This window comes from Pleuronectes platessa, chromosome 21, assembly GCF_947347685.1.
Source record: "Pleuronectes platessa chromosome 21, fPlePla1.1, whole genome shotgun sequence".
NCBI lineage: Eukaryota > Metazoa > Chordata > Actinopteri > Pleuronectiformes > Pleuronectidae > Pleuronectes > Pleuronectes platessa.
The window spans coordinates 7,809,084-7,881,172 of NC_070646.1; the positions used below are offsets into that span (position 1 = coordinate 7,809,084).

Sequence of the window (72,089 nt, forward strand, 5' to 3'; positions counted from 1 at the left end):
TCCAGTAGCACATGATGCCAAAGTTTATTTTGCTCTTGTGGCGTTGACACGTGGGCCTACGTTTCCCATGAGGTGAAGGGGCGGGGCGGGGTAGGGGCGGGGCGGGGCGGGGTGGGGGCGGGGACGGGTGGGTCGTCGGGACCGAGTCTCATCGGGTCATCATCCCGAGGAGCTAAAAACACTGGACTCTGCGTGTCCACAATCATAGGCATGTCCCGAAGAAATACAACCCCCCCCCCCCCCCCCCCCCAAAAAAAAAGAAAAACAACATCATCATCAAAGAGTAAAGTCGGTACTGAAGCCAAAGAGACAGAGAGTACAAACTAAAACGTTAAAAGTACAAATTCCCCCGGAGCACGTGGAGTTCCCAGTTGCCGGCTGATGGAACAGGCAGCCGCTCGTGTGGTTTCACTGTCTCTTGGTCCCAGTTGCGTGTCGGTTGGTGCTGAGTGTCGCCGGCTGCTCGTGTCCCTTCTGCTGCTATTGCTCGGTGAGGTGCTCTCTGGTTTCGCCGTGTTTGGAGGGCTGGTTGGGCGACGGGGCCTGGGAGGGGTGTGTACCAGAGGGCATGGTGTGGGCGATGGGCACCCCACCCGGGACGAGGCCCTCTAACGCTCCGGGGATGCCGCCCGGAGCCACTCCGACCACACCTGGCGGGTATCTGGTGAGCGGGAGGGAGGGTCAAAGGTTAGTGCTGCGACTGGTCTGATCCCCAGAGTGAACAGTTCTGACATCTATCATACTATTGGCTCTTTTCACCACAGGAACTTTTTCAGAAATTATTATTATTATTTATTGCTCAGGAATCACTGGGGGGGGGGGGGGGAGTTGTTTCTTTGCTGTCTGGTGGTCAAACACTTGAGTGTTTTCACATAAGTCTCTAAACTAAACTTAAAGAAACTGAACAATTTAATAAATTATAAAATACATTAAAATATCAATTCCAGTTGCATAACAGTACATTTAAAAAAAGGCGCTTTGTTGTCTACATGAAAAATAATCTCTTGGCTGCTGCTACAGATTCTATTATTAAGTGTTTTGTCAGAATTGTCAGTTTACAGAGCTTTTACAGGTTGTGTAAAAATCTTCACATTAAAGAAGCTGAAACTGTTAAAAGCTTTTCATAGACACATAATTTCAGAAAAATTTTATCTCAAGCACAGATTTTATTCTTGAATTGTTTAATTTGTCTGAACTTTATGGTTCCTGAGACGAAGCATAAAAATAAATACACAAAAACAGACGATCAGTTCCTCAGACACATTTTTTGGGGTGAAAAGAGCCTTTACATTTGAATATTCTGGGGGAAGAAAAACACACCATTCAACCAGAGAAGAAGAAAAAGAACGATACAGTTCAGTTTTAACAGAAGGTGCCCAAGGAACCCCCGTAAAGGAGAGAGAGACCATAAAGCATGATTCCATCTGAACGGCTTCACCTCATGCTTACTGGGACATTCCCAAAAAATAACCCCACATTCACTTCCATCCATCTCTGCTCTGTGTTCAGTCAAACAGGGGGAGGGGGTGCTGGGGGGATTATAGAGGAGGGGAGGGACACACATCGGGTGACCAGCAGGGGGGAGAGTTCCTATCCGGGACCTCCAGGGAAGAGGCTGTCGGCCCGGATTCGGTCGTATTTACCTGCTCCTGATTCTAGGCATTAATTTTGTCTTGGGGGACGCCGCTTGCTACGGCCTGAAGAGTTTGGTTCATTTGGCTGTGTGAGAGAAGAACATGGAAGTGGACATGCTGAGATCAGGAAGGGCCCAGAGGAGGAGGACAGGGGGGGGACATGGTGGTCAGAGTTACAACGCTACAGCTACACAGGGCGGTCAGTCGGGGGGGGACACTAGGGTCTACAGCAGACTAGTCAGCGATTCATTTAGATTATAAAATTCAATACAGAGGAGAAGAGATGGGAATTCAATGGCATTTGAGGATTTATGTCTTAACGTAGCAAGAAGGGAATGAAAAATACAAAATATTATAAATAAATAAGCGGTCAAACTGTTTCTGACCTTCTAGCGTTTGAAATATTAAAAACAAAACAATTACAAGGTTATTATAAAACACATGGGTCAACGTTTCATTTGCAAGAGACATATTAAAGGAAACACTAAAACGACAACCCAGCCTTCATTTTCTTTTTCTACCTCTACTCGAGATCGTCTTTCAGTTCGAAAGCAGCACTTATTGATTTCACGGTCAGATTTTCTGAAGCTTTCACTCAAATGTCCTCTGCTTGTGCTCGAGTTCCTGAGCTCCAGCTTCAGCTCTTCACCTGGAAGCTCACGCTGCTCCTGTGCGCACAAATTTTTTGTGCAACAAGTCTGTTAGAACCTCCTTTACGTCTTCGAGAGTCTAACACGGGAACCTCACCCTCTACTACAGAAAAAACAACAACACTGTCCTGGAGCAGGAGTCAACATGGAGTCATCAAATCCAGGATAACAACTATAAAAACAAACTAGACGTCAGCCTGTTGATTTTTTACATATTTTAGCAAAACTAAGGAAACGAGGGCAATTTAATTTGTCATCTCTACGCCTGGTTTTCTATTGGTTGGGGGATATTGACAGACTTGTTGCACAAAAAAATTTAAGAGTATAATAAAAATCTAAGAGCACAGGAGGAATCTGAGGCTCCGAGGCAACATGGCGGCAAAGAGAAGAGCTGAAGCTGGAGTATATTCGAGCGCGAGCGCACGGTTTAGAGTCTTTGACTGAAAGCTCTTGAATAAAGGTAGGAAAAAAAGACCATAAATATTTGTGAAATACAATGAATGGCTTGTTGTACTTTCGCGTTTTGGTTCCTACCTGTAGGTGGCGCCGTTGAGCTCGTGGTGAACCCCTGGTTGATCCATAACCGCCCACGGTGCCGTGGTGACGAAGAACTCCTTGTTGACGCAGTTTCGTAGGCTGTCGGGGATTCGACCTGCGACACGAGCCAAACACACACGGTTAGGAGAAGAGATGGACCCGACTCATTACAGGGACCAGATGTGTTGATGAGCGCAGACACAGACACACACATCAGGCCCGGACACACACATGCAAATTAAGCTCATTCAACAATCTGGATGTTTTGTGAGGAGCCAGCGCTGCGGGCTCAGCTCTGCGTCGGGGAAGCTAATGATGACATCTATTAAGGCGTCCAGATTTAATAAAGGCTGCCCAGGGCCCAGTGAAGTGGAAATGTGGCAACTGGGAAAGAACTGCGTGCAACAGGTCACATGGTGGGGCCGAGGCTGAGGGATGTGAAGGAAGCAGTGGAGGAGGGATACAAAAGGATTTCACATTTTGTTTAGTCAGGTCGTAAATTGAATTTAAATGCGTTCATGTACCGGTGACGGCTCGTCGGATCTCGGTGGCGGCCGCCTCCCTCATCTCCAGGGAGGCCTGCTCGCTGTACCAGGCTGTGTGCGGCGTGCAGATCAGGTTGGGGGCGTCTTTCAGCGGGCCCTGAGCAAAACTGGAACACACACACACACACACACACAGGGAAATAAGTTAAGCTTCACAAAAACACTCATGAGATCACACCTGCTGTCACAAATTACTTTTTGTGTCATTCTAAAGGATTCCGAGGTTTCTTCTTTGTTGAATATCAGACAGATACTCTTACTCAGGAAGCCCAGGAGAAAATGTCAGACCCTGTTAATCACAAATGCCGCCATTTTCTCCCAAACTCTCATCTTTCCCTCTCATGGGGCTTTTCAGAAATAGATTATCCACCTCCTTCCTCCTCTCCCTCTATCCCCGTAACACCTCCTCCGGTCGTGTGTATGTGTGTGTGTCTGTGTGTGATGTGTATCGCCCTCAATCAGGGTTGTGTCGCGCCGGAAGGGCCGAAAGTTACAAAACACTCCCCCCTGGTGAAATACTGGGTCAGTGGAGCGTGAGTCTGAGTTTCCTGGAGCAGCCCGTCAGCTGAGCAGCCGGCCAGAAACCAGCAGCCCCTGAAGTAACCCCCCCCCCCCCCCCGACCGGCCCATGAAGCGTGAGCGACACATCACCACACGCTGCCCTCGGAGACGGGGAACATGGCTCTTAGAAAGGTGGAAAACTGAGACGCATGTCCAGATGTTAGCCCTCGAGTGACGGCAGGAGGGGAGTGGAGAGGAGGAGTTGGTGTCAGTCGTATTAGAGACTGAACAGACTAATGCCTGAGGTTTGCCATATTCAATAAATGGAGATAATTATCACTTTAGAAACATAATATTAAAAACATATATATATTTTTTTGAGGATTTCAGGATACTTTGATTGAAACACTACAAAATATTCACCATTATATCTAAATTTATACATTGATCAAATTCATCAAAAACCATCTATAACATACCCACTACATTAATGAAATGTATATCCAATAATAAATGAATACAAGTTATTGTTTTATAGTAGAATTTCTTCTTCTTTAGTTTGCTTTGGGCCAAAATTCAATACACAAATACAAAATTAACTAAAATGTGCTGGTGTGAAAATATAAAATAATTTATCAATGTTTAAAAATCTTTTGAACAAAACTAGAGATTTGCAAAGTTTTCGTTCTACAAAAGAAATGAAAACAAGAGAATGAAAATAGTAAACACTGGTTTGTAAGAGATGAGATCACAGTTCTGAAGTGTGTGATGTTGATTTGTACATTTCAAAATATCTGTTCCCTAGAAACATTTTCCCATCCTGAAAACTGCTCTGATCGAACACATGAAGAGGAAGGAGGAGAAGAAGAAGTAGAAGAAAATGCGTCTCAGCACATTCAACCTTCCGCCAGCAGCCGGGAATAAAGTGAACTCTCCATCTCCTGAATCCCATTAACTGCTGCACCCTGGAGGAGCCTCTTAGAGGAGTGAGAGCCATCTTTAACTCATCATGTCTGAAATTGTTTCTGCTCGCCCGTCCGAGTGTAACTTGTAAACCCCCCCCTGTTTTTTAAAATAAAAACCTGATCTGTCCTGGTTTGAGAGAATTCCTCGTGTGTGTACATGTGCTCACCTGAAGGGCTCCGTCTCGTGCACGTCCAGGGCGGCTCCACGTATCCTGCCCTCCTTCAGCGCCTGGGCCAAGGCCTTCTCATCCACCAGACCGCCCCGCGCAGTGTTGACCAGGAACGCACCCTGACGCATCTGTGGCGACACATTAACACAAACACATCAGCACAGGGGAGCAGAGATCGAGCCGTTTATCTACAGATGAAAGATCAGATGTGTGAGCGTGTGTGTTTGTGTGTGGTTTGTGTGTGTGTGTGTGTTTGTGTGTGGTTTTGAGCATCCGTCAGCCTGACAGTCGAATTAATCTAAAACGAAACATCAATCCGCATTGAATGTCGGTAAATTAGAGTCTTAAAACACGCGACACCCGACCGATTGAGGGGGGGGGAACTGGGATATCTTTGTTCTGTCTGACACCTGAAGAAGATCCAGGTGACAGGCGGCCCCTGGGAGACAGAGCGTCAGATGTAGATACAGAGAAGACTCTATCCACAAAGCCAGAGATGAAATGAGGGATGAGCTGGAAGATGAGGCAATGCCACCATCCCGTGCTGCTTTTTTTTTTGGGGGGGGGGGGGGAGGGGGGCACAACAAAAAAGTGTAAGAAGAAAAAAAAAAATCAAATGAATATGCTCTGAAGAAAGTAATCCCTTAATCTTGACAAAAGCTGAAATCCAGGGGCATGAAAAGCCTTTACGCTGGCAGGCAGTCTTTTACCAGGCCTTGGTGGTTTTGACACACACAGAAACACACACACACACACACACACACACACACACACACACACACACACACACACACACACACACACACACACACACACACACACACACACACACACACACACACACACACACACACACACACACACACACACACACACACACACACACACACACACGTTTCCACTTTAGGAGCTGAGAACGACTGCCAAGATTTTGGGTGAGGAAAGTGTTCTTTCCTTGCAGCCCTTAAGAGGCAGCTGAGGAGGAGAAAAAAAAGACAGTGAGTAACTAGGTGAGTCTTTTACCCTTCACCCACTTCTCCTCGCCCGCCGCAAAACTCAGGGAGAAGGGCGCACGAGAGACCAGGCCCAAACCGAGCGAGAGTTTAGGCAGATGCCTCTTTGGGGGCCCTTGCAGTTCTTCCGCTTCCCTGCAGATGTCACCCAAGGGCGGCGCCTCGGAGCGCGCTTATTGACTGGGAGAGAGCGGCACTTTTCCCCTCAGCGCTCTCGGCCCCCCCGCTGTGCAGCCGAGTCGATATATTTGCTGTAGCCACGGGCTGGCGCTAATTGCATTTGACAGAGCAAAGGAATGAATTTGTGTCCAGCTTTGGTGGAGCTTAAGATAAAGAGCAGGGAATGTGCAGGCAGGCTGCGGCTGCCGGTTCCCCTCTCTCTCTCTCTCTCTTCTCTGTATATATTCACACCGACTATAATGCTCGGTGGGACGGCCTCCAGGCTGTCAGGGTAATAATACACCAGCAGCTCTGCTTGTCTACCTGTAAGATAGCGCTGCTTTAAGCCCAGGTCAGGTCACAGCTGCTCAGTGGGATGTTGAGCTCTGTCTGGATGACACGTCTGCGTGCGCGTGCATGTGTGTGTGTCTGCGTGTGTGTGTGTGTTTTCTACCTGTTTGATGGTGAAGTCGTTGATGAGGTGGTGGTTGTGTTCGTTCAGGTTGCAGTGTAGGGAGACGCAGTCGCTCTGGTAGAGCAGGTCCTGCAGGGTGTAGACGCGCTGGACGCCCAGCGAGCGCTCCAGGCCGTCCTGCAGGTAGGGGTCGTAGAAGATGACGTTGAAGCCGAAGACCTTGGCTCGCACCGCCACCGCCTGGCCCGATCGCCCTGAGGGGACACGCACACACAAGCAGACGGTGATTAATCGTGGTCACAGAGGAGCAGAGATGTATTTCATTTATATTTACCTCCCCCTAGGAGGTTATGTTTTCATCTGCTTCCGTTTCTAAGCAGGTTTAAGAAAAGATTACTGGACGGATTTCCACTTCACTTGGTGGAGGTTGTGGTACAAGTCAGGGAAGAACCTATTTTCGCATTTTTCCGTTTTTCCCAAGGATTAATTCATTCATCATGATGGAAAAAAAATAGGGGACTGATATGTGTGTGTAATTTCGCCCCCTGATCAGGAACCGTGCAAAAGCTCCTCCACAAAATTGCATGGAAATCGGTTAGATACATTTTGCGTAATCCTGCTAATAAATAAACAAACGCAGATGAAAACATAAATGTCTTGATGGAGGCAAGGAGAGGAAGAGATGGATGGAGGGATGGAGGGATGGATGGATGGAGGGATGGATGGATGAGTACAGGGCTGTAAACACATCATAATGAATCCTTATAAAAGCCCCTAACATCTTCAGCGTTGAGTACGTGAAAGAACAAAACAAAAAACTTTCAGACAACATTTAACATCCTACGAAACTCTGAGGTAACATGAAGCCGAGAGACACCGAGTCTCTCGCAGCCATTTGTTGTGTAGGAGTGCAGCGAGTGTCCACTCTGCTCAGCAGCAGAGAGGGAGAGGGAGAGAGGGAGGGATGGTGGGAGAGTTAAGAGAGAGGGAGAGATGGAGGGAGAGTTTAGAGAGAGAGCGAGAGTCTGATGCTGGTGAAAAGGATCGATACCGTTCTTTACAAGGTCCCGTCTTGTGTTAATCTGAAGCTCTACAGCTGCAGCATAAAAACTCAGGACACTAATCCTGAAATCCAGTCTCCTTCATGCAGGTGATGGATAATAAACTGCTATTTAAGATGATTTTAATTAGGTTTTTATACAGTAAAATTAAATATGTATTTCCACTTCTGTCATATTATTTTTCACTCCATATTTCCCAGAATACCTTCTGCCACCACACAGGGCACGAGCTGGTTGGACTTGTTGTTTTCAAACTGTTGGTTTAAAGTGTGGGTTGAAAGAGACATTCTGACGACGACAGTGGCGGCAGCAGCAGCAGGAGGAGGAGGAGGAGGAATGAGTTGTTCCACTAAAACACTCCAGGTCGTTGCGGCTGCAGTACAACCTGATTTACAGTGTGTATGTGTGTGTATGTGTGTGTGTGTGTGTGTGTGTGTGTGTGTGTGTGTGTGTGTGTGTGTGTGTGGCACAAGGACTTTTTACATGTGTTTGTGGGATTTCTGGAAAATTGGTGCAAAGTGGTGGGTTAAGATAGAAACTGCATATTTTAGCGAAGTACAATAAATTCAGTTGAGGTTGATATTTTCTGTATTTAAAAATATCTCTCTAGCTGCACTGGAAATAGTCTAAATATTCAAAAAGATCCCAATTGTGTCTTTTTTTTATATATACCTGAGAACCTGAAAACTGAGTTTGTCAGCCTCCCTCGTTCTCTCGCTGCACTAATCAATGTGACGAGCAGTGAGTGTTCACTGTCACCAGGGGGCTCAGGTTAATCTGAATTTGACTGATCTTCAACAGCTCACATCTCCGTGTGGTCGACCTTGGCTTTGTGCTGCTCATTTATCCACAGTCAAGGGGACATCGAGCACATCAGATAAAATTCTGAGTCTGTGTCGAGCCGAACTAATGATCATCTCTTTAATAATTTAAATCATAATAAGCTGCGAAGCAATTGAACTCGAGTTCAGTTCAACTATTCAGAATATATATTATCACTTAAATAAGTAAAGCTGTAATTTAAATTTTCTTTTTATTTAAATGTTATCTCTAATTATTTTCGAGCAGGAACAACAAAAACTTCTGTTCAATTTTATTACCTTTTATTCACAAGCATTTACTTATTTGTTTGGGCCATTTAGATGTAATAGTATTAAATCTAAAACAAGTCACGCCAAATGAATTTGTCAGAGTGTTTGAGTGCACAGGCCTTAAAGGATGGAAGATAACTGTAAGTGCTCCTGTGGCTATTGTCCCCACCAGAGCCAGAGGTTTTGTCTGTCTGTGTCATTGCAGCCTGCAGAGTTGTGCGTCTGGCTGTGTGTGTGTGTGTGTGCAGAGTCCCACAAACAAACACCAGGAGGCCTCCGCTCTCTCCTCAACCTCCCGCTGGCAGTGACACTGTGCTAGAGACGACATGAGCCAGGGAGGTCGGGAGGGGGGGGGGGGTGTACGGAGGTGGGAGGATTGGGTGGGAACAAATAAATTGGTGGGGGCGCTTTTCTTTGCCAGGACCCACTGCACAGTAAATCTAGGCAGATGTCTGGGACTTGAAGGGGGGAGGAGAAGGTTGTGTGTTTATGTGTGTGTGTATATGTGTGTGTGTGTGTGTGTGTGTGTGTGTGTGTGTGTGAGGGGGGGGGGGGGGCAGTATGTGGACACAGAGATAAGGTGGCACTCTGGAAAGGTTTTCGAGCGGACAGAGTATCTGTCAGCCCAGTGATGTTGTCGAGACAGGGCAGAATGACACACAAACACACAATCAGCAGTAAAACACGTGCAGGAGGGGACACACACACACACACACACACACACACAGACATAGAATCCACACAGCCATGAGGGGTCTGAAATGGCAGGGGCGAGATGTCGAGGTATCACGGCGATACGTTAGAGAAGTTGAAGACAGGAGACGGGAGAATAGACGGAGGTATAATGGTGAGCGTTAGAGCAGTGGGATGAGAGGAGAGAACAGTGGCAGAGAAAAGGAAGTCAGCCTGGAGGGAGGTGAAACAGACAACCTTGAGATAATCTGCTGGACGGGCAGAGGGAGAAAAATAACCTTATCAGGGCAGGAAAGCAGACGGCAAACTGAGCAGGGAGAGGATATGAAAACAGAGGGGGAGGCATGGAAACAGAGCGAGAGAGGGAAAAATAAAATAAGAGTAAAAGGGAAGAAGGGAAGAGTTTTAAACCCGCTGAGGGAGGCGGAGGCGTAAATGCATATTTTGTATTTACCGAAGCCGATGAGGCCGAGGGTCTCGCCACGGATGCGGGCGGCGCCGGAGGCCACCTCGCGGATCTGCTCCACGCTCTGGACCCGCGTGCCCTCCCGGAGAGCCTGGTAGAGCCAGGTGTTCCGCCTGTAGAGGTTCAGGATGTGGCACAGGGTGGAGTCCGCCGTCTCCTCCACGGCTGCAGAGGGAATGTTACACACAGCGATTCCTGAAGAGAGAGAGAGAGAGAGAGAGAGATTAGGGATGAGATGAAAATATCAATATCATAATTTTTTAAACATGTAATTTATAATTCTAAAATAATCAGGATGATCAGCGGATTCTGGATTTATTTCTCAATAATAGAGATCTTTATGTGTAGAGTGCTATTATATATGAAGAAATTATAAGTTTGTGCAGATCTGAATAATTATATTTTTAAGTCGGTAACTGTACAGTAACAAATATTACTTTCAGCTATATAATAGAATGGATATTCTGCCCATGTTCAATGTTTACACTTTGCAGAAAGTCCCTGTGTATATGGAATATGTATTTGATCTCAATACATGTAAATTAACATCTTAAAACTGAGATAAGAGTAAATTAGGGTCAGTAAGAGATTGATTGCATGTTTGAAACTGGATGAATTTGATTTATTGTAAAACATTTCTCTCAATATTTATCACCGTTTGGCAAATGAATGTAAAAATACATTTACTGTATTATCATCTCATTGATTCACAGAAAAAATAATCTTTCAGAACACATCTGGATACTTGTTATGACAGTTTTCACATAATCTTGTAAAAAAATAACGAGACATGATTAAACCATTATAATATGATCCTATTAAAAGTCAATATAACGTTTATTTAATTATTCTTATTAAACTTATTCTATGTAAACTTATGAATGTGCATAACGTCGCAACTTTTAGACATTTTCAGCCACAACTTCTCCTCCAGTGCATTGGCTCATAATTGTGTTGCATTGAGGGAACTCAAACCTCCTGACCCTGTGGTATTACCTTGCTTATCTTCCACAACACAAAGGTTTTTTCAGTATATTTATTTATTTCCCTGCCGCACTTAAGCACGTCTGCCTGCCCTCGCTCTCCTCTAATGTCCTCGTCCTCGCCCTGTATCTCACAGTAACAGCACAGCCGCGCGTCTGGACAGCAAAATAATAATTAAAAAAACAGAGTCCGCTCAATCAGTGGCCTCTTTTCTTCTCCACCCCCCCCGCCCCAAGAATGGCAGCCATATCAGCGCCGCCTCCTCCAGCCGCGATAGCTTTTGACTCCTGCGTAGCGAGGCAAAGCGCCTTTGGTGAGTGGGTGGCGGTTAGACGCAGTATCTCGTGTTGGCAGGGAAATGGCAGCTTTGTCAAGTGTACGGGTTGTTTGAGCCACCAGCCAGCAGAGAGATGTTCAGAGGGAAAGACCGAACTCTCCTCTCCCTCTCTCTCTCTCTCTCTCTCTCTCGCTCTGTGTTTCTTCCTGGTTTTCTGTCTCTTTGAACATTCGGGCTCACAGCGGGGGGGTTCGCCATTCACTCTTTAATTCAGCCTTTGATACCGCTCTCAAAATCCATATTGTGTGGAAGAGGGAGAGGAAGCGGTAAACACGTTCGGAGCAGCCACTGTCTGCTGTGTGATCTCACTTCCAACTCGGAAGGCAGCGCCCACCTTCAGCCAATCACTGCCATTTTAATAATACAGGTTAGTGGCGTGATGAACCGTCCTGTTGAGAGTCACCTTAATCTGATAACAGGCACTCGAGGTATCATACGTGATCATCAAAACAACATGGGATAGGAGAAATTTAGCCATTAAACTAAGAATGTCTAAAATCAAAGGAACTATGGGTTCTCTGTGTCTTGGACTGGTCCCATTTATTTTGATATAGGTTCATTTTAGAGCTCTTTTCCAGCTCCTAATTTATCTCAACAGTATACTATCACCTATATAAAAATAAAAGCATGATGCAGGATTTCAACAGTTAAAGGTGAATTGGAAAAAATATATATTTTAAAATCAGCACGGTAGTTTATAATAATCATTAAATCGTCCAGAAGGTTTGGTCTTTGGTTTTTGAGCCATTGCTTATCTGAAGTGTGTTTGTGTGTGTGTGTGTGTGTGTGTGTGTGTGTGTGTGTGTGTGTGTGTGTGTGTGTGTGCGTGTGCGTATACATTAGTGGACTAGTAAATTAGTTCCTACCTAGCTCTCCAGCAGCCTTGATGTCGATGTTGTCGTATCCACTGCCGATACGAATGATGATGCGCAGAGCTTTGAACTTCTCCAGATCCTCTCTGGTCAGGGTGATGGTGTGGTACATCATGGCTCCCACCGCCTCATTGAGCACCTGCACACACGCACATTGAGAAAAGTTTGATCCAGCATTTCATACACAACACGGAACACGGCCACCAGACCGTCTGGGTTCATGATAACACATGACAATCACAAGAGCAGCCATGGAAATCACATGTCTGCCATGACTTTGGACACTTCAGCCAAATGTTTAAGATTTCACAGTGAAGAGGACAGGGTGGGGGGGGGAGCAGTCATCACATGGTCACCAGCAGCACTGACACACTGTCCTGTTACAGACCGGAGCTGGAAGTGGAAACAAGTCATTACATTGTCTGGAGGGGGCCGCGGCTCTGCACGGTCATCACAATTGCTCTCAGACCCCGAGGGTGGTTACGGACAAAGGATGAGGACAAGTGACTGCACAGAGAGGTCAGGGGGGTGGGGGGGGGGGGGGGGGGGGGGGGGCGGCGGCAGCTGATTGCTGGATAACCCCGCGGACCCGCAGAGACACATTTTGTTGAACCCTGATGACCTTTTGACCCATTTACATCCGACAGAGGAGTGACAGAGCAGAACTCAGGACACATGACGGACTCACTAAACTAAAATGACTAAGCAACACACGCACATTGCTACTCCGTGCCAACAGTTTAATCCCAGTACTGATATCACCAACATGAACATGTGCCTGAAACATGCATGTGATTTCTGCTTTACACTGAGGTGGTCTACGCTGCTCCATTCGTCTTAAATCAAGTACACGTCACAATTTGCAGGAACCATGTGGTGGCGCTGTTGTATCTGTAGCTGCACTGATCAGAGTAAAATCCCAATCATGAGACAAGCATCTAAAAATGTAAACGAGATATACATTTTTGAGAAACCAACAACCAGCAACCAACCAAATGTGATGTTGAAAATCTCAACGTGTACTTGAGTAAAACAAACGCCTAAAAAAATACCGGTCCCACTCCAATGACCTCGATGGGGCCGTCACTGTTAAAGAACTGCTCCTCTGCCACTTGACATGGACAAGGTGACCGGGTCTGATGTGGATCTGAACTATTCCCCCGTCGGTATCAGCCCCTGTCAGCGCCTGCATCACCGCTCTGCATTCACCTCCAGCCAAACTGCATTAGCCTTCCTGTGATTAGCAGATTAGCTCTAAATTTCCATACCCCTTCTATTGGAGCCGTGTCCCCGGCCAGGCCCTTTCAGATTCTAGTTCAAGGTTAAAACACTCCTCACCGACACACACACACACACACACACACACACACACACACACACACATACATACACACACAACCCCCCCCCCCCCCCCATACACACACACACACTGACAAACACATGCATCTCCCTCTGGGCTGAGCCTGGAGGTCTGGTGTTGTTTTTGAGCTGGAGGTCTTTAAGTGCGAGCAGGGAAATCGTCTGAATGTAGTTTACTTCAATGGAAACTCTGACCTAATCTATACCCCCCCCCACCCCCACACCCACCCCTACTCTCCACTGTAACTAAAGCCTTGCTGCTTTCATCATTTCTATCATTTCTGATGACGCCCGGGTTTGGCAGCGAGCCCTTCCCTTTTTGGCCCGGGTGAGCGTGAGAGAGACACAACTTTGTGGTCCTCGTCCTGTGCAGTTTGTGTGTGTGTGTGGTTTGCTGCAGAGAGATTTTATGGCTATGAAATCATCCCACCAGTGAGCGGAGTGGATGTACTGGACGTGAGAGCTGGTTGTAACACTGAGAACAGACTTTCTCCACCTGGCAGAGAGGATCTGCGGTTTTTACAAGGTCTTTTTTTTTAGCATGCAGCACTTTTTAAAAGGGAGATGTGGTCGTAGAATGTTACAAAGAGAAAGCTCAGATCCTTTATTGATCATAACTTTTAAATCCAGTTTGGCAGTGAAGCAAACATGTGAGTAAAATGGAGAAGACTGTTAAAATGAATGAATGAATGAGGCTCACATGACAAAGTGAAGCTTAAATAATAATAAAACATCTCTACACATAAGTGAAAAACTTGTTGAGAGTTTCATGAATAGATAAAACCAGAGTCAGTCCAGTAAGTTATTGAAAGAAAAAGAAGTGGATGAAGAAGAGCTAGAAGAGGTGGAGGATAAAGTAATAGAATAATTGGAAGAAGAAGAAGAATCGGAAAAGGAATAAGAGGAAAAAGAGGAAGTAAATAAATGTGGAAGAAAGAGGAGAAGCAGATTGAGTGGAAGCGGCAGAAGATAAAGAAGAAGATGTGAAAGAAGTGGAATAAGTAGGGAAAGAAGGAGAGGAGGGGGAAGAAGAAGAACAAGAAGAAAGAGTGCAAGAAGTAGAAAAAATAGAGAAAGAAGAAGAATAAGAGGAAACAGAAGAGGAAGAAGAAGAAGAAAAAGAATAGGAAGAAGGCATGAAAGAAGAAAAAAAAGCAGTAGAATCCTCTTTTAATTGTGAATTATGTTTGGACAAACAGGAATTCCCAATCTTTCTTCGAGAGATTCGAACCAGCAACCTTCCATATCTCACAGTAGCTCTAATTTACAACACAGACCTGACATTCATTCGAGTATATTTCCCAAATTATGAAAAATCCCTTTTAACGAGTGCTGAGACAAACAGCTATAAATAACTGATTAGTTGATCAAGAGAAAATGAATAGTGGAACATGGGGCTTAGAAACCAAACATTCACTAGTTCCAGCTTTTCAAAAGTGCGGATTTGCTTCTATTATCTCAGTTGTGCGACAGTAAAGTGACTATCTTTGTGTTTCGATTTGTCGCTCGGACAAAACAAAACATGTGATTTAGTTCAATGAATTCCCGGTGGATCATTTGCTTGCGTGATTATTTCAGCCCTCAGCTTAACACCACAATTGGATGAACGGCATCCAGCAGCAGTGAACAGAGTGTGAGGCCAACGTTGACAATGAGCCATATGGGCCACCGTCCAACTTCTACAAGCCACATGTGACTCTGAGGCTCTGAGACTGTGAGAAAGACGAGGGATCATCGACCTTGGACGAAGATGATGATGATGTTGGGGCCCAGGTGCTGCGTGTGGGATTCAAAATGATATTGTAACTCCATCTTGATCAGCACTGGCCGGTGCGTAGAATCGTCCCCCTCTCACCCGAAAAACAAGAGATAAGCAGGTGGAAGCTTTGACATAACCTCGCTCAACTCTCCTACTCCACCCTCGACCAGACTTTCCCATGAGTTTCAGCTGGCGTCTGCGCTCACAACATCACAAGCGAGACTCATCATCGGGTGCGACTACGCATCCAGGAAAGCAGAGATTGGACATTTTCAATCTACATCGGCCCTGTGGGTATCTAGGCAGCGAGTTATTACAGTGAACTGCTGAATACGCTGGCGAGGTGAACATTACAATCATGTTTTTCCTGATAAGGCAGCGTTAAAACAAACAAAAAGCTCCCCCCCCCCCCCCCGTCTCTCCGCGCCGCCCGAGGTCTTTCATCGAATTGATCTCTATGCAAATGCTTCATTTTTAATATGTCCCATTTTCATAAAAAACAGCGAGAAGAAAGATGTGGCGGCTTCTCGCCCCCGTGTGCAGATGGAGAGATAGCACTGGGGCGATACCCATCTCTGTGGCCATGTTTTGTTTTGCAGCCCTGGTGCAGCATGAAAAGCAATAAAGAGCCTCTACAAGCCAATGTGATTACACGGCATCCCCGCCGTACAAGAATCTCTATTAGAACAACGGCACCGATACAAGCGCCGCGCTCCGTGGCACAAAGTGACGTTAAATCATAATGAAGCCACTGTGTTTTAACTGGCAATTGCATATGGGGCCAATGTAACACACTACACATACCGGCAGTGTGATAGGAACAGAACGAGGCAGACAGGTTCCATCGCTCCATCAGCTTTCTGCAGTTGTAAAGTGTGTATGTGTGCATGCAAACGTGTGTGTTTTCTACCTTCTCGTGTATCTCCTGTGTGGACTGCGCGTCGCAAAAGGCCACAGTTGCCAAGTCTTTCAGGATGGGCATCTCCACGGTGCAGTCACGCCCGTCCAGCAGCGCCACCAGGGGGCGCGGGTGCATTGGCCCGTTCATGATTTGGGGCCGAATACCTGGAGACAGACGGAGGACAGAAAGAAAAAATTATTTTCATATACAGGGGGAATATTTTTTCCGTGGTTATCAGCGGAAAGCGAACACAGCTGGCCATACATTCCACATTCTGTGTTTGCTGAGAGTTGCATAGTCCTTCCGGTACAGTGGCGTCACACATGTCTGGCTGCACGTGGACGTCCACAGGGGTTCATGTGTACTCAGTCTGACATGGGAGGAGGACAACGTCTACGTCACAAGGACCATGATGGACCCCAGAGGACCGGCAGACGTGGAAACTAAGAATTTGGCTTGAATGGCAAACTGACTAGCAGTGTGAGTTTCATTCGTCCTACGTTGTGTAAAGCAGATATGATCCAATTATTGGGGCGAACAAAATGAAATCTCCTCTTACTTTGAATTAAAGTGGAGACTCCTCTGTGTTTGAATATTGGTGGAAACGTTTTAGATAATGTAAATACACAAGTCAACAAATAATACAACAATGGTCTAATAATCTTTAGACATTTTAATGGAGAATAGTTACATATAAATTCTTAAAGCATTTTTTTCCCCTTGTTCAATTGAAACAATCATGAAAGGACGTCGTCCAACTGGCTGGAGTCAATTCATCACTACTTTCTTACAAGGAAAAAATAAGGTAATTATCTGCTCTGTGTGTGTGTGTGTATGTGTGTTTGTGTGTCCATATAACATGCACTTGTGTGTGCACACTGATTACAATATAGTATGAAGCAGGGCTTCTTCCTGCTAACAAGTGTTGCTCAATAAATCAATGCACCTACTCAAGACTGGATTAGTCCACAGTCTCACGTACAGAATCCTCTCCTGGCTCCCAAACACACACAAGCTCTCACACACACACTGACATGTGAATATAAGAGTAGACTATATGCAGTTTGCAGGTGTTGCACATACATGCACTCAATCATAGCCAGAGGCGAATATTCCCCTGTGTGCACATACGACAACTGCACAGCGACAAGCACACACACTGTGCTTGTTCTCATTTCTCAGTTCAAAGGAGAGGATCCACTGAGTGCAAGCAGCAGCTGTGGAACAGAGAGAGAAAAAAGAGAGAGAAAGCTGCACCTTCAGAAACGAGTTTCACTGCTGCCCTGCCTCAAAAGAGCCATGTATCACTGAAATGGAGAGCGCTGGAGGAAACGCTACAAGCCTGAAACAAACCCACAGCCAAATCACATCTGCACTTCAGTGCACTTCACAAAAGTGCACGTTGTAATGCTGGTTTTTTGTCTCCGCTCAAACGCTCTCTCCTTCCCACTCACCACTTCTCTCACTTAGAGTGAGGAGAGCGCGAGGAGAGCCTCCCCCCCCCCCCCCCCCCCCCCCCGGCGGCCTGACCTTCTCACACATCCGACCGAAAACAGACGTGTCACCTTGAGCAGACAGACAATTACCAGTCCTGCTTCATACAATGTTAACAAGTGAGGAGCATCAATATTCATGCTGGATAGATGGAGCTGATAAGGAAAAGCAACATTTCCCCACTGAGTGCTGTGGGCCCTTCTCACCGCTCAGGTCGTGATCTTCACATGCACTCGCCAGCTCTGGATCTGTCCAGGCTGACAAAACAGGCCAAAGAGTCGACCAGAGAGTTCCCGAAGGATGTTTCCCTGTGATTTCATGACATCACTTTTCTTATCTGGTGTTTACGCTCTCTCTCTCTCTCTCCTCTGGTTTGCTTCGAAGAACCATGTCTGGACTCCTAAAGCGTGACCTCACTCTGTGCGTGCATGCATGTGCGAGTGGCGTGCAGGTGTGTGCGTCGGTGTGCTCTTAAAAAGTTATCCCAGGGATTAGGATGACGTCAGGGTTCGAGATAAGTAGGGGGGGGTGGAGGTGAGCGGAGGGCTCATTAGAGACACGCTCCATGGGATTACTCCAGCAGAGGAGGCTGATTAGAGCAGATAAAGGTGAGATTATGAGATGAGAAAGTTGTGTGTGTGTGTGTGTGTGTGTGTGGCCGTTGCACAAACAGCCTGAAACCTACAGCGGGGGAGACAAACAGGTGGAAGCGGGAGGGAGGGAGGGAGGGAGGGAGGGAGGGAGGGAGACAGTGTGGAGTGAAATGAAAATGTAAAACGAGCGTACATAAAAAGAGACTAAACACCGCCTGTTAGCCTGAAACGCTCCCAGGAGACACATCAGGGAAGAAGAGGAGGAGGATGAAAAGGAGGGGAAGCAGATAAACGACAGGAGACGCGCAGAGAGAAGCCCGGGCTGCCGGAAAGCGAGCAGTCCAGCCGAACACAGCCTCTCTGGGCAAGGGGGGGGGGGTCCATGCCCACTCATCACACTCCCCTTTCAAGATGGATGACGTGTCGAAGGCAAGGTTGACGCGTGGCAACTTGGCCGTTCTGTGCCACATCTGCAGCTGACAGCTCCTTGAATATTAATGGGGGCCGGCTGGTAAAGACGGGGCGGCGCTGGCCCCCGAGAACCGGAGCATCAAACCGGTGAGGTTGTCAAAGTGCGGGCTCGTGCACTTAATGCCCTGGACGCATCAGAGACGGTGCACGCATGCAAACAGGTGCTGAGAGGATGAGCTGAGTGATCGAATGAGAAGAGAATTAACCAACTTTCAGTGGAACCAGCTTCTCAAATATGAGGATGATCTGCTTTTCTGAGTGTAAATTCACTATTACATCCCACTGAGCTTTGATTTATGGCTATGGGCTTTACCCACTGCTTTATCATGTTATAGACTTAGCAAATAGTCCACTTAATACAATGAAACTCAGTGGAGCTTATTCCTTTATTCACCAACTCGAAAAACTCAGATATATCAGCATCCTAAATATGCCTCATCAATGAATTATTCCTGAAATCAACAAAATGTCGACCTTTTTAAGAAAGTGTAAAACTAATTCTTTGATAATCTCCCTTAATCGAATTGCTACCAAAATGGGTTCTTCCCTGACCCATACCACATCCTTCCACCAGGTTTTATGGTGATCTGTTGAGTTGTGATTTTGTAATCCTGTTCACAAACCCACAAATTAATGGGCGGGGCTATGAACACAGCCTTCTGGGCGAAGGACACTCATCTTCAGATCCCACATGAAGCTTAAAGAGGATAAACTGTTCCGGATCGTACCACTTTCACATCAAACAGTCATTTAACGGAACTTGAAGTAAAATCAAGAATATTGATTCAGGCTTCAAATCGGCATGGCTGTTTCCGACTCACAGAGAAGACCCAGGACACCTGTTAGTGTCTCACCTAACCAGTAGTTACTTGTGTGTAACAGATGAGACGCAGCAGCAGTGGGTGGTGCAGGTGAGAGGAGCCGAGGAGGAGGCAGCAGGGGAGCGGAGAGCGGCTGGCAGGCTGCATCCAACCCTCAGGCAGAACTTCCACAGGCTGAACTCCATGAATCATCCGCTGGCTTTCTCTCCGTCTCTCTGACCTTTCAGTCCCTCACTCCTTCAATCTCCCTCTCGCCGACTCTTCCCTCCGCCACATCTCACCCCAGCATCTGCAGGGTTGCATTTCCCTGTTCGCTCTGCTTCTGCTTTCCTTTAACTCACGTGAATCTCTTTCACACCTCCTCTATCATTCCTCCGCTGTCTTTCTGTAATCACCGACCCTCCTTCCTCTGCCAGCCGTTCACCTCGTCTGTCATTCATTCTCTCTCCTTCCCTATGGTTCTGTCGTTCCAGGAGCTGCACCGTGTGTTTGTGAGTCTCCTGTGTGACAGATTGATTCTCACTCTCGCTGATTTTGATGGAGGGGGAGGCACGGAGGTGACAGGCAACACTCCCGCCGTGGTAAACTGACAGCATGTACATCAAACCGGTCTCATCCAGAACCACCTGGTCGTCTGTCAACGCACAACGCCGCCATATGCACAACGCCGCTATACACGGTTCTGTTGAGGTGTATGTGAACTGCTTTACAGCACCTCCGCTCTTTGTGCATTAACTACATTCTGCAATAATGTGTGTAATTATCTTGAATTTCATTTACCGTGTTAAACTGTTAAAAACTAATTTTGGAGTCTAAAATATACCTTCTTATTGACATCGTACTTTTCGCTTTGTCTTTACTCCAGATGGTAACAGGTCAGAACCTTTCACTGATTTCATCAATACCTTACAGATCAACAAAGTCTATGGATCTAGCTTCACACAGAGTTCTACACTGAGATTTACATTAAAAGCAAGAATTGTTTCAACAGCATTTAAATTATGTTTTAGTCACAAGGATATTTTGTCAAGATCCATGAATTATTCCATTGAAAATGTTATAAAACTATCTATCTCGCAATATTAAAGAAAAAATCCTGGATCTGCCTCTTGATCTTCCCTTATCAATATCGCATCTTTCCACCAAAATGTGTGGAGCTCTGTCCAGTGGTTTCTTTTTAATCTTGCTTACAAACAAGCTAACCAGCCAACAAACGGACAGGGTTGAAATGAAAACCTCCTAATCTACAAGTCTGAAATACTTTTGTGTTTCCACCAAATCCAGCTCAGATTGAATGTAAAAGCTTTTGACCTGCAAACGTCCACATCCACTGGGACAGACCATCCCAGCTCCCTTGTTCCAACAGCGCAGCACCAGCTCAGAAAGGCAGAAATGAAGCATAGGCTGTTCAGCAGGTCCGTCGTGTTCTCCGCATGCAGCCTCCTGGTTTAAAGCAGCTGTTTGACGCCTGACTGCGAACAAGCCGCATATTCAAACAGAGTCACAAATCGAGCGGAGACAAGAAGAGGACACACACACACACACACACACAAACACACACGCACATACATATTGTCAATGTGCACTTTGAGGGAAGGGGTGGGGGTGTTGCGGGGTCATGTCAGAACCACAGGAGGCAGAGTGCTCTTAATTTCACTCCTCCATTAATTAATCCCCCCTCATTTCCTTTCCTCTGTGTTCTCGCTTCCTCTGCTTGTTGCTAAACTCGTGCCAGGCTCCGAGTGTGTGTGTTTGCGTGTGCGTGTGCGAATGTGTAAGTGTGCACATGTGTACGTGTGTGCGCCTGTATGAGATGATTTGGGATGGGTACATTTTCATTGGGGCAGGCAGCTGCTGTCATGGGTTTTCCCAGCCAAAAGAACAAATGCACGTAACACACATTCTCACACACACACACACACACACAAACACAATCACACACACAAACCCCCTGCTGGGTCTGTGTAATGATATCCTCCGTCAGATGTAGGGCTGCAACGAATGACTTTCTCCTCACTCAGCGATTAATCCAGAAATGATTTTCGCTCCTTATCAATTAATCGCACAGTTTTTATAAGATGTTTCAAACACGGCGACAAATGAACCGTTCGACAAAACTCCACCACACGCGGCAAGAGCTTAAAGTGACATTTTCTTATTTAATCTGACAATAATCCAAAGCACTATTCAATTTACAGTGGAGGGATACATTTTTTTTGTACTGATGCATGTTATTAATTATTTATCCTGACATGACAAGAAGCATCTGCCTCCACGGTAGAAAACATACATGACCCTGAATCATGCTTTCCCAGCAGCTATGTACTTGTAATGGAATAAAAGCCCCATGTAATGATTTCTAAAGGAGCCTCTCTACTTAACCTCAGACGGATTTTTCATGTGGGTTCCAAGATGATGAAAATGGGCCTTGAATTTTGTTATTTGAAAATTGGTAGATATTATGTTACGGTCCTTTCACGTCCCTGTAATAAGAAGGCGGTGAGCTCAGTGAGCACTTTCAAATATTTCTTTCTCAATCAGAACGCTCAAGTCATCAAAAATGAGAAGTGGGTCACGACAAAAATTATTTTGGAAATCTAGGTCTGCTCCTAAAGTAATCTCACTCAGTCATCAGTATTTCTATTCTCATCATTCCTGTACAGCAGTAGTTGGCAAAGTGTACTCCCCTTCAGAAAAGGAAAGTAGTTCACCTTACACTTGATTTTTAATAATCCATTATTTTATGAAATCAGGAGCAACTAATAAAGAATTATTAGAAATTCAACTTCTACCTCTTAACACTTTACATTTCTTGTAAAAAAGGCAATTGATTTCTTTCTCATCACCAGAATAAGAGGTTTCCTTTCAGTTTTTTCCCCAAACAGCCAACCTGACACAAACCAACATGTCGGAGACCAAAGTGCCCGAAACCAACAAGTCTGGAACAGGACACACAACAACACTACAGAGGAAAGCACCACAGAGACCAGTGACAATGTTATGGTGGTTACATCTTTTACTTCAGTCCCTCTTTTAAACTAAACAGCAACTGAACGTCTTGCCTTTGTTGCATCTTGCATGATAACGAAGAAAAAAAAACTAAACACCCTTGTTCCCAAGATGTACACAACAAAATGTATGTGGCAACAGCACCGGGAAAGGAGCAGCATCAGCATCAAGACTGCCCAAATGAAGAAGACGAAGACGAAGATGAAGAAAAAACCTGTGTTTACACTTGAGTTATTTGACCGAGGAGTGAATGCCGATTATATCCATTCCCATTGCAGACAAAATCAGTAGGTGTGAGTGGGTTTTCCGACCATTGGAAAAGGAGCTTTATAGTCCCAGTCCATTTTCTCCCCCTCCCTACCAGTCCCCCCCTGCAGTGACTCTAGTTCCAGAACCAGTGCTTCAGACAAAAGCCTGTGGAACCCAAACTCAGCGCGGGATGGAGGCTGCAGATCCCGAGCCAGCAACACTTAGTCAGAGTCTGGCAGCGGGACGCAGCAGAGCGCCGCACCGGGAGATGAGGCCAGAGTTTCCATTATGTGGTGAAGGGAACTGGGATTCTCTTCCTACCGCTGGCCCCTGCTGCTGGTGTTCTGTTGCCTCCAGTGAGGCAAGGAGGGACCAGAGGAGAACAGGGAAGCGCAGTGTTGTTGTGGTCAGGAGTGGAGGCAAAGAAAGAAAAAATGTGAGGAGAGAAGAGGAGTCGCCAGTTAAGTGGTACTGGGAGACTAGACAAGGCCTCCGCCATCCCATCATCCTCTGCTGCCACCGGTTACCTAGCAACCCCAAGCTGCGGTTTGCAGGTGGCTCCTTCCCGACAACAAGGATCTGATCTGCTGCTGCTGCTGCTGCTGAAACCCGACCCACCTCCTCACCCCAGTCAACACAGGCACCCTGCACTCAAGCAGGAGGCGGCAGTGTGCGGGTGGAGGAACCTGCCCATGGAGGAGCGAGTGGAGTTTTACAGTAGATCTCACGCCTGGATGTTTTGTCTATAGTTGGTTTAGCTCCGACAGCCAGTTCCACTTTGGATCAGATTTCGGTTTGGCAGAGCACGCGGAATTAACTGACAAATCAAATTATCACCAAAGATGAATCTACAAAAACGCTCAGGTCACGGGCCTCTCGCAATAAATCATCGCTAAACGCTGACGTCTGAAACGGCAAACATGGCTGGCAGTAGATGATATCAGCTGTAGCTAATTAACGAAAAGTCTCCAAGTTGGTTGCCCAAAGGCCGAGTTAGAACTTGGCTGGAGTCGGCTTAATGTGCTGCAAATTTGGCATCCGCGCTCAGCCAAAGATAATTTGCGAAATACATGGGGAAAAAAACTCCTCTGACATCACTCTACACTCACAGGTCAACTGGCGGAGTTTGGAGGTGAGAGGGAGCAGCAGGGGATGGACAAACTCGCTGATGGCTAATGGCTAGAGTCAGTGGAAACATGTTTACCCTGTTTACGACATTATTCTGAGCTAATGTGAGTTCTGAACTGGACCTCCACTAAAATTAAGATAGAGGGAAGAAGTTAGACAGCTCTTGAGAAGCTGCTTTCAGAAATACAGCGAAGTACAGACATTTTGATAAAATGCACAAAAACACAAAATCTCAATACTTTCCAGAACTTTTACTGCCAGCCCCTTTGTCATATGTCAGAGTGAGCCCATGTGAGAATACAAAGAATAAAAATACCTCTCAGGATGAAAAAGAGCAGCCCTACACAAAGAGGCTGCAGATGAAGCGGCCGATTTGGAAAGACAACGAGATTCTAGAGCTTTCGGCAATGAGGGTCTACTCCAGAGTTGGATGTACTCTAGACAAAAACTTGTGATTCCAGCAGTGGAATGAATACGTCAGGTCCGGCCTCATAAAGGCTCGATCCAGACATTACCAATCGCCTGAACGTTCTGGACATTTTCCCGTTGTCGTGAACTCGTCTGACTTGGACAATCTCCTACTGTGTTCTTCGTATGTGAAAGACAAACTTTCAAATTCTAATTCAAACACCAAATTCTTATTGGTCGGGGTTCACATTTGAAAAAACGCTTCGATTGATTAAATGAGCAGATTCTCTACTAGATTCATACTGTCAATAACTGTGCGTAATCTGTGGCAACACGTGAATAAGAGAACCCACTCACAACCCTTGGCCGAGTGCCCGGAGTTCGACTGTGGAGTAACAGAGAGGCCTGGCACGACACACAGATGTGCCATCGGGTCAAACAATACTCGGTCTTCCACGCTGTAGTTTGCTCCCTCTACATGTGGCATTCTGCCAGAGTCTGTACTGCTGCTTTACTGAGGCTGAATTACTCATTTACTACTTTCCTCGTTCACACACACACACACACACCCTTCATCTGCCTGTGACAACCCGAGGTCACTGCACGAGTTGTAGAGGTTGCACGGAGCAGGCGATGGGGTGGGGGGTGGAGGGGGGGTATAAGCACCCTTTGTTGGCAGGCCTCCTCCCTGCCATTCCCTCCCTTTACTTCCCCCAAAAGTAGCACACAAAGGCCACTTGTCCTGCGCTGCCAGTGCCCCACCCCTGTCACCGCCCGGCTACCCGCCACACCAATCCATCCCCGGCCAAGAAAATGAGCGCATGCCTGTTTTAAATGGGGCCCTGTGTGTGCACGGATGGGCCGGGCCCCGCACTTCCAGCGGCACGGGACAAAAGCGGGTGTCAGCAGCATCCATGGCACGGCCGCGCCGGGGCCCTCCCATTCCATCCCCTCCCCTCCCTCTCCGTTTTCCCGCTCTTTTATTCTCCCGGCGGATGGATGGAGCTGGCTCAAGAGCCCGGAGAACCGCCGAGGGAGCGAGAAAAGACGGAGGCAAGTACAGCAGCACCGGACGGGCGGACCTGGAAATGACAGTACAGTTGGACCACTCACCTACCTTACCAACCACACAACACACACACACACACACACACACACTCTCCTTCTTCCCTCCTCTTATCCATGCTCCCCCCACCCCTCCTGTGTCAAACCTCCCTCCCTCCCTCCCACCTCCCACATGCCAGACTTTATTAGACATCAGGAAAAGAAAACAGGAAACATGCTGCTTGCCTGGAAAATGTTGTCTCCACATTCTTCGGCTTAGGAACTATGCATTTCAGCGCAGACAGAGGAGGGCTGGTACGAGTGGAGAAAAAATATACAACAAAAAAAGAAGAAGGTTGGAAGACCCTCCGCAGTAATCCAAGGAGGGTATCCCCCCCACCACCCCTCCTCTTTTTCTCCTCCTCCAATACTCCTTCAGCTCCCCCCCTCCCCTCCCCAGGAGTTGCTCGTCTTGATCTGGCCCTGTCGGTGAGGGGAAGGGGTTTCTGCGGCGCAAGCTCTCACTGAGCCCCCGGCTGCATCATCGTCAGACCATGGAGGAAAAAGCAAACACGCACCGGCGGCGTTCCTTGGGTGCGCGCACACGCAGACACACACACGCAGCACGCGCGCACGGGGCAGCGTGCAGGCCGGTGCTCGGATGGCGGAGGGTCGGAGGAGGAGGAGGAGGGGGAGATGCTTTCGTCCTTTTTTCTTTTTTAATCTCCCAGGAAGAAAACGCTGCGGTCGCGGAGGACGATGGCTGGAAACTCTCTCCGCTGCTTCCTCCGCTGGTAGCTGCGCAACATCTATTCACTCTGCGTCTCTCTCTCTCTCGCTCTCTGTCTCTGTCTCTATGTCTCTCTCGCTTTAGCTCCTTTCTCCCGCCTTTGTCTCGAGCTGATAATAAACCAGGAGGGGCAGCGAAAAAGATCGTGCGGCAGAAGAAGAAGAAGAAGAAGACAAAAAAAATGGTCTAAATCAGAAGTGCCAGCTCGAACATGCGGAGCTGAGCTCTGTGGGCTTGCACAATTTACTCCCCGGCTGCCGTTCACTTCATAGGATCTACACACACACACACACACAGAGATACACACACATACAACACACTCGAGCACAATCCCTCCTCCTCCTTTCACTCCTCCTTCTCCCCTTTTTATGTTTTATTTCTGATCTGGACTCCACAGTGTTTTAAGAACCCCCCCCCACACACACACACACCACCACTCTCCTTCTTTCTCAAATACACACTCTCTACCTCTCTCTCTCTTTTGCTTTCGTTTGCTTCCCCTCCTCACCTCTCTCTCCCTCATGATTATTAGCCTTCTTCCTCTGCTTTTTCCACTTGATCTAGACCAAGACCTCAGCACCCCAATAACACACACACACACACACGAGAACACACACACACACACACACACACACACACACACACACACACACACACACACACACACACACACACACACACGCACACACACGCACACACACACACGCACACGCGCACACGCGCACACACACACACACAACCTCACCCTGGCATTTTGCGGGTTACCAGGAAGAGATTGGAATAGTGACAACTCACCCACTCCCTCCCTCTGAACATGCAACACACACACACACCCACACACACACAGACACACGAAACCAGTGGAACAATGCAACATTCAAGACGCTCCAGCAATAACATTACAGCTGTGGACTTGGCTGTTTTTTCGCACCATCAGGGAAGTCATCAGGGGCGATAGTGTGTTAAGTTCACAGTTTGTTCCCTGGATGGGGGGGGAAGGCAGGAGAGAGAGAGGGGGGGCAAACTGACAGATCGCTCCACTGAATGGCTGCGAGGACGATGAGTAGCTGAAAACACCCTGTTTAGCATAACAATGTAATCGGAGCCTCCTCGCAACTCCGCAGCATGGACGGAGCACCGCAACGGCGCACACATGAATACACACGCATGCACACACCTCATCGGCTGCATGACAGGCGCAACCAATAGACAAAGAGCCATGGCACGGTCACACGCCAGAACCGATTATCACTGCCAGCAAAGTGGAAAGGTGGAACTGCCCAGGCAGTTTTGGCTCATTGGGTGGTTGGGTGGATGTATCCATCCCCTGTGTACACTTCTCTTTTCTTCGTATATAATAATTGTGTGTATCTACTTCAAATGTGTGTGTGTGTGTGTGTGTGTGTGTGTGTGTGTGAGTGCTGCTGTTTCTCAGCGGCGAGAGCCCAACAAGAGGAGACACGGTGTGTCAGCCGAGCCACTGTCTGTAGCAATGACACATCTGAGGGAGTATGACCATCAAAGCAGCAGCCCCCACTTCCTGCCAGTCGGCCAGACACACACTCCCGCAGACGTACACACACACACACACACACACACTCTTGATGGAGTGTGGGGATACGGCTGCCCCTCTGATCTTTCTCTCTTCAATAACATTAGAGGATGTGCAGGCGGAGGGAGTGGGGAGGGGGGGGTTGCTGAGTGACAGCAATATGTTATTATGAAACGTGGCAGATGAGAGCTTCTGAAAAAGAAAGAGCCGTTCTGTGAGGTGGACGATATTTTACGAAGAAGACGAAGAAGAGGAAAAAGAAGAAGAAGAAGGGGCAAATCAAAAGAACAGATTTCATGAATGACCCCTGTTGACTTCAGCTCACTCCACAGGTGAAAAGGTCAAATAATATTGAGCTGTGTTGAAAGTAGTTAAAGATTATATCCGACTGGAGCTGCTCGGTTCACAGGTAGAAGCTTGTGTTCACTCCCTCCACGATCGTTTCATTACCAGGCCCAGACAGGCTGAATTATCATAATTCTTTTTATGTTGTGACTTTCTTGTTGAAATAAATTAAACAAAATGACTGATGAGTATCTATTTAACTACATGGACATATTGGTGTACTAGAAATCAGATGATTCAATATTGGTAACTTTTGAAATAGGCAGTCAGAACGTTAAGTAAATAGCCTGAAGGCCAGTGCTGCCTAAAAAGACAAAATCTGATCAAAGACAAATTTCACATTGGTACATTTGCTACTTTATTGTACCTAAATACAATTCTCATGTATTTGTCTTTGTTGATTCTCGTCGTCACAAGTTTTCAAATCCCAACAGGGGCCGAGGCTCTGCTGCTGGTGCCGTGGCTGAATCCAGAACGAAGTGGATCTCAATGGGAAAAAAAACAACATGGCCGTACAGAGGGGACGGGTCACATGCAGCCACAGGCCTGGTGCAAACTAACAGATATATATATGTGTGTGCTCCTGACTCCAGCAGTTGACGTGCATGTCGTTACACGTTTGGAGGGGGCGAGTAAACACTAATGAGAACAGATTGGCACAGCAGGTCCCCCCCAACACATACACACCAACACACACACACACACGAATACACACAAACACACACTTCCTCTTTCAGATGTAGAGCAGCCAGGCTTGGGTCTAAACCAGTGCTGAAGGCTACATCTGTTCGCCCCTCAGCCACTGTTGCCAAAGCTGCAACCACGCCTTTGAGCGTAAGTACACATACACACACACACACACACACACAGTTAACACAACAGTCTGATGTACAAACCAGTGAAGAAAAACTAACCATTTAAAAATGTGTCTACAAAAAGCATTAATTAAAAAATTTCAATTCGACAAAAACACAATTTTAAAGACACGTTAGATATACTCTGCAATTAAAATGAGTAACTAATCATATCATTTTTTTTTATATTTGACGTTTTGTAGTACTACAACAGATTAAGCAAAGTGATGGTTTTCCTAAGAAGGATTTTCCATTTCTAAACACAACAGTGCATTTTTCGCTTCAATGAGTTCTTCAGAGTCCACACATCCCATCTCCCTTCTGCCGCACAACTTCTTTAAGCCCTGACCTTTAGCAAAGTGAGACATCAAGAGCAGCGGTCATGCTCTAGAAGACCCAACAAATGGCCCGAGCCTCCTTACAGTCCATGTGGATTTAGCTTTGAGAGGGAGCCCTCTTCTTTAACCATCATATTTATACTGCAAGCGCCCTTTTCCTGTAAGCGCTGGAACTTGGCTCCTGGATGTAGAAGCCTGCTAAATCCCCCTGAAGCACTTAAAGGGATTCTTTAGAAAAGCAAGTGGTAGAGGGAGCCAACCTGCCGCCGCCTGGAGACGAGGCTTCGGCTGACCACATTACGACCAGAGATCCAGGGGTCCGCTTCAGATGCTGGACTCGGGTCAGCACAGGAGCACTTGTAGCCTAGAGTTTTCCTTGTCTTGGATTTTTCTCTTGACTCTGTCTTGTGTTGCATTACTGCTGTTTTCAACTTAGCAGGAAATAGTATTACAGCATTTTCAAACCTGCACTGTCCAGATCAGCAGAATCAGTCTCTTGTTCACGTTTCCCTTCGGTACAATTTGTTGGCCCAGATCTGAAAGCAGCAATTGTGCTCCACAGGACCACACCGAGACCCTTGGAAGTGGTCTCGGTCCGATCACAAACAAATTCTGGAGTTGTTAGCTTGTGGTGAGAACATGATCCGACCTTGGTCTGACTCAACCGCAGGGTGCAGTTTGAGCTGAATGGCTGCCACAGCCTTGTACACTTTGCATAAAACCAAAAGAGCAAAATCAAGAGTTCCTAGCAGGTAGCCAGAAAATGAATCGAGGTCAGACCAGGACTAGGAGCAAAGAATTATTATCCACCGATTTGCAAACGATAGGTGTGAAAATGCCTTTAGGGTCCAAACATTTAAAAGAACTTACTGTTGCTATGATTACCCAGGGCATCCAGACAACAATTTTTTTGGGGCCCTTAAAACCGAGACTTAGAATCACTCTTGGTGTTTGTAAGATGGGCAGAAACTACTTTGCTTCCTGCTTGGGTCTTATCAGATACCCTTTCCTGATTCTTCATACTCTTACCATGTGACCCCTTTTCCTGAAGAAACCCACCATCGACTACCAGTCTTGAATACAACATGGATTAGAAATTACAAGCGTCACTGACCCGAGCTGTTTTACTTTGTTCTCAGTCCAGGAAAAATAAATCCCTAGTCCAATTTTCTGCACCCAAGCAACCAACTGCAGAGTGGACAATCTCCTCTGTGGCAACTCATCTAGACGGGAAATGAAACTATTAGTGGAGGACGCCATGTTAAATGCTAAGTGGGCAACTCTTCCATACAGGCGAGGTTTTCTATATGCACTCCACACTTTATGCCGGGGGAATGAATAATGCAATATAGTCTCATCCACAGGTCATGTTTGTTCGTTCAACAACTTAGTTTAAGAGTTGAAACCACGGGGGGGGGGACGAGCTGTGACTGCATCTCACCAAAATATCAGCAGCGATCGCTTCTCCTCCGCTATAAATAAACATTCATCATTTTGTTCCATAAAACATTCAACAGACATTATTTCTTGTCCCTTATGCTCAGCGATGCTTCGTTTTCGTTTTTTTGTGTGTGAGTAAGACGGCTGATTCTCAATGGACTGGACATGCTTAGTGTGACAAGAGGCGGAGACAGGGAGGGAAAAGGAGCAGAAGTAGTGTAGCTTTTTCTAAAGCAAGTCTAATTTCCCCACGGTGAATATTTATTTAGGAGGCCAAGTTCTATCCACTGAGAGGCACCTGCCGTGGCAGCAGCCAGGGTAAATAGCCGCCCCCCACCTCAAGGCATGTAGGCAGACACACACATATAGTCGCACATACACACACACACACTGATACAAGGACCCCCACCCCCTCAACAGCGGTCCAGATAACAACCCTGAGTCAACACTGCCTCTCTGCTTTTGTTTTCTCTGCCTCCCCTCCTCTGTTTCCCTCCCACGTTCCAATCCCTGCGGAACCAGAAGGACTGGGGCCTGAAAAGATGCGAGGATGAGGGACAGAGAGATAGTGAGAGAGAGAGAGAGAGAGAGAGAGAGAGAGACTAAATTACAGCATGGGAATGCAAATGAGAGTATTTTATTTGGGGGGAGCCAAGGAGGGCAGGCAGGCTTTATTTTCCAGGCAGAAACAGCCCCTCTGTGGTCTCTGGATCAGTTTCAGCTACAGCGAGGAAAAGAAAAGAAAAGCGGACATTCTCACTGTGCCTTTTTACTTGGGGAGGAATAAAAGAAAAAGAGAAATACACCGAACACAAAACCCACAACTCTCTGAGGCTGGTGCGGTCATAAAATAAAATGATATTTTGCTATGCTTTCACACCACCACTGCTGCTGCCGCCACCACCTCTTCCCATCCTCCATCACGCGGCAGCGGCGCCACCCCCTCACTCCTCCTCCTCCTCCTCCTCCTCCTCCACCACCCTTGGCAGAGAGGCACTAAAGTTGCTGAAACATGGGCACAAATCACAGCCTGACCAAACACTCCGCTGCCACCGCCTTCACCTCCCCCATCTGGAAAAACAAGGGCGTGAAAGTGAATTTGTGCACGAGGGAAAGCGACGGGGATGGGGGAAGCAGGAGCGAGCCAGCTGCAGGTGGTCTCCAGATGTGGTGGCTCTGGGGACGGGCCACTCTGGCGCTGTTAAGGGCGACTCGGAACTCCCTCCTCCCCCCTTTTCCTTCCATCGCTCCTCCCTCTCTCTCAGTGACAGGAGCCATCTGGCCTGGCAGGGAGAGTGGAGACGCAGCAGAGAGTCCCACCCTCCCAAGTGTGGCCCCTGCATGCCACTCAGCAGAGAGTACAAGTAAATAAAATGCACACACACACACACAGCCACACACAACGCCTCCGGCTTCCCCCCCCCCGAAGCTGTCACATGGCTATTAACCCATCGAAGCTGCGGCCCAGCTGTGCTCCATTACGATAAATACACCAGGGTCGCGGGGTCTTGTCAGCCAGGAGTCAGCCATCAGATACTATGAGGTGTCCACTTACAGCCTTTTAAAGCTCACTTTGCTGAAGAGTTACAGCCATTTCCATCATCATCATCATCCCCCCACCCCCCCACCCTCGTTTCATCTCCTACACCCTCTGGAAAGAAACTCCCAGCGACTTACTCGTCCTCCTCCCTGCACCATGGCAGATGATATTTCACACTTCCTCTAAGAAGCCCCTTTCCCCCCTGCTATACCCACAACTCCCCAAAACCCACTGTAACTGGAGATTAGTGACTCCATTGGACACCTGGAACACTTGACACCTTCGAGCTACACTGACACTGCCCCGCTCCTCGTACGCTATCAGCTGATGCACTCATTTAACCTTAAGTGAAATTGCCTCAGGGTTTTCAAAAACGAAAGAAAGCTTTAAAAACAGTTTCCTGGAAGACAAATCATTTTACTTATTCATAGGAAAATAAAACAGCTCCCCCCCCCTCTCCAATTGTCAGTGAAGAAGAGTTTTGGAAAAGGTTTAGCAGCCAAGAGTTAAACCCCCGGCTGCTTCCTGGAGGCACTTTTTTTTTTTTTTTGCATGGCTTCTATGCTGCAGTAGAAACTGGGAATGGAGAAATAAATACTGTAATGGGTAGAGGACATAATGGACAATGAGAAAGAGAGGGAGAGCGGCAGGGTCAGCGCTCAGTGTTCTCTCAGGCTGCGTTCTCACTAATACGTTTTTTTCGTTTTTTTATGAAACAGAAATGAAAAAAACACGTGTGCACTCGTGTGCACTGTTCATGTGTGTGCAGGTGCAAACCGGAAGCAGTCCGTCTACTATGCAGCTAGTTGCTAAGTTGCAGTAAATACTATGGCTACACCATACTACTAGGTTTTCGTTTAACAACAGTTTCAAACAGTTGTTCACTCAAGTGTTTGGGAATGTGCGGGGCTTGTAGGGCTGAAAACCCAGCAGAAAAATGTCTCGTTTGAAAGCAGTGGTATGATTGTACAATTCAGAATTTAACTGCACAACAGCTGTCAGTTAAGTGGCTGTTCAACACGAGGCTAATACCAGTTGTTTCCATCAAGAAGGGGGTCATGTGATAGGAGCCTGACGAATCAGCAAAAGCTTTGTCTTGACCCGAAAAAATATCCAATCAGCAAGGGACGGTTCGTATCAACGTTATCTTTTTTAAACTTCTCCATTTTAGCGGTTCTGTAGCAGAGTTGAAATGGTTTCAAATGAAAAGGAAGTCGTATGGATGCAGCCTATAGACCGGGGATTTCTTTGCTTGAAACCAACGACGAGGTGGAGCCGTTATTAAAAGTGAGGGTTAACAATGCTTGTAATTCATTATCCATGCTTCATTCAGCACTCGGTGTCGAGTGGTGCCTGATAAGATCGAGTCAGGAAGCCAATGTGGGTGTCTGTGTCATTGTTTCCAGAGGTTTCTGCTTGTACAGACTAAAATGCAAATCCAGTATTTTTTAACTGAAACAGGCCTAGCAGCGTTTCCAAAAGCCTCAATTTGAGGTAACGTGGACACCAGGCGTGAAGGTAGTTTCAAATAACATAGAATGAACAAAAACTAACCAATTAGCCTGAACAACATACTGAGGCAGGCAGCTTCTATTCCCTTTATTTATTCATCATTTTAGCTTCAGCTCTCTGGCATTAAGGAGGCCTTTTTAAGTCTTCGTCATTCAGGGAAACGGCATTCAGTTTGCTCACTAGACACATTAAAAACACTAAAGCCAGCAAATGGTACACACAGAAATATTCTAATTTGTCTATAAAATGTCTTAAAGATGTATACATTTAAAAAAATTTAAATGAACAACAGGGCTCTGAAGCTTGAACGTTTTTCCTCCTTATCCTTGCAGCCCATTGCACATGTCCTCACACAGGAGCTTTTCTGAGGGTCCCTGCTGTGTTTGTTGGCCGCCGAGCTAAACGAATGGCACCCAGCAGCATTGATTTGCAGAGCAGACCGCAGATCAGACCACTGGACAAAAGACGAGGCAGAGGGACAATGGAGAAAACACACAGTGGTCCGCGTGGGAGAACGAGTGACAACCGGTCGATCGGGAGGACGACCACAGGCGACCACAGGCGATCTCGTTCCAAGAATGAACAGGGCCTTGAAAGATGCAACAAGAAAAAGGGTGGCGAGTGCGCGGCGGCAACACAACAAGACAACCCACAATGGTGGTCAGAGCATCAAGTTCTTTCAGGAGAGAGAGGAACACATAATACTGTTCTACCTTGTTTATTCCTTTTCTTTTTCATCCTTCATCCCCGTCCCCCTCCGCCCCCTCCTCACTGGCCATAGAAGAAAGTAAATATGTGAGCAAGGTAAAGCAATCGGTTAACCTTTGAAATACCCTTGCAATGAGATCTGCCGCTCTTTACTCTTTTCAGCTGGAGGATAAGAAAAATGAAGAAGAGAGAGAAAGAAGAAAAAACAGACACACACACACACACACACACACACACACACACACACACACACACACACACACACACACACACACACACACACACACACACACACACACACACACACACACACACACACACACACACACACACACACACACACACACACACACACACACACACACAATGTTGGCCACCACTTCAGAGGGGATATTCAATATCCATGAGCTTTTTCATTTCACACTGATGAATAATTCAGGGTGACCTGCCCACCACTGAGGGAGGGGGAGACAAAGGGGGGGAGGGAGGGAGACAAAAAAAAGAAGGGAGGACCGGGGAGGTGTGCAGAGGTAGTTGTCTGTTTTAGTGGATGCAGCTGTTGCCGGTCGACGTGCATAAAAACCAATCTCCTCCCCAGCTGCCGTGGAGAATGGAATAATATACGGCAGCGTCGACGACAGATAATTAGGGAGATTATACCAAAGTGCTGCCGTTCTGACAATGCGAGCGATGTGCTTGCATCGCCGTGTTCCTGTAGACAATGCAGCCACGGGACGGAGGCGACAAGTAGAATAAACATGCGGTCTGCTAAAATACAGAGAGAGGAAACGATCACAACATGTCGCATGATGAGCACACACACTCAGGGTCATGTAAAAACACAAACACACACTTGTAACCTCCTCATTAGCACTCGGTGGTGACCTATAGGCCTGTGGAGGAGCCACTGTGGCGGGAACAGCTAAATTCCAATCAGCTCTCTATAGAAAAAAAAAACATCTGAAAGAAGAAGCTACTTCCTTGACTTTAAATTGGTTGTTTCAAATCCAATTTATTTCATCTTCAAGTAAGTGTGAGGAATACAAAACTGGATGAAAATGTCAAACTATGATCGTTAATTCAACATGTTTTTCGAGTATCCGGCCAGAAGTTTAGTTTCAAAAATTCGGAAAAACTTGTTTCCACCATAAACGCCTCCCTGACTGAGTAACAGAAGCACACAGGGAGAAAACCCTGAAGATTTAATGCTCACTAACGGACAAGGACAGCGCCCCCCCCGACCCTCTGTGAGCAGAGGTCAGATGCTACTGTCGCACATGCACACAAGACGCACACTCGAACACTCGAGCTGTCACAAGCAGGGGGAGACCAGCTGTTCCTCATTCGCTCGAAGGCGCCGTTCCCTCCGAGCGTTGGCCGGCTTCGCAGAAACCATTAATCCCTCTGTGAACGCAACCAATGGTTTGGAAAGATCCACCATGAGAAAACAGCGAGGGAGGGGCAAACGAAGGATGGGGCTCATAGACACTTATTTATTTTTTTCTTTCACTTGTTTTGTTTCCTGAGAAAGGAAAAAAAGAAAAAATTGTGCAGTGGAAAAATGGATTTTCCTGGCCATATTTCCCCCGAGGACACAAACAATACGAAGGGCTAAGTGGAGATTGAGCAGCAGATAGTTCATGTAACATTTACCAGGTTATCGAGAAACTGGAGACACATGACAGAGTTCACATAAGCGTTTAAGAGTCGGGAGGTGAAGAGTGAACATTTAACAACACAATCTTTGCAGTATGGAGTAGAGAGCAAGAAAGTTTAAGAGCCGGGATGTTTTTTTTTAATTGATTTAGCATTTGCATTAAAGCACATACGATGACGATGATGAAGATGAAGATGAGGTCCAAGTGCTGACTTTCTAGTTTCAGCGTGAAGGGGTGAGCAGAATAAAAAAAAAAAAAAAAGAATTTCTACACGTTTACGTTAAATAAGAATCTTTAAGACCATAATGATTGGAATTTAAGACCTATATCATGTAAGACAGATATGAAAGAATATCAGAGTCCCAGATTTACTTGGACTTCGGCATAATTGAATATAATATTCTTTTAAAACACTAATTTTGAAACGTAGTAGTAAAGCAAATGTTTACTACTAATTAAGCCCTAACTAAATGGATTTAAGACCTATATTATCATATTTAAGACTTTTTAAGGTCTACAATTAGAATAATTCAATTTCAAACTGATTTAAAGAAACTAAAATTTATGAACAAGAAAGACAAAGATTCTTACATGAAAAAAAAGGCAACCAAGTTTTATTTTCAGTGGAATGTCACGATGGAGGATTGTCATTTCAACTCTTTTTTTGTTTGCTGCTAATGAGTGAAGGGGAAATAAGCTGCTGAGCCATTTGCAAATATGGAGGAGTTTGTACTGTTTACTTGTCTGATTATATTCTGCACCCTAAAGCAAGTAATATATACAAAGGGTCAGAATTCCTGAACTGTTCATCTGGTGGATGGAAAAACCTCTTAAAGTCACCGTTATATATTAATTAAATGTGCAAGAGAAAGACACACATACCCCACGACTCCATGTAAAAATAGTCACTGTAAGTACCCAGACCTAAATGCACACAAGTCATAAGTGCATCATGTTGTTATGCATGAGCAACGTTTCACTGTCACACAGCTCCAATCCCCATAATAACCCCCTGACCGATGCCATATGAGCCGAAGCCTCTCGTCTGTCTCCGCTCATTCATATCAGTGGGATTAGTGAGGATGACACAGACTCCCACTGCCATGTGACGCCTTTATAGTAGCATCCACACACACACACACACACACACAAACCTCCATGTAAGCACTCATACGCATACAAACACACACACACACACACACACACAGATGGCCGCTAGGATTTCCCCCACTCCTAATTCTCAGCCTTTTTCCTAGACAGGTAACGTAAGCCGCGAGCTTTCTGTAATAACCCGTTAGCGTGTCAGGAACAAGAAGTAAGGCAGGGGTCACAGTCAGGAAGCATCAGGACAGTGATTCATGGCTGTGTTGCCTCTACACAACAGAACATGACATTTAAGTTTTGACCTTCAAAATGTATATAAGTACAAATGTTGGGTAAAAAATTACATAATTTAATGTTAATTTTTTATTTTATTTAATAATAATAATTGTGCTTGCTGATTTTCTTAAATAGAGCCACAGCCCAAATAATTGCTGACTATATTAAATATATATATATATAGTTCTGGTCAAAGGAAGACAGAGACAGATAGAGGAAACTTGAGGTCTTGTCCCCATGTCCTGCTGTCAGTTCTGTCACATTCAGATGGAGACAAGCACTTCCTGCTGCTGAGAGAGGGACATTTATGCGTGTGTGTGTGTGTGTGTGTGTGTGTGTGTGTGTGTGTGTGTGTGTGTGTGTGTGTGTGTGTGTGCGCGTGTGTGTGTGTGGCAGGATAGTGGGGGTAAGCAGCCGCATTGAGCACAAACACACACGTATATATATCACCATTCACAAGTTACAGACTTGGGGGAACATAAGCACTAGATCAAAGCCTTCGTACGATCAAAAAGCAGCGTGAACATAGAAACTCCCATGTGTCTACAACTCGCACAGAAACACAGATGTGTCCAGAATCAGTCTGAGGCCACACTGACACGGGGAATGTGTTTCTATCCAACCCACATACACACGAGTGGAACCGGGCAAGAGAGTGCACACTGAAATCAATGTCAGACACCTGAACAAAGCAGTTTAGCCAAGGACGGCTGAGAGCACATTAGGCGTGTATCATCGTGGATGTCCTTCCAAACACAGGCAGAGAAATTAAAATCCCATTCGGTCCCCTCACGGGAGCTGTGCACTGGGAGGTTGCAACAGTGATGGCCTCCTGTCAAAAAGAGGAAGAAAGGGACCTGCCATGTTTTTGATCAGCCACTCGGCAGGCAGTGGATGCAACCTGTGCACAATGTCATGGAGAAAACAGAGTTATGCAGGTGAAAACGCCAACTGACAACTCCCATAAGGCTGCAAGGCCCGGTTGCCAAGTTCTACTCTCTCTCCTTCCTGTAAGCTAGGAGCCCTGCCCCCAAACGCACCTACGCCGCCCACGCCTCCTAATGCCGCAGCCCAGAAAAGCACAGCTGAAGATGTTCTGTGGATTATCTCCACAAGGAAACCACGTGCCGGCATTCGTGGACAACATGCAAGAGTCCACCTCAGTTAATCTACTCAGCACGCACATCGTGCATACCACTAGCCAATCACATCTCTAGCTAGCCAGGTGGCTGAACTGCCTCACGTGACACGAAAGAGTCGCTTCACCCACCTGAGCCGCTGACAGACATCTCCATGGCCAATGCGAGTGCAGCACGGCGCTCTCCCTGATATAGGTGGAAGGGAACTGTTGTAACTCTGCTCGACTCAAACTTTTAATGCCATTACTGACGCTACTTACGGCTTTAGCCAACCAAGAAGGCGCCCAGTGGAGAGGAGCCCTCCCACCTGCGACCTGCACAGAAATAATTTTAGGCACCAGCTCTTTCCCTTCTGCTCACATCTTTTCTGCTCCAAGAATAAATAAGAAAGTCGACTGTATGGAAATGAAGATGCCTCAACTGCCATGTGTACATGTACACTTTGATGTGAGACGATAAAAGGACGACTAGTTTCATTGGAAGAACTACCAATTTATTCAGTATGTGCAAAAGGAATAATGTGTCAGCTTTTCATCAATATGCATGTTTGAACATAAAACCCCATGCATGTAATAAGAGAAGGCTCTTCACTGGTGAACTGGAGCCTTTGCACAAAAGTGTGAGGCAATCTCTCGAGAGGTGCACTGTTCACAGAGAGAAGGGAGGGGCGTAAGAGAAATGCTCTCATTAAGTGTCTTAAGAATGTTTTCAAACTAAACTGAAAATGACTGCTGGAAAACAGAGTAACAAGTGTTCAAAATAAATGTGCAACGCCGCATGCAGGGCTGCACTTTTCCCCTTTTCCTCAAATGGGAGGATTATCCATGTCTGATTACCATCGAAACCTAGGTTGCCTAGCAACACACAATTAAGAAGTATGCTTTCCGACCGTCCGCACGGGGCTGCCCCTTTATCAGATGAAGCTACTGAAGCAACAAATGTCAGCTACATACAAATGAGCTTGTTGTGCTTAGAGTGTAGGGGGGGCTGCCACTGTGACCTTGGAGAGCGGCGTATATTTTCATGAAGCTCGAAAAAGGGACCTCCCGCCCTGCTTCCCCCGGGGCTCCTCCCCCCCCTCCTCTGGATCTTGCACCTCGCTTCTTATTTCCTTGACAACACATGAAGGGGAAGCCACTTCATAAAAGTCATTACTCCATATAAAAAGTGCAGCAGCCCACAGACCCATTAGAGAGGCAGGCAGGATACGGGGGTTAGATGGCTGAAAGGAAGGTTAAAAAGATTCAATTCTTCCCTAAGCTCATCAGCTCTCATCAGGAGGGAAATATGTCAGCTTGTTATGAGCTGAGAAATCAAGCCCTTCATGTGGATGCCTAGCTGGAGAACTGAATCTCACTGTAGGCTGAACATAAAAAGCTGCCACACTACTTGCATTAACCTTGCCAGAGACATAGAGGTTCTGCAGAAGAATAAACACAATTATGTGTTTCATGAGGCCGGCAACAACACATTTCAAAGAAGACTGTAGCTAAAAAGGATAACGCCGCTGTAGAAAACAAACAAAATGAGAAGTTTACTCATTGTTTGCAACAGACTTTGTAAGTGAGCATTGTAACTGCTGTTGCTCGGTGATAATATCTTAATCCAATATATCTTACACTGCCTCAGCTGTGAGATGATCAGGAGAATGTTAGAATGTGAATGAGAACAGCACAGAGCTCATGAAATTCCCATTCAATGTAAATTGCCACTGTCTGAAATGACATGATTGAATTTGTGTCTGAGCACCAACAAAAAAATGCATTAAAGAACATTTAGCTGCCCTGCAATGCGACCAGAATCTCAAACAGACAAGAGAGTGTCTATAAAAAACAGTTGCCTATTATAGTCTACGCAACTATACATCCAATTAGTGTAATTGGATTTGAGGCAGTTAAGCCAATGATTAGGAGAGAGTCCAGTGAAAAATAGAATGACAGCAACTCTGCCTCAATAGACCTTTACAATTTAAAAAGAAGCTGAATGTGTGCATGTTTTTCATATGTTCTGACTCTGTGTTGTAAAGACAAAGAAATGTAGGAGAATAATAAGAGAACAAACGGTTCAAACTCTCTGGTATTTAGTGCTGACAGGTTGTAAAGTGTTTTGTAAGCGCTCACCCATCATCACATTTTAACCACAAGTACAAGAAACAACAGAACAACACCAAAAGCACAGCGCTGATTCAAAATTATTCTGACCAATAAACCAAGTGAAAGAAAAACACCCCAAAATGTTGACCTCAATAACTGGAGCGCCTCTCATAAGAATTCAACGTGGTGATGAGACAGGATCCCCTGCGGCAAATGACACAACTCTGTTGCAATATATGTATAAATAGTTGTGTGGTTTTAAAAAAAGACCTCTCATAGCAAAGCTGCTTAGGTTGTCAGATGCATCTTACACGCTACTCCTCCCTTCAAGTGTCAGACTGTTTATTACATTCAGAGTTAAATCTCACTCTACTTTTATCTACAAGACAAATCAGAAAAACGAAAACATCACCTCACTGCAAAAAATACAAATCTAAGAAATATAGAGAGACAGTTTGAAGAGACTCATGTAAAAGGTGAGGTTTGACATTACTTGTGTCAGGCGTGGTGGCCATGGTTGAGACAATGACAGGGGGACCCGTACGACGTCCAACCATCCTGCCGTTGTTTAGATTTTGCGCTTGGAGAGCGGAGGAAGAGGTTACAGGAACGATGTTACTTTCAGGGGCAGCATTGATCCCTTTCCGGAGCAGTTGGGGGCTGTGAAGGGGGCTTGGAGCTGCTGCTGGTGATGTTGGAGGAAGGTTGGGTGCTCTCTTCATCAGCTCCATTGGGGAATAGGAGCCAGAATAGGTTTTTGGTGCTGCTCCATGGGTGCCCGGGGCTGATGGAGGCTGTTGTCCAAGAGCAGACATGGCAAGACCGGTGTGGGCATTAAACATGGAGAAAGGTCTTCCCTGAGTCACAGCATTGCTATATCCTCCAGGGCTAATTGGAAAAGCTCCACTTCCCATGGGCCGTGATCCTGGGTAGGTGGTGGTCTCCAGGAGGTGCTGGGAGGGTGCACTACTGGGTCTTCTGCCAAGAAATTCTCCCATCCTGGGGGACATGTTCTGGAGAGTGGTGGGATGTTGCTGCATCAGGTTGGGGTCCATGGTCAAACCCTGGGGCTGCATGTAGAGATCATTGCGATGGGTAAAGCTGTTGGATCGTGTACGTGGTGCTGTTCCACTTGTCTTGAAACCAAGCATCACACGTGAGAGAGCACGGGCCTGGGCCAAGTTAGGGGCCACAGAGCGGACATCATGGTCCTCCATCATCCCCAGGGTGGAATAGGAATCAAAGCCATGTTGCAGCAGGAGAGTGATAGTGCTCTCAGCCAATCCTTCAGCTCGCAGAAAAGCCAGGAAGGAAGGGTCCACCATCTTCTTGGGGTCTGCAGCACTGGGATGGTGAAGAGACAGACCAGAGGTATATCCAGCTGTGGCAGCCACCATGGCTGAATTGGGGTCATAATTTGGGTCATAAGGTTGCCTCTGAGAGGCTATAGCCCCATAAGCCCGGGGGAAAGCTCCGTCCATTCCCTGGTATGCTGAGTCCACCACAGTATTGGTGTCAGCTGGCTGATAGGAGTCCAGGGAAAAGCCGTTTATATTGTTGTAAGCTTGGTGAGCAGAAAGAGATGGTGGCCCAGCAGCGTAAAGAGGATGAGGGGGCTGGACCCCGTAGGCTGCCGGACCAGGAGAGCTGCCACCAATACGCTGGACGTCTTGGATCATTTTAGATCCCAGAGTCTCCCTGTACAAACGGCTTAGCTCATGAACAGGAGGAGGAGGAGGTGGTGGAGGAGGCGGGGGAGGAGGGGGAGGAGGGGGAGGAGGCATGGGGTTAGGTGTAGAACTAGACGCCAACATGGTAGGTGTGGCTCTTGCCTGTCCTTGATCCCAGGTAGGGTTCACCCCCCTAGCGTTGGACCCATAATGCGATGCTGATCGGTTGAGCAGGTGCTGGTTATCCCTATAAAACCCAGACTCTTCAGGTGGCTGACCAGATAAGGTAGAACCAGTCATGTAGTAATCCACAGGTGGTGCAGAGGCCCGGCTTGCCATCATTTGTCTGAGGTAGAGGCTGCTGCCAAGATCGGGCACAGAGTTCTTCCTCAGTAGCTGCTGTCCATGCCGGTCCTGTTGGATCTGGGAATACTGGCGGACTGGATTCTGTTTTTCATCAAGATCTACTCGATGGTGAGACCATACTCCACCATCTCCCCCACTCAGTGCCAGAGAATTTCTACGACCTGCCATGGTGCCACAGAAGTGACAGCGACCTGCAGTCTTGTGGTGCTGGCCTTCAATCCATGCAGGACCGTGATGGCTTAGAGAGCCAACAAAATGCGACTGCTCACTTGAGTTAGGCATCAGTGAAGACAGTAACGAGGACAACTATAAAAGCAGAAAACAAACCCGGGTATTGTGTTTCAACTCTCCAGTTACACTCACCCCCAATCAAAAAGGAGTAGTGATGAGAAGAGGAGAAATGTGAAGCATGAGGTACCCTTTTACCTGATCTGCTGCTGTAGGCAACCCCCCTCCCCTCACTCTAAAGAGTGTGCTATCATGTAGCTCCCTGCTGGCAGCATATCTAAATAATTTAGCCCTGGAAACATTAGAAATCCACAAGGGCATGAGGCAAAACATGACAAGCACAGAGTAAACACATGCACACACATTCAAACTGAAATAAAACACACCTTTAGGGCGAGGATCTACTCCATTCTACAGCAGGGATCATGCTTGTGGTTGGCATCCCGCTTACATTCCAAACTAAGACCTAGAGTAGAGAAATTGGGCTAAAAGCACATGCTGGACAATGACAACAGAATGGAGGAGGGGACGGGATGCTCTAATCCAATGGGGTTGCTGCACGACACTGGTAGGACAGCCCTCTCGTCCACTGCATTTTCCACAAGGGGATTAGCGTCAAACTAAAACCTGCTTAAATCCACTGCCCCCTGTGACATCACTTGAACCAGATAGTGTACATAGCCAGCACGCTGCTGAGGCCCCTGGATGTGTCCAAGGAGTGTAAAGCTACAGTGTTTATGGTGCTTAGTGGTCACTACTAACCACTTTGTTGGCCTACAGCAATCCCTCTGAGCATGAATATATCCAGAGGAATCGGGAGTTTGGGGACTGACATGCTTGCTGAAGTGTGTCTCTGGGGAGAGGGGGAGGGGGAGGGGAGTGATTGCGAAGGCCAGACACAAGGATTGCTGATGGTCAGTTTCAATCCGGTGGCCACTAGAGGAGTTGCTCCACTTGAGCCATGAAGAATGCACAGCCTCCTCTACCGGGCAACGACAGATTCACATATGCAAATACACACATACACATAACCCTACAGGCGGGGAGAAGGAAGAACATGCTAAATATCTATCTATACCTTGAACTGTGCTATCTTGGTTCATTTTGTGAACTGCACCTCTCCTGCATACACCAAATGTACAAGAGAGCGGATACAGCTTATCTGAGATGTAGCCATCAGCGATAACTGTTGGTGTTTACTTGCCATGACAAAAGCAATGTAAACAAAAAAAACTGTGGCAGCAGGAGAAGAAAAGAGGGCTTTGATAAGAGTGTGATGGGGGGGGGGGGGGGGAGCTGATAAGGCAGGAAGCTGCTGGCTCTGACTTCACCTGCAATACAGACAATGTGGGAAAGGACAAGGCATGAGGAGAAGGGGATATGATTGGACTGCGCTGGACCGTGACAACTAGATGGCTCCAAGCCTGTTTCTATTCTGTGTGAAATGGGCAACAGGGGTTTAAAGGAAGAGGTTTTTTTGCGGCAAGTCTCCAGGGACATTTCCCGGATGCTCCTGAAGCTGAGACACAGAGACAGCGTGACTGAGACTGGCTAAATTTATTACAGTTCACGAGTGACAGGCAACTGCTACAGCGCCGTGCCTCTTTACGTTGTCCCAGTACCTGTCAAGCCCCAGAGGGGGGAATGCTATAACAAACTTCTTTCATTTTAGAGCTTAAGTGATGCAATCATGATATTATACCAAAAGCAAAACAGATCATTTCATCATGGAACATCCAAATTGAAGAACATTAAGTAGGTCAAAACAAAAAGGAATCATTTCTCTTTCATTATGGCTCTGTACAGTCCGGGATGAGGCACTTCTAAAAGGATGGCTTCTTTCATTGGAGGTAAAGCATACCTAGCAATTTACTTGCAGCAATTCCTCAGCACTATCCTCCCAGGTCTGAGTCTCCCTGCGCTTTTTTGTCAGCTGTAAAACACACCATTAATCACTGAGTTGTGTCTCTCGCCGGCGATCGCAATAACTTCTTTTAATAAGCCTCTTCCAGTGCCGCGTGTCACTCAGATCCCCTCTTCCCGACAAAATATTAATAACAATAATAAACATCTCAAGTGGGGTCGGGCTGGTGTTGTTAAATCTGAAACAAGAATATGACATATCATATCTCCTGCCATGCAAATTGCTGCGTTTCCCACAATTCATAAGCAGGAGAAGCTGGGGAACAATATTCATCTTGTCTACATCCTCTGATATGCCTCTCGTGAGGGCTCCATAATTAAGTGAGCATGCTATATTACACTCATCAAGCAACAGGGACCCCGTAGTTGCTAGCATGAATAATATAGCAGAAGAAAAGAAAGCCCAAAGTTACACGATGGATATTGGGTGAGCTGCATCAGAACCGATGCCAAGTCTCGCTCGCTCACTAGCTCACAGCCAATCAGACAGCTCTGTCAAAGACCTCTGGGTACAATGTGTTGAACAGACGTCCAGCAACAGTCATGCCTTTGGAGCAATCTGGCCATCTTTCTAGGGCACAGGACGCTAACGGCAGGACTTGGCAGGCAGGGATAGCTGCAGAAAGATTTACATAGCTGCGACTCTACAACTGCTGATCCATTAAACTTTCATAGGGGCTTCATAAATTAAAAGTATGACTGGAAGATCTTGAAAATTCTACTCAATTACTGTGATTGTACAGTATATTAAAGTTTTAACAAGCCTCAGGGCCCTTTCTCGCTCCAACACAAGCTCAGGGAGAAAGGAGGGGGCCACGGGGAGAGGAAAAACACATGGTACCAATTCTGGTCTGATGGCTTTCGGAGGGTTCACATCTGCTGCGGAATCGAGACGCTGGCCTCTTTGCCACCATCCATGTCCAACAGTTACATGGGCGGGAGGAACATGGGGGCACAGCGAGAGACGCCACTGCAGAGCTTTCATTTACAGGGCTAGACCTCTGCTGGACTAGGTGAGGCGACTGATACGAGTTCTGTCTTTCATTTTAGCAGAATGGTTTGTTCCCTCTCTGCCTCGTGCACGGCCCCGCACTCCGCCCGCCTATCATTATAAAGCCAGTGGTCCATACTGCATCACAGATGGGGCAGACAGAAGGGAGAGACGACAGCCCGCTTGCTTTTTGGAGAGATGAGGAGTGTGCAGCTGAGTGAGAGAAGAGGGAGGGATGGAGAACGAGAGAGGGAGAAGAAAAGGACAGAACAGAAAATGGGATTTGCCTCCGTACCTCACTGATGAAGCAGATATGAGGTCTAGTTTAACGCAAGAACTATTTTACAATGCAATGTGTCTACAAGCAAAAAATAAAGTAAACATACATACAGAACCTATAGGAAAATCTGATATTCATCAATCTACTTAGATATCACTGCATGGTCCAAAAATACACTATGTCCTCTCACATATAAATAACCCAACCAAAGCAGCATTACGAGACATAACGAAAGTATGTACGAAAAGTATGAAAAAACTAAAAACTCAGTATAATATTACTAACATATCCGAGATCCTGATTTACATATCAAAGAGTATCTGATCAAAAAGATAAAGAAAGACAAATGAAAAGCTGTTCACATGTGAGAGTTATGATAGATATTGCATCTGAGGATTTGTCAACCAGCCTTCGTTTTCACTTGAGCACATTGACGCACCACTCACTTGTCCTCGGCACATAAACAAACTGTATTCAAATCAGAGACAAACAACACAGCGGATTATCCAATATAAAACAGCGTCTTTAAATGAAAGACTGCAAACCTGTGAAGTAACTCTACTTCACCACTTTCTTTCAATTCTAACCATAGACTGTTTTGAAGACAGACGAAACGACAGCTACTACAAACCGAAGCCAAAATCATCTTGATCGCCTCATGGTGGCTGAGTGCAGCACGGGTCATAAACCCTGTCTTCTCCATGTTAGAACATGGGGCATGGGCAATTCAAACATCACACACACAGCAATAGATTTTTTTTAGTCGTTATCCCACTGCAGCATGTTTAAATGTTCGTTTTCCACTCATTTGGTTTTAATAACTCAAATACCACTGTGCAGACTCTGGCTTCAAGTGACAAGTCAACAAGATGGCAGCTCCCATATCCAGGATATTTTGGCTTCATTTTCGTACAGTGAGATTAAGAAGAGACATGTTGTCCATCTTTATTCAATGTCTGTGGTTCTGATCAAGTCAACTAAGTAAGAATAGCCTAAATGCTAGTTGCATGCTTACAGCAGAGAATCAAATAATCCTATTGGTTATTAAAAAAATCAACAAGGGGAAGAACAACAGTCTGATGAATGATTGTGTTTTGTTCAGCATGTAATATGGATAAATTATATTCTTAATTACGCAGCCATAAAGTGCCGTCATGTAACACCACATGAATAAAATGCACATGTTGATTAAAACATTATCTGAGTAGATTAGAGCGGCTCTAATCCAGCCCTGAGGGGGAAAATCATTGCACTCCACAATCATAACAACAATCTTAGCATAGGAAGAAGAAAAGAAAAAAACAGACCAGGAGCTGAACTGTCCTCCCTCTGAGCCACACAGCCCGACACTGCAAAAATAATCATAAGAAAAAATGGTTCAGCTCAAATTAAGCCGAGAACATGAAAGAGCCTGAGGAACAGGGGCCGCGGCAGATCACACCTCATATCCTCAGACGACAGAAATGAATCTCATCACCCCTGAGAAAAGACGGAATGGGAGAAAGAGCGCGAGGAAGAGATTGTCCTCTCTCCCCTCCTCTTCCTCACGACGCCAAATTAAAGCTGATGCTTCCCAGCAGCTGCTTTGATTGTGCTAACTAGCAGCTTTTGATAAAACACAGTTGCAACCGGCTCCCTGCCTCCTTATTTGCAGACAGGCCAGATTATGCTAAATACATATCAAGGACTTAAATGGCTGAATCAGCCTTGTCATCTAACCACAGGGTTTCCTCAGATACTGCATTCCTGATCCCTGTGTCATAAACACCAATGTACAGCCGCAAGAATGAACAATTTGGGCAATGGTATGATATTAAAAAAAAATTATAATATGGAAACTGTGGAGGACTGGAGTTGATTTTTAATGTAGGGAAAACGATAGAGACCAAAAGGCGACGGGGTTTGTTGGACGGTGTGGAGTGTGTTGTCTCAGCAGACGTTCTTGAAAGAGAAGAGCTCCAGATTTCCACTTGAAAGGGATCGAGGAGAGACGGCACGAAACCCTCGGCTTCAGCTGGTCTGTGTCCGTTTGCCAACCGCGGGCCTTGCTGGAGGAGCGGACCTGGACCGAGATGAGTTACAGCCGACAGGAGCCAAAATGGGCCCCGTGAGGATTTTACCTGCGCGCGGGAACAAAAAAAAGCGAAGCCCCGATTCATGTGTGTTGTCTCTGCACGCTGAGACAATCACCATGACAGCCTTATCACTCTGCTACATGCGATGAGTGGGACAACTTTGCCTGGTCATTGGCTCATGACCAAATCACAAATCACAAGCTGTTTTGGTTTTTAGTTTTTTTTTAACGCCCTCACAATGGCCGCAGAGGACTGATTCACTGATCCTGTATGATGGCCATCTGGAGAACGGGTGTGTGTGTGTGTTTGTGTGCGAGTCTGCCTCAGTGTGCATGTGTTCTTTTATTTTTTTTGTGTTTTTATGTGCGCACAGGAACACCGACAGGTATGCTCACCACGAAGCAGCTCTGCACGCATCCCGGCAACACCTGTTACCGTCTCTGTGTGCGTCTCCTGTGGGCTTTGAGCTCGTGCCCAGCAGCGCAGACTAACTGTTGGTCCCTTGAGAACGACTAACTACCTCAGATGTCTGACTCACACGGATGCAACAGCTGGATGTGGACCGACGCTCTAATCACGAAGGATTTCCACCGATGAACAATCCACCTGTGCTATGAAATATGATATTTATGTGATTCTCCTTTAGGGCTGGGTGATTATTCAAAAGTGTTGTTTGGTGACTTTCAGTGAAATTATATCGCCCACACAGAAGCACGTCTTTTTTATTTGTATTGTTGAAGCTTGACATTTTGGGTCGTATGCTCATTTATTCCTTGTTCAGCGTTAGATAAGAAGATTGACACCACTAACATACTGGTGCACTATGGGTAGCTACAATTTAAGAGATACCAGACTGATAACAGAATTAGAAATGCCTTCAATACTGCCAAAAATGCCGGGTCAGCGTGTGTGCAAATCTTTGTCCTGATCCGATAACGCATATTAAAGGTTCACGCTGATGAAGCAGCAATTTTATATTCACAGAAATCACTAATTCTTCACTGCTCCAAAAACTGCCACTGGCAAATAATGTTTTTTAGGCGGCGGAGAGGAAGGGATTTCTGGTAATGTGGCGCTAGCCGGAGCGAGTTGTACCACAAGTAAAACTGCAACGTGTACAAGGCTTCAGGTTGTTTGTTGTATATTTATTGATTTATTTATTTGTGTTCTTTTCAGTTATGAATGTCAAATGTCAAAAAAGTTCTATGGAACCATTCTCTGTATGTATTTGTTTTTCAAAGGGCTTAACCCGAGTTGGGCCATCTAACAATGATGACAATAATCCTTTCATCATTGTAAAGGTTAGTCATATACAGCTGTACACAAACTGTGTACAGGAAGGTAAAAGTGCATTGGTATCAATTATGACATGTAACATTCGGCAAGAAGACGAGTAAGCATATTTCCACAGCTAACATGTGCATGTTCCTGATATCACACAATTACTCTGAATAACCTGAAGAGAATTGAACTTTCTACATTTACACAATTTGTCTGCACGTTGGACGTTGACACTGATTCTTCTAAATTGCTAGAAATTTGAAATATTCCAGGCGAAACCGGAGATTTCCACATTAAAGTGATCATTGCCTTCTGTGGATGAAGTAATATTCTTCTTTCCTTCATGTTAAACTGACATTTTATTAGGATTGGGGCTAACTACGGGCTTACACAGGATGTGCAGTTTACGTCCTTCATTTCAGGCACTCAGCGCCGAGGTGCTTACATCATGCTGCAAAACAAATACGCTGGCAGTGGGGGTAATGGTGTATCGAGCTTCATTTTCCAGCACTGCAGTCATGTCTGCCTCTCCCTGCGCCGGCTCCAGGAGGGCCCAGCGGCTTAACAAGCCTCTTGGGGACCCAGAGAGCAGAGAGGAGATGATTTTACCTCAGGACCCAGTCTGACAGACACACACACACACAGATAAACACACAAGCACACACATGCACGCCGAGCAAAGTCAAACAAGTGGGTTTAAAACTGCACATCCACAAATCTTCAGACACAGTTTATACACCCACGCAGAGACTCATATTCCTTGTTGCTGGGGCCGACTTTGTAGCTGTGTGCACAGCAGGGGGCTCCTCCTCTATGTTCAGGCCCTTCAATAGAATACCACCGCTCTGTAATCCACAACCTAGAGCCTAATAATCACCGCGGTGCATGGGGTAAAATTGGCTACTTCCAAACAGCCGTGACAGGATAGAAACCATCCAATCCCCTGCGGTAAATCTAACTTTAGCTCAGATGTTTCCAGATCCTCCACGAGCAGAAGTCACTCAGCAGACATTCCTACACCAGCAGCTCACAGATCTCATCTCATCAATGTTTATACACTGGTTCCCGTGGTCTCCGACATGCCGTGTGCCAGGGAGAAAATTATGGCAATCAATGGGTATCGATCACCTATAGGTCTTAGGGCTGTGCTAATAAGGACGGTTGGCTCGGGGATGGATAGCTCCGAAGCAATGTCGGTGAGGGAAATAGAAGAAGGCAGTATTGAAGCAGGGCAAGACGTATATGTTTTTTAAATAAGTAGTTATTAAATTATCTATTTTCTCTATTAGAGTTATGTCTTTGGAAACAGAGATTTCCTGCATCTGGGCATCTGTAACTTCACACCACCAACATAACAATCCTGCGGTCCATCAGATAATTTTCTAATATTCGGGGCACTTGACTTTATGCACTGAAGCTCAAAGTGTCAACATCACACCGGGATCAAGGTTAATCAACCATGAAATCCATGATCGTGACTTTTAAAAACGATGAGATCAACTCAGCAGCCGCAGGGTTTGTTGGGAAAAGTGAAGAGAAAACACAACAAGTGTAACTTTGCGGTTCATGACGCACACACACACACACACAAAACTTCACCTTCACAGATCCTGTCCAGCCGCTGCCTCTTCACTTTGTGTTTGTCAGTCACGGACATGGCGTCAAACACAGCACGGGGACGGGTGGCGCAGCACGGCTCGGCACGGCAGGGCACCTCTCCTCCTCCGCCGCAAATACTGACAAGCTTCAGACTCCTAGTGCACTGTCAGCACTATTCCCCGGGGCATAACGCCTCGGCACATACACCTGCAGGAACGGCACAAACACAGAAAAGGCCTGGTTAAACACAACACCAACTCTGACACACACACACATATGCACTGTATATACTCACATTATTGATGTACAAGTGCAGAAAAACATAACAAATCTGACATGGGAAGGCATTAAAGAGTCCTTGACTACAAAGTCACTCAGCCTCTTGCTCACAAAGAGCCCAGGAAGCTGCAGGCGATAGATATACAGAAAAAAGAAAAAAGAAAATCTGTGAATCACACACACATGCACACACACACACGCACACGCACTCACACACTCACACACTCAGATACTATTGGCGACAAATTGCCTTATTTGCTCTGAAAATGACAAAGCTTCCACGCTCTAAAAGCTCCACTTTACTCCCGTATGAGTTGCTTTCTCTGGCGAACACTCAGCTGAAGCTCCATCTACAGTAACTTGTCGCTCTTCAAATTCCTTATTGATCACACTGACATTTGACAGATCTTGACTCTCGACAAATAGCAATCTACGTTTTCTCTCTCTCTTTTGTTACTTTTTTTTTGCCCTCAAAGCCGCTCAAAGCAAAGCGAGCACACAAACGTTTATTCACCTGACGAGAGCTGATCTGAGGAAACGTGAAAGACGCTGTGAGAATCTGCGAGGATGAGATTTAACATCTGACAAAACAAGGCTCTTGAGTTGATGCGCTTGCACCTGAAGGTTGACAGACTGTCATGTAATGACACATTCAGGCCAACAGAGGGTGGTTAACATCTACCCAGAGAGGAGCACAGTGTTTGACACTAAGAGGCCCTGTTCAGACCTGTGACAACCATCCCTCTGTCTCCGGGTGTCACTTAAACGAATCTGTATTTTTCCTCTGAGCTCAGAAGTTTCTAAAGTCAAAAATCTGTTTATGAACCAAATCAAAGGAGAAAATGCAAGTTTAAATCCCTGCTCACCTCCTCCTCCTCTAAACTCCAACAACCCTCCTTTTGAATATAAATCCAGACTTTGTAATCGAAGTAATCAAACCCACATTTCCAGTTTTAGAAAGGCTTGGAAATCCGAGCCGGCTGAAAAATGTTACTCCTCACAATGTCCAATTCATTAACTCTGACAGACACGCAGGCAATTATTTGCACAAACGCACCTTTGTTAGAGGGAAAACAGACGACTGTGCATTTCTTCACTGGCAGCACATAAAGAGCACAGCGTGGATCAGCATCTTAGTGAATTAGAGTGAAATTATTGCAACACAAAAGGGGATTAAATGTTGCAAATGCCACTTTGGGCTTGTCTAGGACCAGAGCCAGACGCACCTCTCCTCGCTCGGAAAGTGCTGACACCATGAAAACGGCTGCGCGTGCCAGAAAGCATCGGGGCGGCCATTACTTGAAGACCTCGTCAGTCCTTTTCTAATCATCATTTAGGGGGAGAAAAAAAGAAGGTAAAGAGTTCAGTGAAAAACATCGTCCTCCATTATTATCTGAGAAATCGGGGGGGGGGGGGGGGGCTGGAGCTCGGGGGGCCGGTGTGGGTTGTTGTGAAGTGTGACATCATCGGTACACGACCGCACATATGGGACCACACAGACCCATCGTACACAAAGCACCTTATAAATATGTCACCACACACTTAGAAATATGTCTGAAGGGTGTTAGCTGTCGTTAGGTATCATCCGTCATTTGGACATTTTTCTCTCAACCAGCGTGCAATATTTCCCAGAATGCTTTCAACAACCTCAGAGTTGGGCCTCGGCATTATAGCTGTCAGTGACAGGTGGGCGTACACAGTCAATACAATGAACTTCTGGAGAAAAGCAGAGTGGGCACAGATCAATCTCCAATTTAGAAGTCCAGACAAGCATTTAAGGTCTGAGATGAAAAAGCTCATCCATCTTGATCGGGACAGAAAAGTACTTTAAAATACTGATAATCTCTGGCCCCTGATTTAAAAAAATCCTGGATCCGCCACTGAATTCACGACGTGTGGCGTTTCCCACAATCCAACAGTAGCTGCAGAGATACGTGATCAAGACAATCAATTTGTGATTAGTTGAAATATTTCAGTAGCCTGCAGAGTTGTTATGAAATGGCAGAGAAGCTGCAAAATGTTAGAACTGCTAAATATTACCTGAGTAATCTATCAGACGGTTGGAAGCTACTTAATCTGCAACTGGTTTGATATATTCGATTAATCCTTTAAGTAATTTTTTGAGAATCATCTTCCCAAAAAGAAGGATGCAACATGCAAGCATTTTTAACTGAAAGAGTTTTTTTTCATGGGAAATATCTGCGTTCGAGTTAAAGAGACATTTTGGCACGATGAAGACACGAGTCACTTCCTGGGTGTCCTCCCGACGAGGCAGCAGTCTGTCTCCAGTATGTTAACGTGCTGCTGGAGAAACCTCACCCTGTTACTTAATTCACTTCACTTCCTCCCCCCCACCTCCTCCCTCCTCCCTCCTTTTCATCTGTCCATCTCTCTGAAGTGCTGCTGCCTCTGAGGTTTCTCACACAGAGTCATCAATCCCCGGGCCGTCTTCCAGGCTTGTAAAAAGGACTGCCCGGGTAAATGGACTTCACTTATACAGCGTTTTTCTCGTCTAAACGACCACTCAGAGCGCTTCACACAACAAGTCACACTCACACATCCGCACCAATATTCGTAACAGGGCTTCTATCGACACGCCGATCGGCCCCCGGACTTTCCTAATTCATGCATGAGAGTGCGGCTGTGTGAGTGTGACATAAAGAGTGAGAGTGACCGAGAGAATAAAAGAGCGTTCACAGAGGCTAACAAGACCTACACATTGTCCAAAACCTTCGCCAGTTCTTATCCCTTGTTGTCTTCCCTTGCTTTTTTTGCATGCTGCACTCACTTCCTCAGCTGCCCACGAGCAGAGTGTAGTCGCAAAATTTACTTACATGACGAAAATACAGCCAATCAAGCATAAAAACTGATGAAACAAGGCGGAAGAAAATCTAAAACAAAGCCAGCGGGGCCTGGAAGGGTGTTTAGGCTGGGATTTGGCACTCTGAGCCCAAAAACAAAAGGTCACACACATGAATCAGACACAAACACAAAGGAGGGTCCTCAGTTGCTGCTAACACGACGTCAAACGACAAAACTGTCGCTTTTTCAACTTTACACTTCGACTGCTTGTGTTTTTAAAGCATTAAGCTTCATCAACAGTTTTGTGGCTGTATCTCAATCCAGGGGCTGTGTCCTCAGTGGGTCCTGCAAAGGTTGAAGCCAAATGAGACATTCTGGTGTATGGAGGATTTCACATTGGTGTCACCGCTCTTTCCATTGCATCGTTAGCTACTTGGAGCGGCTGCACTTACTGCAGCTCAGGCGCCCAGACAGCTAGCTTGTTAGCCTCATCCCCAGCACACAATGGGTCCTGGGCTAGATCGGCCCGGAAATTATCCCACACATCAGATCTTTTGTTGCTCAGGAATGGAAGGACACGTTGGAAAGAGGGGCGGCCTAGTTGTGCCGCTGTGGCTTCGAAAGGACGCGGCCCCTGAATTGAGACACAGCTTGTTGTCGTGCCTGGAGCAGCATCACTAGATCCGATTGGCTCTCAGATAGTGCATATCTATCAATCCCCTTAAGAAACCACAGTTAAATTCACTAGATCCAGATCTGTTTGGGGATCTGCATTGAAACATGGCCCTAAACATGCCAGATCATTTCATCCAAATCCATTATTCTCTGAGAAATCAAGGAAAATCCTGAAAAAAAACTCTTAATCTAGCAAAATGGTGGAGGTAGAACATCAACTTATGGCTGGTCATCAACAAGAAATTAATTAATAACTATGTGTTGTTATAACATGATGGCCATAATATATATGTATATATATATATATATATATAATACATCCATCCATCCATTCGCTTATCCAGTCAGGGTCACATGGGAGCTATAGAACCAACTGGGTATATTGTGTTAGTTAAATTATAGTTTGACCTTTCATTGATAAAACAATTCATCCATGAAACAGAAAAAAAGGGATATATGGATGAATAATTAACGACAGCAAGAGTAAAGAGCCATTACAGTTACAGTTCATGTGTTGACACAGATCAGTGGGGTTCAGGTTCAGGGTTACATTAAAGGCTGAGAAACAGAGGAGCTACTATTTTTTTCTTTTGTTTAAGACAGACTGAAATGTGTGTGTGGACATGATTGGGACTGTGAAGAAACTGGAATCAGAGAGAGAGAGAGAGAGAGAGAGAGAGAGAGAGAGAGAGAGAGAGAGAGAGAGAGAGAGAGAGAGAGAGAGAGAGAGAGAGAGAGAGAGAGAGCGCAGCTAAGAGAGAGAGAGAGATTGAATAATTAAAAAGGTCAGGCTACCTGCCTGCTGTGTGTCACTGCGCACACATGCATGCACACGCACACAGTTCTGAGAGACAGGCACAATGCACACTGGGGCACGGACTGCATAGAGGAGTCATTTGGGGGAGTGATCATTTTCCCTGGAACACAGCGTAGTTTGTGAACTAATTGGGTGAATCCATAATTAATTTGCTGACATTAAGCCTTAGGGTTTGCTCCACTAAGACTCGACTGCTTTCCAAGGATGTGAAGAAGTCCTCGCGAAGCCTCGGGCTCACCGCTGAACGCTTCACAACCCAGGTTCTGACATTTCGAGGGGGCGATATCTAACAGACGTGCATTTCCACCATGTGTCAGTTAGCTCGCGGTGCTGGAGGGATCGGTTCAACGTAGGCCTCGATTTCCTCAACGAAACATTTGAGTGATGGGTAAATCTAAGAAAATCCATAGCCAACATGTTTTTAATTGACGTAACAAGACCGAGCTGTTTTCCTTACCTGACTGCTCTATCCTCAGGGAAGAAAGAAACATCGATGTTGAGAGGTATTAATAGACTTCTCTTGACTTATTAAAGTAGAGAGCCTAAAGTATCTGGACACACACACAGACACAGACACACCCACACAGTGTGTCATATCTCTTAAATCTGGACAACAAAAGGTTGTACAAACTAAATTTATCATAATCAAGGATAAAAGTACTGAATTGTGTCATAAATTCCAAGATTTCAGAAAGGCTTTTTCACCAAATTTGCTGTAAACAACAAATTAACCATATGGATGTAATATATTTTTTGATATAGAAATATGAGCAACACATATCTCAACACTCAACTATAAGTTATTTGATCTATGTAGTATTTTTTGAGATATGCCCATTTTACTCCGTTCCTCTTGCGCTATTGCATAGTATCAACAGTTTTCTTTTTACTTAAAGATGTCATCACGAGCGTACAACACGATGAGGTGGGGGACAGAGGTTTTGCTGCATGAAGAATTAATGTTCTAACTCCTCTGGTCATTTATATTCTAGATTGCTTCGAAACAGGATCTTGCAAACAACAATCTCCCCCGGCCATGTAGGGGAAATTCCCACACACAACCGACACAATTCATTTACATCATAATGAGAACACAATGCGATGAGGCGAAAGACAGAGGCCTTAACTCTCTGGTCAAAGAGAATGAATGTTCCGGCTGTTATAGTTTTTTTTTCTCCAGATCTCTGATTGTGAGTTAATGGCCGCCAAAAGGACTTCTGCTTTCAGAGGATTGACATGCAGTTAGCATACCGTATCATGTATGGTAAACATGATTAGGATTAAAATTACTATACCATTAAAATGCTTTTATGTCAAATTAAAAAAATTACAGTTTTGTTTTGGGTCCCGTCTGGAGGTAGAGAGGGTCGTCCACCAATCAGAAGGTCAGTAGTTCAATCCCCCATGCCTAAATTTCCTTTTTTACATTTTTTATATATAAGACACATGAAGCAGGATTATTCAGGCTTGGCAAAGATATGCAGTCTGAGCACTTTGGTAGATAACATCAGATGTTATCTAATAATCATGATGAACAGCTTTTGTGCTTTTTTTAACATGACACTACAATAATACGAGTCATAGTCTAAAGCTGCAGAGAAGAAAGTGAAGCAGGATTAGACGGGAACAGCCGTTTGATCCAGACATGTTTGAATTGTATTATGTAAGCACACTTACGCTGTGCGACAATATTTTACAGGCCATCTAACCACATTCGAGTGAAAGTGGTGACACCACAGGGATTTCATCAATCCTCACGGCAAAAATATTTGGACAGTGTTGAATTGTTTTGGAAAAAGCGGTGCTGAAAGTGATGAATGTGGAGTTTTGGAGCTCGAGTGTGGGATCCATTTATTTGTATTGGACAGACAGTTATAGAAAGAGTGAGATTATCTAACTGGTTATTTTTAGTAAGCCGCCAAATGATGTTTCATTCGGGGGAAGCTTTAGATGAAATCTTTCAATGAGTTGTCAACCGCGCCGCAGCTCTCGACTCTGTACTTATCTTCCCAGGCTGATGCTACAACCCTTTTTGAATTTCAAGGTAATATCTCATTTTGGGTTCTTTGGTAATCCTCGCCAAGATTGTAAAAAAACACGGAGCGCTCGCTTGAAGATAGAGAAGTTGGATAACTCTCTCTATCTAGCTGTGGACACCCTGCAGCCCGGCTCCGCTATTAATCCACTTCTCCTGACTTCATTTCCCGGCGGAGGTTTGACAGGGAAGTTGTGAGAAAAGACAACTGTTAAAAGTTATCAGGCTGGTGTGCAGCAGGAGAACGAGCACACAGTAATCTCCATCCCTCTTACAGCTGATTCCTATCAAGAGGCCGCAGCTCAGCGAGCGTCTTCAGAGACTCCAGAACCTTTCGCCAAAAGAAGCTCAGGTTGCTGGTTAAAAAACAAAGCAATCCTCTCAATTTCCCACAGAAATAACAAACACACGTCTCAATGGCAAGGCTGTTTATATTATTGAAATTGCAATCCATTATTATGCCCTTCACAAAAACAAAAAAAAAATCAGGTATGTTTTCTTTCCACTACAGACCCATTTGAACAATGGAAGCCATTTTTTCCCTTTCACATGCTGGAGTTCCTCCAGAGGTAAATCTGTCAGCGCGGGGCCAAAACAAAGAAAGAGAAAACAGGAAGGTGTGGACACCCTGCAGCACCGACCCGGCTCGACTATTAATATCAACTTACATGCCCATATTCTCAGCACCTCAGGCAGAGCAGGCTGTGATTCCACTGCACTGAGCGAGGCCTGTGACAGCGTAGGCAGGTGACAGCTTGACACACTTATATTTAGCTCGGTAAGCACGACGAGCTGAATGCCTTCAAACTGCAGAATTGTCGAACTAGTGGCATCTCTAATGAGAATTTTGTCTCGACACATGCAAACAGGGCAGCAGTTGAAATCCAGGCTGCAGTAGCCCACCTTGTGCTATTTACATCCGATCAATACAAATCCTGTTTCTCAAAGTTCCACAGGCTGAGGTTATCAGTGCGAGCCACAGCCGCAGCCAAAGCTGGAAAACACTTCCCGGTGCAGGAAAGTGCCTGCGGCGTGCCAACCTGGTGAGCAGAGGGGAGGCGTGGCCTGCCTCGCCGGGGTGAGGTAAGAACCCGACCTCACCGCCAGCTTGGTGTCAGCGAGAGGCCAGGCTCCGACTCAGACAGCCTGCCCGGGTCCAGCAGGCTCGGCCCGGCTCCCTCCGGGTCCTTCCAGGAAGAGCCAACGTGATTCACAGCTTCCTGGTCCAGGAGAATGAGGTGCTTCCACTCCCCCCAGAATGTGCCCACAAACACACACACACACACACACACACTCATCGCTCAAGCCCTCTCCCTGTGGACGCTGAGACGGCCAACTCGGTGCTGTACTCTGGCTTATATTGGGAGGAGGCCAAGTCAAACAATGTGTTGATAAAGTCCAGAGCAGAGCGGTGAGGGGAACAGAGAGAGAGAGAGACAGAGAGAGACAGAGAGAGAGAGAGAGAGAGAGAGAGAGAGAGAGAGAGAGAGAGAAAGAGAGAGAGAAAGAGAGAGAGAGAACTGTGCCGAGACACACACGGACGGATCCACACAGCCAGGAACATTTAAAAGATAATTCCACTTTGTCTCATTTTCATAGTTTTGGTCCTGTTGGTATAATAACACTCTACTCAGCCAGTTAATTGTTAAGGCCTGGGACCACATGGACCCATTTGAGAGAAAAAGCTGAACGTGAATGGGGAAATTATTACCAAACTGTCCGTGGTGATCAATCACAGTTCATACATCATCATCAACCTCATTCAACTTTGACCTTAAGCTAGGTTCTGTGCTTGTTCACTTTGGTTTTGATAATCAGGCTTCACTGTCTGATCATGCAACAACTTGTGTCTTTTCTCCAGTCACATCCAAGTGTATTTTAAGAAAAATGTGTTTCAGAGAAGTACTACACTACCCACAATCCTCTGGTGTAACTGCGACATCTCTGAGTCATGGAAATGTTTACCACAACTGTCCAAATTGGCTGCGATCGACTTTACCTGATGAGGAAAATAAAGTCCAAAGGTTCAATTCAAGAAGCGTACTGGAAGCTATTCGAAAGGGGACATGCCCAATGGTTTATGGGATATGTAGTTTCTTCACTCTTAGAGTAATTATGTACACACACTTGTACCTTTACCCCTTTTTCCAATTTCCAAGATTATTCTTTGCTTTGAATTAAACGTTTTATGGCCATGATTCATCTCCTCAATAGAGAAAATGAAATTACCTCCTGAAATCTGAGCCGTCACATTTGCACACTATACAAACTAACTGGCCCAAACTATAGAATAAGTTCCCCGTTGGTATAAAACATAAAATGTTCCTTTAAACTCAGCATCAGCTGTGTGGTTTGTCCGCCGCCCAGCTTAACTCAACACAAGGCTGGCCCCTCTGTCTCTCTCTTTACCACATCCTATCATCTCAGGCTCTACTAATGCACCATGCTTCAAGGGACCAGGACTGACACACACAACACACACAACACACACAACACACACACAACACAACACACAGCTCAGTCAATTAGTCCTGGCCCAACCTTGCAGCTGAGAGATAAATGGTATGGAGTCTCAGCAGGCTTTCGCGCGAAGCTGTGCTCCTTGTCCGCCGTATGTAGAACAGCTCTCTGGAGGATGTCGAGCCCCTCCGCCGCGAAGAGCCGTGGTGAGCCTGGTGCCGAGGAGGGGGGGGGGGGGGGGCTCATAGTGCTCAGGCATGTATTAAAATATGACCACGAGGACCCCCAGCTCAATAGCCTGAAAAGCGGCAGCAGGAGAGGGGAGAGGCGGAGGTATAAGGGAGGTTCTGTCAGGATGTAAAGCTGCATAAAAAAAAAAAAATTCCAGGTCATTCCATTTACACCTCATTAACCATCTGTTTGTGCAGTGGAGCTGTAATCTGTCTCCTGCAAGAGATCCAACACGTGCCGCCCCAATGTTTCCTGGGAAAAAACAAAAGAAAATTGTGCTCACAACATGTCTACACTAAAGCTGGGCTCAGACTACGGGAGTTTTAAAAAGGCAGAAGGATTTAGAAATCAGGTTACATCAAGCAGAAGAGGAGAATCTTCTCTTCCAAGGCTCCACACCAGATTTCTTCTCCCATATTCGAGGGTCGAAATCAGGGGGTGGAATTGTCCTGAGACTCCTGCAGGCGGAGCCCAGCTTAACCTGACTGAATTTGAAAATTAGACCTCTACTATGTGTGAAATCAAGGTTTGTCGATGCCAAAGTTCTCTATTCCCACTAAAACACATCAAATGGCCTCATGTCTATCTCTTTGTGCTCTTTCACTGTGCAGCCAGCAGAATCAGAGCCGCACATCCGGTGGGCATGTCAGACGTCTGTTCTTGACACCACCAATATATATAATATATGTCACAGAACTTATCAATCTAATACGTTTGATTTGATATGTGTTATATTACTGCTCCTCAGTGACACACCAGGCCAGTCATTTTAAAAACTATTCCCTCTGCTGGATGCTCCTGGATGGGAAAAATGCCCCTCAAGTGTAGACAGGAAGAAAAATATGTGTTTTCAGATGTAACCACCTCGGTGTGTTCTCCGTAGGCGGGGGGGGGGGGGGGGGGGGGGGGGGGGGGTCTGAGCAGAAAGCCTTCAGCTCCATCCTGGTACTAAATCAAGTGACTACGCTGCATTATCTGCACCAACATGACAATCCTTTTAACACCTGACACACCCCGGTAACAAGCACCCCCCCCACACGCACACCCTGGTCTGCTGACATGTTATATATATAGCTCCCTCTCCTCACTAACTTTTCACAAGATGTCGATTCTGACAGGACACACACTCACACACAAAACACACAAACCTTTAAATCAGCCTCCAGCACCAGCAGGGTGGAGCAAATTCAGGTGTTTGTGTTTGTATGAGAGCCGTTGCATTGACAGCGAGAGACATAGACACACACACACACACACACACACACACACACACACACACACTTAAATACACAATCGCACAGCAAGGTGAATAATTACAGCGGGAAGGAAGCACGAGTGGCCTGGCGGATTAACTGCGGAATAAAAGTGCTGATGGGCAACAAAAGAGGAAAAACAGCTATTCATCACCCTGGCACAGGATCAAACTCACACACTTCTCAAATGCCCTCCTTGAGTTATTGTGCAGTGCGGCTCCGCTGGCAGCTCGGCAGATAACGCTGCCCTACCTGAATTGATTAGAGCGGGGATGTAGCCTCCATCTCCGAAGTTGGAGAGCGACCCCGCAACGCTGAAGTGGAGGAAGTGGAGGAAGTGCGTTCGTGTGTGTTTAACAAGTGGTGTTTTTTGGGGAGTTCATCAAGGATGCAGGGGGAATGTTGTCGTTTTGTTCAAATAACTACGATCTCAGCACCATCACTTTGTTTCTGCAGTTTATATTTTTACAGTATTAGCTCAAAACTCAGAGCTTTTAAATGGGCGATGGGTGACTACATGGTTGAGGAGGCCAAAGATAAACGTGTTCAATCTGTAAAATGTATTTAGAAGCATGTGTGCGAGTAGAACGTAGATAACACAAGAACAATGATAATCACAATAATGATGATGACGCCATGTTTTCCATTTAGAGAACATCACGTGGGCCACTTGTCAATCCTGCTGTGAACCTCGGGCTGAGTTCGAAGCAGACCAGACGACCTCATTACAAAAGCCGCTCGACCTTTGTGTTAAAAAAAAAAAGGTTTCTGTTTTTTTTTTTCTTTCGTAGTCTGCAGAACTAAACAGACTTACTTTATTATAGGAGGTCAGCATCTCCTATAGAGAGGCTCTACCTGAGTGGTCGGCCACGGCGGGTGAAATAATCAGTTTAGCAAAATCTAATATGAGCACTAGTTTGCATGTGAGGCATTCAGGGGACATCTGTAAATTCAGGGCAATCTGTAAATTGTAGCTGCAGAAAATGACCCAGGTTCGACTCTCCCCCTCTAAACTGCATGAGTTTGAGTGTTTATACAGTTTAATAGTAAGTTTTGATTACATGTGATTAAATATATATCCAACAAATACAGTTTGAGGAAGTCTTCATAAAAAAAAGTGCTCTACTTTTTGTATTCATATAAATGTCTCCTTAAATGACTTCTACGAAGGAAAAAGTAGTAATTTAAAACGTTTTCATTGCACCGCAAGTAAGTGTTAAAACCTGGATTTCAGGTGAATAGTCCCATTCAGGATTTTGAAACACGTCACAGGTCATGATAACATGTGAGGTTTTAATTGTATTACACAGAACTCCTGTATGGAAGCATATGCATTGGTTTCCCTGCTCATTTAATCCGGTTCCATTATTTAACTTTGATTTGTCACCTTTCTTGGAGGTCAAACGCGTCTCCGTCTGATTCCTTCTGCGTGATTGACATGAACTCAAGCTGCAGCTAATGGTGCTTTTCATTAGTCCTTAATTTATCATTTCCACCATGATCAATTAATCAGGGCCAAAAAATTGTCAGAAATGCCAATCACAAGTTCCCCCAGCTTAAGGCTTCAAGTTATTTGCCTTATTCAACCAAAGACCCAAAACCCAAATATATTAAATTTACTGTGACGTAAAAACACATAAAATCAGCTAAATCTCCCATTTGAGAAGCTGTGACCGGAGATTTTTTTTTGCCTAATTGAGTGACGAATAATTAATTGGTCGTCAATCAGCCCCATCATCACAGCGCTGAATGGAAGCGCGGCTCTACAAACTGCCATCTGTTACAATTTAGTGTCTTCTCTCAAAGACCAATCAAAGGCACATTTTATCAACAATCTGAACATCAAAGCAGGCTAATAAAAACCATTAATATGAATATAATGTCATCAGCTTTATCTACTAACTGCTGTGAGTGCCGCATAATACCGGGGCTCCACTGGATGGGCCCCTTTGAATGTGTCAAGTCCACGATCATGTGTGACAAGGGGACGTGTGTGTGTGTGTGTGTGTGTGTGTGTGTGTGTGTGTGCAGAGACCGCTCAATGAGATCTCGGTCTCGGCTCTGACAGTACATAGCCCTGCACAATGGAGGAGGAAATACCATGAAAAGGGATGAATCATGGGATTGTATCCCCTTGACCGCCTCAGGGTTTAGGTCAGTCGTGTTCCTCTGAGCGGCGGCGACTGACACGTCTGACACAAACATCTCACTAACACAAAAAACTCTACTTCTGCATTTTTCTACAAATCAGACGTTCTCCTTCCGTTATTCTATTTCTGTCGTTATTTTTTAATCATGAAATAGTTGCAGTCAGCGATGCTTTTTTTTTTTGTCTCTCCTCAATCAGGGCATGAGAGTCAGCGGTGGCCTCCATTTCAACTCACCGGGTCACGGGGGTTGACACGCCTTTTAGAAAATAGAAAAGCCCTTGTCACACAGCAAGGTTTTCTCTCCTGCCTGCCACAAAATGTCTCCTGACACAAAGCCCTGGCCCTCCTATCAGCGCACACTCCCACTGCAGCGCCAACAAATGTGACCTCCTGTTTTCCTCCCACTGCTGAAACAAAAAAAGAAAAAAAGAAAAAGAACTAACTGACCTCTACCTTGCCAAGTGAAATCAAATAAATAAATGAAAAACAATGTTCTCTGCAACTCTGCCATACCACGGAGAGAAGTTATATATTTCTCTTTTTGTGTGTGCGAGTCTCTCCACTAACTTCCATGTTCAGAGTTAAGGTGATGGCTTCAACTTTATACTGAGTTGTTGTGTTCAAGGCCCCGGGGGGGGAAATGCTTTTCGCTGTTTATCTTTGGCTGGCTGGTCTGAGCCAAGGTCTCTGAAACACTGCATAAAAACCAACACTGCCACTGCACGAACATAAAGGAGGACACAAAAAAAATGCAGAGCTTGCAAAGTTGTTTCCACGTCTTTGAACAGTAAGTTACTAACGTGCAAAATAAGAATGTTTCTCTAACAGACTGAGGTTAATTAGACCTTTTCAGAATTGAAGTCCCAGAGCAAACGTTTGTTACTGCGTCTCCTTGGTTTTAGTGTCTATCACATACAAATTTGATGCTTTTATCTGTTTTATTATCCTTTAAAGATTCTTTTGGTTTTTGAATTTGCAGAGGAAATTACCTTGATCTCTGCAAACGTGTGTTTGATATATTTCTATAGGCCGAACAATAAATCAGAAAAAAAAGGAACAGACAGATTAATCAATAATGTAAAGAATTGTTAGTCACCGCCGCTGATGTTAGTCATTTCTGTGCGCTATAATAAGAACCCATAATGTCTTCTGAGGTGTGACCCCATCCATCTGCAGGAGCAAACAACACAGACGCACACACACACACACACACACACACACACACACACCACCCCCCACTCACCACACACAGAGGTCTGCCCGGATTAAATCAAGTGCATGGAGAGCAGGGCCCCCCATTACCCTGCAGAAGCCACTTCACTGGTTGCTTTTACTACAACCCAGCATTCCCCCCTTCCAATTATAAAACCACAAGGCTTAAGTCAGCGGGGAGGCTGGACGGGAGGGGGGGGGTGACCTATACTTAGATTGGGGATGGGGGTGGAGGCAGGACGTAACTGCCAGGCCAGGAGGTTAAAGTCCAGTTCAGGGGAGAAATTGAGAACCTGTGCAGATTAGCGCCTTGTCCACACGAACGCAGATAGTGTCTGTTGCGTTAGCCGATGCTATTTCAGGTCAACAAACACCATTCAATGTGCAGGTTTTGAAAACAACTCTGGTTTGTGTGTTCGTGTGTACGTCACGCATGTCCATTGTTGCATTTGTGTGTATCATCACTTTGGGCCGTGTGCCAGAGACGGTTTGGATGAGATGACGAAACACACGTCAAATAACTATAAGATATAAATAACAAATATTAAGACCTGCTGTTGTTTTGGTTTTGAAGCTACTAAAAGCCAGAGTGTGAATAGTCTCACACACATGCTAACAATGTTCTTTTCTTATATTTCACGGATCATGATGATCTTTATCGCCACCTACTGGCCCTGCATGCTTCTCTGCGTAGTCTGTTTTTGTTGTTTTTGTGTGTGTTCTCCTTTTGCCGGTATATTTTGTTTAACAAAGGTTGTGCGGAGGGAAAAATATCTGCTCGAAAGAAGATCCGAGGTACTGTGGGTATAAGGCTTACGGCTGGTGTCATGTCATCGACCTGATGAGCCGAGTGTTTTGGTTTGTTTTCGCTCTTTTCCGCGGAGCCGGTGAAACTTGACACTGCGGTAAATGCTGCGAGGAGTGGACCACTCTTTTAGCCAAATTAACTTCCAGAGTAATGGAAACAAAATACAAGAGGGTGAAGGAGGGCAGGGAAGGAGGATGGAGGAGCAGGGGGTGGGGACGCTGTGTAGGGTAGGTGACAAGCAGGACAGAGGTGTGTGTGTTTATGTGTGTGTGTGTGGGGGGGGGAGTGAAAGGCAGCCATCCCTGCGCAGAAAATTAACAATTGAATTAACTCTATATATCAAGCCAAATCCAAATAGTTCAGGGGTGAGGGGCTGTGTGCCTCAGCTGATGAGGGGGAAGGGGGACGGGATGAGTGCGAGTGGGTGGGGAAGAAGAGAGTGGGGGGGAAAATAAAGTAACTCAACATTACTATCTCCTCCCATTAAAGTTAACCACTTCTCTCTCTGCAGAGCCGTAAAGCTGTCAAACAGACCTCTGATTTATTCTGCCCTTGCCCGGGCTCCTGTCCTAACTATCGCATGCCTCCAATTAATTTTTTTGTTGCTCTCCATCCCTTCCCCTGTAAATGTAATGAGATTGCAGCACCGAAAACCGCTGACTGTCGTTAATGCAAAAAATTCTGAATACCGAAAAAGCCAGCCGCGAGAGCAGAGGGAGGGAAGCACGCTCGATAATAGCATTTATTAAAAAAAAAAAAAGGTGCAGAGGGTTTGTCTGGGATGTAATTAACATTATTTGTCGCAAGTTTTTTTTTTTTCCACATTTGCACTTTGCAGACAGACTCGAACATGGCTTGGGTAAACAACCTATGAAAGACTCAATCTCTGTCCAAACAATCCACACTTGCGATCCCCTCCACATCCATTTGTCCACCTACTCCTCGCCCACTCAGCCGTTCCCTTTCCACAGCGACAGAAGTTGTTTGGGTAAGGATGTGTGCCGCCGCGGTGAGGGGAGCAATACCTCCTCCGTGTTTTTCAGCCGCGAGTGCTCACCGGCAGCTGAAGCGAAGCAGACGAGGAGATCGGATAAGGGGGGAAAATGGCTGCGGTAATTGCGTTGTGGCCTGAGATACAGCATCCTAACCTGCAAACAAGGTCGACAACGCGAGGCTAATTAAGTCAGGGTTTTAATTCCAATCATAACTCGCAGGAGGCTGCAGGAGACAGAGAGATACTGCGCATTGTCCGTGTGATTGAGTCGTGCTCTGGCTGTTGCGGTTGGGCTGCAGGTGCACGGCGGGAGGTATTAAATAGACTGTTTTGGTCAAAGCTGAACGCAGCTGGCAGGTGTTGGTGCGAGGGGACTTTATTACCCTATAAACTACCAGAGACAATTCACTCACACCGTCTTCTGAGGGCAGCACAGGCCCCGATTCAATTACTGCTGAAACCCAACGTGCAGGGCCCTGGGAGAGCGGCGGGGTTCGACTCCAATTGTTCTTTCTGTCACCTTCCGAAAGCAGAAAGCACAACGGCGAATGTTCTCACGCTGCTGGGGCAAAATGAAAAGCCAGCTCTGCCTGCTGTGGTGGATGTAACACAATACATGTGTGTGCTACCCTGCATTCTGGAGATGGATATGTTCTTGGGGGCAACGGGTAACCCTTTTGTCTGCAGAAGAGTAGGATTCATGCGAGCAGCCGTGATTGATTGACATGTTTGGGACAATTAGAAGCTTAAGGAAGCAAGTGTTCTCTGCTTGTTTGGTTTGTCCTTTGTTTGTGTACACGGAGAAGATTCATTAGGCCTCTGCATGGAGGATTTGAGGTCTGCGGAGCGAGAGGGACCCAGCCCAAGTGAAGCATGTCAAATTAGGAGAGAAAAAAGAAAAATCAAACCGCTGCTACTGGGACTCATTAGAACCTCAACAAACACAACGGTTTGTTGTGTGTTAGTGTGTGTGTGTGTGTGTGTGTGTGTGTGTGTGTGTGTCTGTGTGTGCCGCTGTGTGTGTGTATTAATAAAACAGAGGAGTAGTGTCGGGTTGTGTGGTTTGAAGTTATTTTCATCATAGCAGTTTGTTTTATGAGGCACCGAAGCCGAGACACTCTCCAAACAACTTTAATGAAAGTGAGGATCCGGCAGCCTCCTGGGAGCGAGTGTGCTAAGCCGACGCTCTAACGGAATCACCGACATGCTGCAAAATTAAAAAGTATCAGGTGACTCTAGTAAAATCCCCAAGTTTCCTGGCCGACAAAAACAACAAGACAAGGACACACAGCGTCACTGATGCAGAGCAGCTCTACGTGCATCCAATGAGCAGTTTTGGGAAATGCTGCGATGCCTGAAGGAGCGAATGAGACGATAGGATCCTCTCCCTTTTTAAACATGGCACCTATTTCAGTTTCAACACTTTCCTCCTGGATGTGGCTACTGGCTATTTTGGAATGACTATAATTAGACCAGTCAGAAATTGGTTTAAACATTTATGCGTAATAACATGATATTTTTATGATGTTATCAGTAATTCGTTCTCTCCGTTTGTCTACACAGACACAATCACACCTTGGAAATAGAATAATGGGACAGATAACAGGGCTGTCTTCAAATTCAGCCGAATGTGGGTTCATATTAAAAATAATGAATTCAAAATATACAGTCTAGAAGCTGGATGGATGGAACACAAAAATTAGCTGCCCCCGACTAAGAATTATTTCTAGATAGCTAACAAAAGCCAGTGTCTATGTATCAACCTGGGCCCAGCTGCCTGTATCCGTCAAATCATCTTGACAAACCGAACAAGACAACTTGACACAGTGGAATGATTTCTACCTGGGGTAGCGAAGTAAAAGTGAGGAGCACTCACTCGGAAGCGTTTCCCGGGAATGAAATGAAACTGAAGCTGAATTTTTTACCTTCTGGGATTAGCCCTACACACATGTCCTGCTATAACATCACAGTGTGACCCACTACAACCCATGAGCTCATATTAGGTGGAGTGATAGATGGACAATCAAGCTAGATTGCCAAAATGGAATTTGACTGGATAGGAATCCAAGTTGGCTTTAGAGCAACAGTACATTTCTGCATAAATAAAGTATGTTGTGTTCCCCGGCACAGCACAAGGTTCATGTACACACAACCATGCATTGTTGCTACCGTCTCAGAGGAATGTCTTGTGCAGAGGGTGTGGAAGTTACAAGCCAGTTCAGTGAGGTGAGTCTCTGAGTGGAATTAAGCAGGGGTTAACAGAGCAGACCATGTAAGCCTACTAAATATGCCACAGCGACCAGCCGCTGAACACGACCCCATGGCTGCAAGGGGAAGAAAGTCAGTCAGAGTCTTCTCGCCTCAGCCGGCAAAGAGCTCTTTTCATGGGCCACCAAGCGCGACAGAGCCAGTAAGACAGAGGATTTACAACCAGCAGAACTTAACCCTCCCGCAATGAGAAAGGGAAACCCAATTTCTTATTGGGAGTGAGGGAGAAACAAGGGCTAAACCATTGATCTCTAAAAGGTTAAGGGAAGGCTAATCTATCCAGAGGCATATCGAGAGCGAGGCCTTCAAACAGCTCACTTCACCAAAGAGTCAGTGGCCGTGTTCAGACCTGGTATCAACAACTGTCCTGAGAGATCCGACTCACGAGTTCAGGTCTGAACGCCACAGAGTAACCGGAACAAAATACACATTCAGAAGTGGTCTAGGACACATATGGCCATATATCCATTATGCTGTGTGAACATAATTGTGACCTGGACCACATTAGAAGGACCGCCTCCTCACATGATCCTCTGAGCCACTAGAGTTTAAAGATATTTTTACGCTTCTTAGTGTCTCCACGTCAATTTGTTTTATAGTCCTCAATATAAACACTGACCACAAGATAATGACAGATACTTTTCTTAAAACTGGTAAAACATATTTACGTAGCTGCAGAAATTCATTCAGACCATCCTTACTCTGCTCATTCTCTCGCCCGCGTCGACACAAAGACACGCACAAAACATTCTTATCACACACACCCGTAAACTCAGACCAGGTGTGAACAGACGAACTCAGCGCTGACCGCTTGTGATTGAATCTCTCAGGACGGATGTTAACACCCAGTCCGACCGGGGTCATCGGCTCTGTCGCGGTCCCACCACCTCAGTTACCATGCAAACGCTTCACTCAGTAAACAACCTCCCTCGCCCCCCCCCCCCTCGCTGCATGTACACCTATGAAGTCGCCCCTCATTGGGAGGGGGAGGTGTGGCTTTTCCTGTCTTTCTTACTTCCCCCTGCGCCTCCCTCCCTCAGATCCCTCTCTCTTTCTCTCTCTCTCTCTCTCATTCCTCAGATCATTTCAAAGGGCCCTAGAGATCAAAGCTGACCCTTCTTTCAAAATGGACAGGAATGGGGGATGTATTTAGTTAATCATTTATTTGAAAAAAGAAAAAAGAAAAAGCAAAGACCCCACCCGTCGTCTCCACTCCACTCTCTGTGTCCAACCCAGTCTCATCAGAAAATGTTCAATGGTAACGTTGGTCCACTTGGACCGACGTTACCATCTCACAATCTGGCCTCTCAGATTGTGAGATGGTAACATTTAGTCCTCCCATTGTTTTGCATTGGCGTGTTCTCACGTCACGTGACTCTCAAGCTCCCGTCTGCGGAGAGGAAAACATGGCGGAGATTCCTTGTTTTTTCAGATAAAAATATAATTTTGTAACTTAGTTTGGGCATAAAAATACATTCTGACACCATTTCTAGCGAGAAATGTGGTCTTTGCTTCCACAGTTTTCAGCCAGTTCGTGCTTATGATAAATATTTTAATAGTTATCACGCATGTTTTTATCGTTGCTATGATGGTTGCCATGGCACCATGGGCGCAGCTTGGTGTTTAAATCACAGTCCCTGCGTGGTGTCCTTCAGTGATCGTGAATGTTATTCATGTTATATAATAGTAATATTTGAGGCTAGATTACATCTCTAATGAGAAGGATCATGCGAGTCTGTTTATACCGAGGACGGCCCGAGTGCGCGACCGGCCCGAGTGGCGCGAGCCGAGCGGCCCGAGTGCGCGAGCGGACCGAGTGCGCGAGCGGACATGACGTGTGGCTGTCGTAAAAACCCTATTTGTAAACAACCAGCCCTTTAACTCGGGGCTGCGTCATAAACACGGCGCGCTTGGAAGACCACGATGTCATCTTCCTTCTGTCAGGTAAGTAGTTTATTGTTTTTAAAGATCGTTACGATCTAGGTTTACAGTCCGAGTGCGGAGAGAGTCCGTCAATCCACACTATGGACGCTGTTCATCAGCTAATACGCCATTGTTAGCCACATGCTTCAGCCCACGGTAGCCTGTGCTACCTGGGAGGTGAATACATGGTTGTTGAAAGCAGTTCAAGACGCTTAGCTCATCATTGAGGGACGCTACAATATAAATATAAACATGAATTTGATTTATGAATGCTTTAGATTAATAAGGAGTGTATTTGTCTACCATTACTCCACAATATCAGGTCAATTTGGTTTAATGTATAGTATGCACTATGACAATAATGTTTCCATGTTATGGAGTTGCGATTCATTTTATAAAACAATTGCTATGTTCTGTTTTTTAATCAAGGAGGATCCCAGTGAAGCTACAGGAGTTTCATTAACGTCAACAACTTGGACCAAACAGTTTGTTTTGCTTGATGAAGAGCAGGAAGGGCAGCCTGGAGAGAAAGAGAAGCCGGGTTGAGCCCACTACCATCATCCACGTACCACGAGGAAGATGAGGGAGAGAAATGATCCTACCATTAAAGAGGTACTTTTAAGTTACATACCAGAAAAAACATTTTATATAATTTGCCAAATATACATTTTTATTAAATCCCCAAAGTACACTTGCTGAAATACAAGTTAATATCACACTGAAAGAATTTTGATCAATCATGCTTCCCTGCTGTGATTGTTTAACTAGGAAAACAACTTTTTCCACAGGAAGGCAAGTAAATTTAAGGAATACATGTGCAAAGTTTTCCTCTGTTATGTATAATGATGACCCCCATCAAACATAATGTTAGCAATATTTACACCTTTTAATTTATACTGTTTATTTCTGTCTACATGTGTGAATTTGCCTTCATTAGTTTCAGAAAAGAGCGATGATGTATCGGTCAGTGGGCGGCAGCACGAGACTCCGCAAACTAGTCTGTAAGCAAAGCAGACGAAGGCATCGAGGTTGCGGCCTGCCATCATTGTTATTTTGCTTAAGGGACTGAATATGTTTCATGTAGAAATATT

The 72,089-nt window shown here is 45.8% G+C and overlaps 1 protein-coding gene and 2 long non-coding RNA genes across 4 annotated transcripts in view; 2 read left to right on the plus strand and 1 right to left on the minus strand.

The window, feature by feature from the left end:
• Positions 1 to 251: 251 nt before the first annotated feature.
• On the minus strand, positions 252 to 42,996 carry LOC128427042 (C-terminal-binding protein 2). 2 transcript variants are annotated; one of them, XM_053414122.1, is made up of 9 exons: positions 41,172 to 42,996; positions 16,122 to 16,276; positions 12,088 to 12,232; positions 9,889 to 10,095; positions 6,629 to 6,843; positions 5,000 to 5,130; positions 3,346 to 3,473; positions 2,819 to 2,936; positions 252 to 661 (listed from the first exon to the last, which is right to left on the minus strand). In XM_053414122.1, exons 1-9 carry the CDS (start codon positions 42,994 to 42,996, stop codon positions 481 to 483), a joined length of 3,105 nt encoding a protein of 1,034 aa, XP_053270097.1. In that variant the 3' UTR covers positions 252 to 480. The 2 variants fall into 2 exon arrangements, with proteins under 2 accessions (XP_053270097.1, XP_053270098.1); XM_053414123.1 differs by lacking the exon at positions 41,172 to 42,996 and adding an exon at positions 22,836 to 22,874 and having other exon boundaries at positions 16,122 to 16,286.
• A 21,490-nt stretch (positions 42,997 to 64,486) lies between these two features.
• The window catches only part of LOC128427045 (uncharacterized), an 18,278-nt gene continuing 10,675 nt past the window's right edge, over positions 64,487 to 72,089 (plus strand). Inside the window, exon 1 of the long non-coding RNA XR_008333308.1 lies at positions 64,487 to 64,580. This is a non-coding gene — a long non-coding RNA (uncharacterized LOC128427045). The remainder of the gene's footprint in view (positions 64,581 to 72,089) is intronic.
• Positions 70,921 to 72,089, plus strand: part of LOC128427043 (uncharacterized) — a 2,770-nt gene continuing 1,601 nt past the window's right edge. Inside the window, exons 1-2 of the long non-coding RNA XR_008333307.1 lie at positions 70,921 to 71,019; positions 71,428 to 71,610. This is a non-coding gene — a long non-coding RNA (uncharacterized LOC128427043). The remainder of the gene's footprint in view (positions 71,020 to 71,427; positions 71,611 to 72,089) is intronic.

Excerpts from the sequence above, each read along its gene's own strand:
- LOC128427042 (XM_053414122.1), bottom strand. The coding sequence starts at position 42,996 with ATGCCTAACTCAAGTGAGCAGTCGCATTTTGTTGGCTCTCTAAGCCAT. Across the intron at positions 10,096-12,087 it reads CAAGGCTGCTGGAGAGCTAG|GAATCGCTGTGTGTAACATT; the intron begins GTAGGAACTAAT and ends CTCTCTCTTCAG. Across the intron at positions 662-2,818 it reads CTCAACGGCGCCACCTACAG|ATACCCGCCAGGTGTGGTCG; the intron begins GTAGGAACCAAA and ends CCCGCTCACCAG.